The 72089-nt window shown below is 39.4% G+C and overlaps 2 protein-coding genes and 1 long non-coding RNA gene across 4 annotated transcripts; 2 read left to right on the top strand and 1 right to left on the bottom strand.

Annotated features, from left to right (window-relative positions):
• The first annotated feature begins 13613 nt into the window (after positions 1-13613).
• On the top strand, positions 13614-15376 carry LOC308646055 (alpha/beta hydrolase domain-containing protein 17C-like). The gene is given in 2 exon segments (XM_081288590.1): positions 13614-13886; positions 13889-15376. Coding segments are annotated over 2 exon segments (1029 nt in total). The 5' UTR covers positions 13614-13642; the 3' UTR covers positions 14674-15376.
• Positions 15377-16227: 851 nt separating this feature from the next.
• LOC308648431 (transport and Golgi organization protein 1 homolog) lies at positions 16228-64232 on the top strand. Its single transcript, XM_081293169.1, has 27 exons — positions 16228-16304; positions 19066-19225; positions 20534-20752; positions 30682-30800; positions 43096-43247; positions 44362-44485; positions 45589-45720; positions 47927-47948; positions 48873-48961; positions 49202-49276; positions 49365-49467; positions 50660-50733; positions 51003-51017; positions 51650-51772; positions 51871-51976; positions 53005-53060; positions 53149-53239; positions 53411-53549; positions 58271-58366; positions 59214-59274; positions 59391-59426; positions 59503-59570; positions 59688-59788; positions 60755-60831; positions 60958-61029; positions 62440-62602; positions 63618-64232. Exons 5-27 carry the CDS (start codon positions 43183-43185, stop codon positions 63719-63721), a joined length of 1992 nt encoding a protein of 663 aa, XP_081149295.1. The 5' UTR covers positions 16228-16304; positions 19066-19225; positions 20534-20752; positions 30682-30800; positions 43096-43182; the 3' UTR covers positions 63722-64232.
• Positions 64233-66614: 2382 nt separating this feature from the next.
• On the bottom strand, positions 66615-71598 carry LOC308646480. Of its 2 annotated transcripts, XR_014021395.1 has the most exons (5): positions 71455-71598; positions 69345-69467; positions 68662-68726; positions 68420-68531; positions 66615-68274 (listed from the first exon to the last, which is right to left on the bottom strand). It is a non-coding gene; the product is annotated as an uncharacterized lncRNA (long non-coding RNA). The 2 variants fall into 2 exon arrangements; XR_014021396.1 differs by having other exon boundaries at positions 66616-68274; positions 68420-68726.
• Positions 71599-72089: the final 491 nt, after the last annotated feature.

The raw sequence follows: 72089 nt of genomic DNA, 5'->3' as shown, positions 1-72089 counted from the left end.
GCTCAGCTCTGCCAGAGGGGCCTCTGGGCGTGTCCCGGTGACCGGCTTCCCCCTCCGAGTCCCTCCTGGGAGTCTGCCCAGCCATCAGAGGGTACACCCAGGGATGAGGCCGCAACGCGCAACCCTGTCACTTCCCCATAGAGCCACCTCTGAACCCGCTGCGACGAGGGCAGAGCCTTCGCCAGAGCTGCAGGCACGTGGCTCCAGCCCGTCCCAGTGCCGGCTGCTGGGAGGGGGCCGCAGCCAAGGCTCGTGGGTGCCTCTGGACGCTGGAAGTGGCCAGGACGCCACTTCTCCCCAGAGCCCCGGAGGGGCCTGCCTGCCGAGGCCTGGCTCAGGGTCAGGGGACCCCTTTCCTCCGGAGGCTTTCAACTCCCAACCCTGGTACCAGCAGGTGACCGAGCCCAGGCCTGCCCCCGGGTCTGGTGGCAGAGTGAGGGCCTGTGGGTGCTCTCTGGACTCCCTTCACCGGTGCCAGGCCCTGCCACACCTCCAGGTCTCCTCTCACTTCCCTCCCAGGGGACCAGAGTCAGCAGGTCAACCTCAGGGACGAGGCCTTTCCTGCCTCCCCAGCCTCCTCCTGGGACCGCGATGGAGGAGGAGGCGGAGGGCCCCCGCCCTCTGGTACGGCAATCCTGCCGAAATGACCTGGAACAGCAGCGCCTGTCTGCCAGCCTGGCCTGACCCAGAGGGTGGCTGTCCCCTGAGGAGTGGGCCTAGGTGCACCCCTGGCCATGGGCAGGGTGGACGCCAGGCTCAGCCCTGCTTCTCTCCCCCTTAGGAAAATCCTCAGAGACCCAGGAGCCTCTTACTAAGGCCTCAGTCTCCACACACTGGACCGTGCTGGGATCTGCTCCTTACAACCTACACTGTCCTGTCCCTGCCCCAGCCGAACACGCCCCCGGGCAGCCCTGTCCCAGCAAGCGCGTCAGCAGGGCTCAGCCGGGCTGTCCACCTACCAGGGGCCTGGAGCTCTGCACAGCTGATGTCTCCCGTGGGACTGAAACCCCGTCGGAGGCTGGCGGCCTGGCCGGGCCGACTCCTGTGTGGGCCTGCCTGCTTCTGTGGGACTCGCATCCTGCGTGGTCAGATAGGCATGCCTGAAGGCCAAGCCCAGACCAGACAGGCCTAGGATGTGGGTCGGGTGGTCACGCTGCCCTGACCTCTCCTCTGGTGTGTGAGCAGGGACACTGGTCACCACTCAGGCTCTAGGTGACATGCAGTGAGCACTGAGGGGGACAGTGCTGGAGGACTGGGCAGGAGCCAAGAAGCTGAGTGGGGTCACTCCAGCTTTTCCTACCCCTTGACTGGTGATGGAGGAACTTGTGACGCTTCAATAAAAAGCAGAGCCCCCTCCCCAGGGAGTCACACCTGGCCACAGGTTTAAAGGCAGCTGGGCAGTACCCACTTTGGTGGATATGTCTGTCGCACATGGGCACAGCCACCGCTTCGTCACCGGTGCTGCTCTGCTGTAGCAGCTGGCTTGCCCCAGCTCCGCAGCTGCCCTGTGGGACGCAGCCCCTCAGCTCGAGGCTCAGCCTCTGTAGGACACAGGGCACATCTCAGCGAAAGGTCCTCATCGCATCCTCAGGAGGCAGAGCCCAAGCAGGGTTCCTAGGTGAGAGACTCACGGAGGGAGAGCTCTTGGGGGCAGCCTGAGGATGGGGCTGGGGAACAGGCTGGGGCACCGGCAGATGGGGGCGCAGGGACGTCCAGCCTGATCCCTCTGGAGCTCCCAAGCACAAGTCCACTACAGAGTGACCCGCACAGAGACAAGGATGCAGGGTCGCCAAGATCCCTCACAGGTCCCTGGTCACTGCAGCCGGGAGGTGGAGGTAAAGTGCCCAGCACTGCCCAGGCCCCACGTGGCCGAGGTCCATCTCTGAGAAGGGGCAGGTGCATGAACAGCATGGCCATGGCCACAGGGGTGACGCCAATGGTCCTGGGGACCTCAGGCACCACCCTCAGCGCTTTCCTTCAGCTCCCACGCTCAGGAGCCAGAACCAGGATCCAGCCCGGCCGAAGGTGCTCCCCTGTGCCCCAGCCACAGCCCCCTCCCAGGGCCACGTGTCGAACCCAGAGCTTTGGCAGGTCAGAACCTCAAATGCAGGAAACGGCCCTCCTTGGAGAAGTTGGTGCTCAGACAGGGGCGAGGCTGGACAGTGTCCACTCTGGGAGGGAGCAGGAGTCTCCCAGGCCCAACCCAGGAGCGCACTCAGTGAGAAGGACTGTGTCCATGGGCAGGTGGTGTCCGAGGAGCAAGGGGCAGCAGCTCTGGAGGGTCTTCCTGAGAGAAGACCGATGGCCAGTGGCCCTGAGCAGAGCCGCTGCTGGGAAGGCAGCGCAGACCTACAGCAGCCCCCAGATTCCAGACAGGAGGTGGGAAGGGGCCTGTGGAAGCTCAGCACCCAGCAAGAAGAGGTGAGGTGAGCGCACTTGAACCTGGGGAGGGGGCTGAGGGAGGGGCCAGGAGGCAGCCTGGGGCTACCTGGGCCTCCTGGTCAGGAGTTCAGGCTACAGCAGGTAGGACAGTCAGCTCCTCCTGGGGCGGGGGCTGCAGCAGGGGCGGGGGGTGGAGGGCTTGGGCAGAGGCGCAGCAGGAGGGGGTGGGGAGGGCAAGAGGCCCAGGAAATGACAGTGGAGCCAGCAGGGTCCCCGAGAGCCAGCCGCCCCCTGCACAGCGGGGCTCTGGCTTGGTGTCCTCTCCACTCAGCAGGAGATTCCCAAGAACCCAGCTGTTGAAGTCAGAGCCCACAGTGCCCTTGTCGGAGAGCTGAGGGAGCGAGTGTCCTGCGGTCCAGCCTCGGCCAGCTCGGAGACGCCAGGAGGAAGGGCTTACTGGGCCCAGGGTTCATAGGTCCCATGGCTCTGGGCCCGGGGCCAGCAGAACCTCAGGCCAGGAGCACCCGGGGGAGCAAGGCTGCTGGCCGTGGCCACTGAGAAAGAAGGACAAGGGAGAGGCCAGGGCGCCATCCCCCGTCAGGGCAGGCCCAGTGACCTCGTTTCCTCTGGTAGGCCCCTCCTGAAGGTGGCACCCCTTTCCAACAGCACCACAGGCTGGTGACGACACCTTTTGCATGTGGCCTTTGGGGACATTTCAAATCCAAGCCATAACTGACTCCCACACTGCTCTGCATGGCCGCACACCTGCCTCCAGGAGGCCGTGGCTTCCTCTGATGGCAGAGTCCTCTGCTCAGCCCTGGCACCTCTGCTGAGCCCACCAGGCACCCACCAAGGGCACCGAGGCAAGACAGACTCACAAGCCCCGCAGCCTGGGCCAGCCAGGCCTCTCACCCGCTGTGGCCACTCCCGACTTTCCCGGGAAGGGAAGATAGGCACGTTCCTGAGCCCTTCCTTCCCAGGAGGGGTGGGGCACAGCCTGGCACAGCCAACCGCCCCCAGGGCTGCGAGAGCCACAACCACCACTGGCTCTTGCTGATTAGTAATGATGTGTTTAATTGAAATTTCAAGGTTCATTACGGAATGTGGATTGATTAAATCGAGAGGGAAGATAATGAATAATATTCCCCCTGGACACGTGGAAGCGCAGGCCTGCTGTGGAGGGGACTGGAATGTGTGGACCTGCTACGTGAGAACCAGAGGACCCTTTCTGCCTGGCCCCCAGGGCCCAGATGTGCCAGGGCCCGAGAGCGGACGGGCCTGTTCTTGGTGGTTTGACCTGGTATGAGCTGACCTGCTCCCTGCCAGGCTCCTCACCACATTCAGGGTCACTGGCCAGTGTCCCCCAGGACCTTGAGGTCGGCCAGACCCTCCTTAACTCCTTCTGGGCTTTCTTACCAAGGGTCCAGGGTGGGAGCAAAAAACCACTTGGGTCACACCAGGGTGCAGCAGTCTTCCTGGCAGCAGCAGGAGGGGGCAGTGCAGATGGCTCTGGATCCCCTGCCTGGTCTGGACACCCAGGGGATCTCCCAAGTCCTCCAGGATGCTGGAAGGGCCTGCTCCCAACCTGCTGATGCACCGTTCAGCATGAAGGGTCTGGCTGAGCTTCAAACCCCAAGTGCTGAGGTGTGAATCCCAGGCCCTTTGGGACTGGGAACGTGAGTCCCGAGCTCTCTTGCGGGTCTGTGTGTCTGCCCCCTGTTCTCACCCACCCTGGCCTGAGCCAACCCACCAGGCCCTGCAGGTGAGTGCTATTGTACCCATTCTACAGAGAAGAGCGGTGACTGCCACACACAGCCTGAGTCAAACCTCAGCAGCAAATACTGAGAAAAGACCAGGATGAGGGGCTGTGGCTGCAGGTGCCTCACACACAGAAAAAGCAGGTCTGGGAGGCAGGGGCCGCCGCTGCAGGGGGTGTGGGAGGTCTCAGGACCCCCAGTAGGGCCCTCTTCTCCATGCACGTCTGGCCATACGGAGGCTACATGCCCTGGCTCCTGGCTCTGAGCCCTTTGGCCTTAGGCTCACTTGGCAGGATCAGTTTGTATACTACCCAGTGGCCGCTTGGGCTGCCCTGCTAAGAGCTGCTCCTTCGTCCTTCTTCCCAAGTTCTCCAAAAAAGAAGGTCTGATTACCACAGAATAAATGCACCCTATCACAGATGGGTAGCCATGTTTCCAAATGTTCACTCAGACTCAGAGAAGGAGCCGCCCTGTGATTCTGGAGGTAGGGCTCCTGCGGACGTCAAATCTAGCCCTGGCGCGGCCCATGCAGGGTCCTCTTGGGCACCAGGAGAAGGCTTCCTTTCCTAAATGGGACAAAGGGCCCAGGTCGCTGTGGTTGGGCTCTCTTGACCACTGAGCTGTTGTTGAGAGCCGTACTCAGAGCAGGAATAACAGTTACTAACTGAAACCACCCGAGAGTCCCGGGGAGGCCAGACTCAGCCCTCAGTGCCTGGCTTCTGGCCACGTGCTGACCCAGGTGATTTTCAAAGCACACAATTGTCTCTAAATTTTCCCGCATCCTAAATCAGTGGGATTTGCCAGGAGGTATAAAGGAACTTAAAATTCTTTTCCTAGGCAGCAATTATTCATGCCAGTCAAAACTCATGCATCAGAGATAAACCTATTATCCATTTATATTCTAAAACCCAGCCCTCTTAAACTGAGAGGCAGCAAGGCTTCCCTCTGCAGACGGCCTCCCGAGCTGGTTCTGACAGCACCCAGCCCCGTGCTCCCCGTCTGCACCAGCAGGCACCACTACTGGCCTCCAGGTCCAGCCCCAGGACCTCAGCTTCCTCCTGCCCCAGATCACCTCCACCTGCAGCCACTGCGTCTGCACATGGGGGAGACCCACGAACCCGGAAACCAGACGTGCAGGGATGAAAGAGAGCCAGCAGCCCAGAGCCCCCGTCCCAGGCCCAGCAAGTCAGTGGGGCCCCAAGAGCAGGGCCGGACACTCTCCCCCACCCCAGGACTCTCTCATGAGGCACACTGGTGCTAGATGGCCAGAGGCTGAACTGTCCAAAGCCAAACCAGGCTGGAGACCATGGGATGTGAAGGGAACTTCAAAGGGCCTGTCCCCGGGTGCGAGGACCCCACTGGGAAGCTCCCACTATGTCCCTCCTTCATGTAACCCAGCCCTGCACAGTCCTGGAAGGTGGCAGATGTCCCCAGTGGTCTCCGTGTCATCCTGTCGGGTGTGACGCCGAAGTCAGAGAGGATCCACCCCTCCCATCAGGCTCCGCGTTAGTCTGATGGTAAGGCCACCACCCTCGGGGGCAGTCATGAGGGAGCTGGTCCCTGGCCTGTTCAGCTTGTCCCAGGCTCCAAAGTCTCAGAACAACGGCAGAGTATGACCAAGACCCCCCCAGGCAGGGACCGAGGAGGAAGTTGTCAAGGAGAAATTTGGGTAAGGATTAAGGATCTCTGCTCACAGAGGTTAGGTTCTCTTTGGACTTCTGAGATCTGATTCCAGCTCTGGCATAAATGGCATAACTATATACTTTTTGCCAATTATATCTAAGTTCTGAAGGAATAGAAAACGTTAATTCATTTCTCATAGCAGACCGTTGGGTTGAGTTTCCCAAAATTGGGCAACTTTCAGTTACAAATCCATGAAAAGGAAAAAGATGATTTTTTTTCCTGTAATACTACTTCAAAGCACTGTATTTGGAACTCAGGAGAGAAATGGACTGAAAATGGGTCCTGGAGATGGCATTGGGCATAACTGAAGTCAAACCCAGCAATGTAAACTGTCCCCAGAATCCTCAAGAGTAACTTTGGTGGAAAGTTCCTAAGGCCAATCTGCTGCCCCCTCCCCCCTTTTTTATTGGCAGTTTCTCTTGCACTTTTGAACATAATTGAACTTATGGTAACATTGGTGGTCTTCTTCCAATGAATTCACATTGGGTTCTGCAGGCTGAATTTAATATTTTCATTTGATTGACATTCTTTTTTTTAATTTTTTTTAATATTTATTTTTTAGACATAACATCTTTGTTTGTATGTGGTGCTGAGGATCGAACCCGGGCCGAACGCATGCCAGGCAAGCGCGCTACCGCTTGAGCCACATTCCCAGCCCTGATTGACATTCTTAATTTAAAACATTTCTTGTGAAAACCATTAAGATAAATCTTAAGCTGTAATTATAGTTTTTTTAAAGAGAGAGTGAGAGAGGAGAGAGAGAGAGAATTTTTAATATTTATTTATTTTTTTTAGTTCTCGGCGGACACAACATCTTTGTTGGTATGTGGTGCTGAGGATCGAACCCGGGCCGCACGCATGCCAGGCGAGCGCGCTACCGCTTGAGCCACATCCCCAGCCCAAGCTGTAATTATAGGGTTAGCATGTAATGACTTTTAAGCTCTCTAGTTTCTTTTCATCCTGCTGATTTTTTTCTTCTTATGTTAAGATAAATGTGCTATTCAAGGTTGCTTGGAGGTTTGTTATCTCCTAGCTGGAATGCCTACATCTAAGAGTTAACTCCTAATCTCTTTTGAAACTGAGAAAAGGAAAAGGGGAAGGTAAAAGAGGCTTTTTGGAAATCAAACTGCTACAAGAGATGCTTTGCCTGAAAAATTTGGTCCACAACCTTCAGAAGACTACAAATAAAAATCTTCATTTTGAACAGGTGACCTTAACTTGTTCCATTTTGCCATGAATATAATTTGGAATTAACTGACTTTTTATAAACTGGTCATTTTTTTCTTTCTCTTTCCTTTCTTTTTTTTATTTTTCTTTCTTTCTTTCTTTTCTTTTTTTTTTTCTTTTTTTTTTTTTTTTTGGTACAGGGTTTGTGGCTGTCAGGGGTGGGGTGGGCAGTGGGGGTGGGGAATTAACCACTGAGCCACATCCCCAACCCTTTTTTATGTTTTATTTTGAGACAGGTTCTTGCTAATTTTCTTGGGCCTCATTAAGTTTCTGAGACTGACTTTGAACTCGTGATTCTTGTGCCTCAGCCTCCTAAGATGCTGGGATTACGGCATGCACCACCATGCCTGGCTATAATTTTTTTATTATTATATCACTTTGTCTCATGACTAACATTATAAAATAAAAGTTATAAGATTTTTGTGTCTGTGAGTTATGTGTTTTATCTTTGTATGCATGTTACATGTTGATAAAATTCCTAATTAATTCCATTCAAATTGGCTTAAAGAAAACTCACATTCCTTAAAACTGTTAAATGAACCCAAATGCCTTTGGGTCACACTGGCCAATTGAGAAAGAGTGGGACTCTAACACATGGGATGGGGAACACTGGGTTAAAATACCTGAAAAATCTTGACTCTCCAGATTGCTCTCAGGTGTCCCAGGCAGCTGCTTGGCCTCTCTACACCAGCAAAGGCCGACAAGCCAAGGGCTAAAGGTCTGTCTTGCTTCCTGACTGGATCACCAAGGTGTTTCCAAAGCTGAACCACTTTTCCCTTTGTGCAGAAGGCCAATCACTGACATGACAATTTCAAATTTTGCAAGGGATTCTTCATATATGAGGAGGTGGGAGTCACAAATATCCACAAATATGACTCCCTAAGGAAAGGATTCGGGAATATTTATCAGAAAAAGAAGCAGGTTGAAACAAGGCATGGGGAAAGGCCATAGGAAGTGACATATTGAGTGGCCTGTGCATGTGTTATCAATCTTTGTGACCCCCTCATGGGACACATATTCAGATAATGGCAGTATTAGTCTGAGGGGAGAGTTTCTGGTCCCCTGATGTCAAAGAGATTACCCCCAGGCCCAAACGAAGAGTTAGTAGTTATAACAAAAGCAGCTTCGAATCCTGAAAAGTAACCTAGGCAGCTGGTATCCTCATAATGCATGTGTCAGATGTGTTGTCTACAGCAATAATAAGTTTTGCTCAGCTGCAGGACCTCCTAAATTAGTGATTTTTAAAGTCAACTAAAAGCAAGTGAAGCTAGAGGATTTATTCAGAGTTCCCCTCACACTAAGTGGTGATCTTAGCTTGTTTTGGAAGTTCCCACTTAATCTTCTGCTACTGTTTTTATTTATTTATTATTTATTATTTATTTATTTGTGGGGGAAGGGTACTGGGGATTTAACTCAGGGGCCCTCGACCACTGAGCCACATCACAGCCCTATTTTGTATTTAGAGACAGGGTCTCACTTAGTTGCTTAGCGCCTGGCTTTTGCTGAGGCTGGCTTTGAACTTGGAGATCCTCCTGCCTCAGCCTCCTGAGCCACTGGGCTTACAGGAGTATGCCACCATGACTGGCTGGGGATGGTGTTTTTACACAACAGCATCACTGCCAGTTTCTCCCTCTCTGATCCTGCTTTCTTCCCTACCTTTGCACTGATGTTGATCCCAACTATACTCATTAATAAACTTCTTAAACACTCACCTTTGACTCAGGGCCTACTTTTCATGGAAACAAACATGAAATATTTGATGTCAGGAAAGGTCCAAGAAAGCAGATATTGGTTGGATTTTGGAGTTGGTCACCTGTTTTGTCTAGCAATGAATCAGTGGTGTCAGGTGCAACATAGGTAACATAAGCAAGCAGGGAACCGATCCTGTGCTGGGAAAACCACAGGGTATACAGCAAAACTGGGTGCAGTGTTCTCAAGTACAGGGAAAGGAGTAACTATAAAGGGACTGGAGTTTGATGCTATTGCTAAGTAGAATTGAGAGAGACAATGAAAGGCTTAGAGTGATTACTCTGCAAATCAGAGCTAAGTATGAAAATGAGAAGCCCTTCTGAGGAGCAAGGAAGGCAGAGAAAACTGAGGCACAGTGTCAGGACTTACATGTAATAGTAGCCAAGCGTGGTGACTGGAAGATCCCAAGTTCAGAGCTAGCCTCAGCAACTTAGCTAGACCCTGTCTCAAAATAAAAATAAAAGTAAAAAGGGCTGGGGATGTGACTCAGTTGTTAAGCATGGCCCTGGGTTCAATCACTGGTACCAAAAAACAAACCCCAAAAAACAACAACCACCACCATAAAAGCAACTTAAACATGATAGTAGCAAAAGATTGCCAGGTGTGGTGGTCCATGCCTGTAATACCATGTCTCTTTTCTCAAAAAGCCTTCCCTCATTCTCAATCTGTAATCCCAGTAGCTCAGGAGGCTGAGGCAGGAGGATCGTGACTTCAAAGCCAGCCTCAGCAATGGTGAGTTCCTAAGCAATTCAGTGTGACGCTGTCTCTAAATAAAAAATACAAAACAGGGCTTGGGGTGTGGTTTAGGGGTCAAGTGCCCCTGAGTTCAATCCCTGGTGCCCTTCCCACACACAAAAAAGAAAACCAACAAAATACCATCCCCAGTACCTGGGCAGTAACTCCTAAACTTGTAGAATTTCCTGAGTGATATCTTCATTTTATGGTGGGCCCTTGGGCCCCACCTGATTGACTCTAACCAGGGATGGGGAGCTAGTCATGCCAGAAAGACCAACCACATGATTTTAAAGGGTTGAAGCTTTGAGCCACATATCAGCCCAACCTCCTGACCTTTAAGGAGGGGAAGGGGGTTAGAAATTGAGTTCAGTCTTGGGACAAGTGATTCAGACAATCACAGCCATTATAATGAAACTCCAGTTAAAATTCCAGACACTGAAACTCAGTGGAGCTTCATGGTTTGTGAGAACACAGATGTGTGGGAGGGTCACATGTCCTAATTTCAAGGGGACACAGAGGCTCTGATTTGTATCCTTTATAATAAGTACAGTGCTTTTCTCGGTTCCACAAGTCATTCTAGCAAATTATCATATATGATGGAATTGGGGGAAACCCTGATTTTGTAAACTTTATAGAAGTACTGCTGGTTTGTGGGCCCCGGAATTTGTGGATGCTCTGATGTGAGGGTATCTTCAATCTTGTTAGGGACTCTTGTCTTTTAACTTGTGGGGTCTGAGGTAGCTCTGGAAGGTTAATGGCCAAATTGCCATTGTGGGCCACAGATGCCACCATAAGAAAGGACACAGCTGATTCCCCAGGGAGCTCAGATTCTCCAACACACAACTGCCTGGAGTTTGGGAGTGGGGCCAAGTCTTCACACCTCTGTCATGTGTTCTGGCTGCCCTTGGCATAGCAGCTCTCTTTAACCAAGAGGTTTTCTGAACACAGCTGACAGCTGGGGGCTGTCTGTGGGCAGCACTGTGGGTTGCTGAGCCGAGTCTCATTCTCAAGTGGGATTTCACTGCAAGTCAGAGCGCCCACTATATTTTGTAACTATTTCTATCTCTTAAATAGTAGAGAGGATACGGTGATTAAAAATAGTACTGAAAATTATTTCAAATTTGTTAGCATTTTGTAACTAAAGATAACTCAAGAGAGGGAGATTGGTGGGTTGATCCTGGCAAGTCTTTGTGAGTGATCATATTGTCTTCCCACTTAAATCATTTTGCTGTCTTCCAATTGTTCAGGGATCGTGTCTTACATCTTCAGCAGGGCTCCCTGGGCTCTGCAGGATGTAGCTCTTCCTTGCATCTGGAGGACCACATTTTCCTCAACTCATGGCACACAGGGCATTCTCTCCATGGGTTGCACATGACTTTTTGAAATTTCAGGCCTCTGCTTGGAATGTTTGTTTCCCTCTTGGCCTAGCAATTTCTTTTCCCTCCCTCCCTCCCTCCCTCCCTTCCTTCCTTCCTCCCTCCCTCCCTCCCTCCCCACCCCCCTTCAATGTCTCTTTTCTCAAAAAGCCTTCCCTCATTCTCAGTCTAGATCAAGGCCACCTGCTACACTTGCTCATGGTGCCTGTCCTCTATAGATGGCCATAGCTCTACCAACAAAGAGACTAGCTAATTACTGTCTATGTCTCTCTCCCTCCAACAAGTTTCATGAAGGCAGGAACTGTGGCTATATTGTTCTTTTTTCTCAGCACTTAACTCAGTGTTAAGTGCCTAAACATTGGAGCTTAAAAAGTATTTGTTGCATCAACAAATAAATCAAGAAATTAAGGGACGGCAACGGCAATTCAGTGTAGTGGTTAAATGTGTGGGTTCTGAAGTCAGACTGGGTTCTAATCCCCCAAATATTGACTCATCTACTGAGAACTCTCAATATTAATTCTCCACTTGGACAATACTGTCAATTCAGATTGACGATATCAGACTGGGAGAATTCATCTTCAATAACCATACCTTAGTAGAATAATGTAGAATGAGAATATCTACTTAGCAGGCAGCAGCTCAGCACAGCAGTTAATCTCACATACTACTGGGCTGAATCCCAGAGCTGTCTGTTTGGTTGCAATACTTAGCCTCTCTGTGCATCAGTTTCCTCACTTGTAAGTGAGTAAAACTCACAGTACCTAACTATGAAAAGAGGATCAAATATGCAAGGAAGGGTGTCTGGTTCACTAATTTAGGTTAGGAAACACCTCTGGCTTGAAACCTGGAGCTCATAAGCAGCACAGAACATTTCTATCAGGTGACTAAGTTCAAATAATAGATCAGAGGGTTGTCTAGTAGATAGCAGGAGTACAGGAAATAGAATATACTCTGGAAATTTTCCAGCAAGCTGGGGCAGAGCATGGTGGGAGGCTCTTCTCTACTCTAAGGATAATTATACCTAAAAATCCAGTATGGTTTATTTAGTCCTGGGACTCCGCCCCTTCTCCCAAGGAGTGTGAATATCCTGGCAGACTCTGGACCTCTGTACCTTTTAAATTATGGATTTCAGAAAGACCACTGTCCTTTCTTCAATCATTCAGGTTACAACACAATTGGTTAGGATACTTTTCTTTAGACAAGCCCAAGGTCCAAGGGAAAAATCTCATTCTTGATTTCTGTCCCCCTTTTACCAAGTCTCCTTGTACATTATTGAGAGGCTGATTCTCTTATGTTGGGGAATATCTGCAGGTAGAATTCTTCATTATTCTCCTATTTCTCCACATTTTAGAGCACTTTATAGCAGCTCCCAAACAGAACCTGGAACCTGGGACTAGACTAGTTAGTATGAAATCTGGATATTGATTCTGTCTTAGACACTAATTGGCTATGAGAACATGGTATTACCAAGAAGATTGCAGGTTCTCTCACTGGTAAAAATAGGGCAGAAAATCAGCTGGTAACTTTTGCAGGATTACAATCCAGTGATTATTCATCATAATCTCTGACAAAAGACAATACATGTAGTCAATGTAGATGTAGGGTGGAAAGCTGTACTGAATATTTTATAAGTTAAAAAAAAAGGATATTCACTTTTCTTTGTGCCAATTTTGGTAGGTGGATTTGGTGTAAAAATAAAAGTCCTCTTATCAGTTTCAGTTGTATTTATCTTAGCTAGTTCAGTTCTGAGAATTTGCTGAGAACCAGAGTAACAGTCTTCAGGGGAGCAATCAAATAGGCTCCTGTGAAAGACAGAGACTGTGGCTGGGGATGCAGCTCAATTGATAACAGTGTTCACCTAACATGCACAAAGTCCTAGTTTTGATCCCTGGCACAGCAAAAAATTAAAAGTTTAAAAAAAATTATAAGGGTTAACCCTGCTTGGGTTAGTCCATAGACCTTTTTCTCTTCTTTGAGAATGAATGCAATGAGCAAAGCAGACAGATTCTCCCCTCAAGTCTTAAGGGTCATCCTGCCCCACCAATTTGCTCTCTTTAGGGGCAGCCATAATGGCTGTGTGATTTATTGATCTCCCTTAGCGTTAACACGTCCTTGTCTATGAAATACCTTGCAGGGTTGCTGTACAAAATGAGGACGGAGGTAGGGCTAACGCTGTGAAAGTGCATAAAAGGCACACAGGAAAAAAAAAAGTAAAATAAAGCGAATAGTGACCCTATAGATAACTTTCTAGTAAAAACATCTATCTACAGCTTGCATACATGTCTGTTATGGCAAGTCTTAACTCTCTTTTCACCTCAGTTTTCTCATTGCAATTAATGTCTGGTGCAAGCCTGCAAGTTCTAGGTCTGGAGTTATTAAATAGTTTTGTTCCAATTCTGCCTTTGCCACTTATTGGCTGTTTGGTCATCATCAGTTTCTCAGCCTCCTCGGATCTCAGATTTTCCTAAATCTAGGAGATACAGATGGGTAAGCCTTCCTAACTAGGACTGTACTTTTTCAACTTCCCAAATGAGAGGTTGAAATGGAGTGTCGGCGCGCGGGCCTCGGCCGCCCGCGCGTCGCCCTGGCCGCGGGGCAGCCGCTGACCCGCCCTCCCGCTCCTCCCTCCCGCCGCGGGCGGGCCGCAGCCGCCCTCCTTGTCGCGCCCGCGCGCTCCCTCCTCCCCGTCAGCTACCAGCCAGCCGGGTCGCCGGCGGGCGCCAGGCCGCCCGGATGCCTGAGCCAGGCCCCAGGATGAACGGCTTCTCGCTGGGAGAGCTGTGCTGGCTCTTCTGCTGCCCGCCCTGCCCGAGCCGCATCGCCGCCAAGCTGGCCTTCCTGCCGCCCGAGCCCACCTACACTGTCCTGGCGCCCGAGCAGCGCGGCCCCGGCGCGTCCTCCACGGCCCCCGCTCCGGCTCCGGCAGCTGCGGCCCCGGCGCGTCCTCCACGGCCCCCGCTCCGGCTCCGGCAGCTGCGGCCCAGCCGGCGCCGCAGCAGCCTGAGGAGGGCGCGGGCGCGGGGCCCGGCGCGTGCAGCCTGCACCTGAGCGAGCGCGCCGACTGGCAGTACTCGCAGCGCGAGCTGGACGCCGTCGAGGTCTTCTTCTCGCGCACCGCCCGGGACAACCGGCTTGGCTGCATGTTCGTACGCTGCGCGCCCTCCAGCCGCTACACGCTGCTTTTCTCTCACGGCAACGCCGTGGACCTGGGCCAGATGTGCAGCTTCTACATCGGCCTCGGCTCGCGCATCAACTGCAACATTTTCTCCTACGACTACTCGGGCTACGGCGTCAGCTCAGGCAAACCCTCCGAGAAGAACCTCTACGCCGACATCGATGCCGCGTGGCAGGCGCTGCGCACCCGGTATGGCGTAAGTCCAGAGAACATTATCCTCTACGGTCAGAGCATTGGGACTGTCCCCACTGTAGACTTGGCCTCACGGTATGAGTGTGCTGCTGTCATTCTCCACTCCCCTCTGATGTCTGGTCTGCGTGTGGCTTTTCCGGATACCAGAAAAACCTACTGCTTTGATGCGTTCCCCAGCATTGACAAGATATCTAAAGTCACATCTCCTGTGTTGGTCATTCATGGTACAGAAGATGAGGTCATCGACTTCTCCCACGGCCTGGCGATGTATGAGCGCTGCCCCCGAGCTGTGGAGCCTCTCTGGGTAGAGGGAGCTGGGCATAATGACATAGAGCTTTATGCACAATACCTGGAAAGACTAAAACAGTTTATATCTCACGAACTTCCTAATTCCTGAAGAAAACAACGCGATCTTACCTCATTTACTGTGAACAGAAGAGTCCTCTGTTTTGCACATGCTTTAACTGGATAGCTAACTGGCCCATAACCACAAAGAAGTGCCCACCTTTAGGGTGCTCTGATCAAAGAGGTGAACAGACCTCAGTCTTTTGTATTAAGAGGTTGTTCTACTCAATTCCCACAATACATTAAACTGAGCAGCCGTGATTCCCAGCTTCGTTACCTACAGGAATGGGAATGAGAGCTGAGTGTGGGGAACATTTTCTAGTGCTGTATAAAGTGTGCTCTCATCTGTTTCATGCCCTTGCCCATCATTTCTCATTCATTGATGCAGGACTTGTCCCTCTCTTCCCCAATGTGCTCAACATTTGATATGTGGATCTTTCTCAGCCACTGGATTTACCCATTTGTGAAGCTGTGATGGTGTAACTGGAAAACCACTGTGGTGGCAATCCTTTTATTAATTTTTGTTAATGTGCTGATCTTTCCCCAAACACATAAGTTGAAGGGTGATTTACTGGAACTATCACGAGCAGCTTCATCAACTGTAACAATATAAATATAACTGGAAAATTCTTAAGCAAAAGGAAACTGGGGGTTTTTTTAAGTGTAAATTTATTACTAGCCAACAGAGTTTTAATATTTTGATTGTCTGGTTGGTCTATCAAAGAGCCTAGCTGACTTTCCTTCTGTGAAGTCCTCCTAATAGGCTTTTTTAAAGTACTGTACATATTTGCAATTACATTGTGCATAGATTCTTAATGGGTAGTTTTCTTTTGTCAGGCTACAACAAAAAACTGCAAATTCCTTGTTTGTAATGTAAATGATTGAATACATTTTGTTAGTATGTTTTTATTCCTATGTTTTGCTATTAAAAATTTTTATAACATTTCCAAGACAAAAATTCCAAGTTTATGCTTTGAAGAATTTATGTAATTAAAATTTCACTAAACTAATAATCTTTTTAGTTTAGGAGTTATTTGGGTTTTGACACTGGATTTGCGCCAAATGAGCATCAGAAATAGAAGATGCTTAAAATTGCTACACTACTTGTATTGGTTGGGGGTTTGGGTTTGGGGGTCCTTTGTTTTACTTATTTTCTTTTCAAATTTAAAAGCCTTAAATGTACTGTAAGCCTCAGATTGTTGTACAACTGGATTGCGGTTGATTGCCAGTTTGTGTACTGTTGCTTGGATGCAGCACAGTGGTTGGTAATGGAATAAAGGATGCATGGATCAGAAAAAAAAAAAAAAAAAAAAAAAAAAAAAAGAAATGGAGTGTCAAGGCCACCAGGCGCATCCCCGCCCTAGCAGCGGCTCCGACTGGCTCAAAGCTCGGGGAGGAGGGACAGGGCGGGAGGAGAGGAGCGTATTCTGACCAATCCTGTGGCTGGCGGGACCGCAGTTCCCGCCTCTGGGTGGCGTGCGCGTGCACCACGCACGCCGCTCAGCACGCACGCTGCGGAAGCGCGCGCGCAGGCCCAGCCCTCGTGGCCGCCGGCATTTTAGCTCCTGGTTCCGGCCGCACGGTGTGGACCGCTCGCTCGAAGAGTGCGAAGATGTCCAAGCGGCACCGGTTGGACCTGGGGGAGGATTACCCCTCCGGCAAGAAGCGTGAGGGGACCGATGGGTAAGCCAGGCCTGGGGCGCGAGGCAGCGGCTCGGGCTTTGTTGGGGTCCGGGCGGGGAGCGGGCCACGACCGGCGTGGCCGAGCAGGTCGCGGAGCCCCAGCCTTTGTTTTCTTTGGGGCTCCGTTCAGCGGCGGTCGGGGGGAGCGGCGCCGGTTCGGCCCGGCAAGGGCGCCGCGGATGTTGGCGGGGCCGGGTCGGGAGGTGGAGAGGCCTGTGGCGGCCACCAGGGCGCCGCCTCCGCCAGGCCCAGCCTGCCAGAGCCACTTTGGACGGAGCGGGAGCGGAGCGCGGACCTCATGGCTTCGGTTCCCGACTGAGGCCTGGCGAGGGTGGGGGAGGGCGCGGCGAGCGTTCGCGCCCAAGGGCACCGGGTTCCGGGCCGAGGGCCGGGAGAGGGCCTGGTAAGGGGACGGCGCCGGGCCGCGAGGGCGGGGAGCGCGTGGGTTCTCGTGTGGGCTGCGGCGGGGGTGGCGGGATTTGAGCGCGGAGTCCGGGGGCAGGGGGAGCGGAGGCCTGCGGGAGGAAGGCACCGGAAGGCTGCCTGGTGGGCCGGGGGCCGCGTCCCGGAGCCTAGGGGCGCATCGTGGCGGGAGAGCGCGTTCCTCCGTCCATTCAAACACTTCGGAGTAGACGGCAGGCAAACTTCCGTCTGCCGCCCACTCTCCCGCCATCTCCTTTATTTCCTGCTTTGGTGAAGACGGTGCTAGGGCTAGGAGTTGGCAGGCATACTTTTCCCCCCTAAGTTTTTATTTGAAGGAGCTTTTGAAATACGGAGACTTATTCAAGAAGTGGTTTTCATGCTCATGGCAAAATATCGCCATGTGGAGGTTGAGAAATACAAGATTCATAGGGTTCCGGATTCCTTTTCCTTAGCCATTCTCTAAAGGTACCGAGGAATTTAGCAATTAACTTGAGGAATTGTATCACAGTCATTTTCTGGTCCAGTCAGTGTGTGTTTTCACTCTTGAAGAGCAGAATTCTCAGGGTAATAGGCAAAAAGAAAAACCTCAAACAAAAGTTCGAATGTCCAAATACCTTGCATAATTTCATCAGTTTTCCACGTAATCTTTACTGTCAAGGTGGAGTATAAATCAGAATGGGATGTACTTTTTGATACCTAACGTATATTTAATTGTAAATACAGAAATATTTATGCTGTTTTATTTTTGTAGGTTTTTTAGAAATTATGATATTAGGTATAGTAATCATACAATAACATAATAACATAGCATCTTAGACTGCTCCCTCAAAAAACATGAGCACGTTTAAGCTCTGTCACAGACCCTTAGAGTTGGAAACAACTTTCAAAAGAGTATAATCAACTCCATTCAAGAAATGAGAAATGGAGACTCAAGAAATGAGAAATGCAGACGGGGTGGAGTTAAGTGGATTGTGCAAGTTAACAGTTTTATAGTGGAATCTGGAATGCTGCTTTTTGAATTTCCACTCTCTGACACACAGTCTGATACTGTACTTAGAATCATTACAGCTTGTTTTAGTGACATTTATAATAGGTTGGTAAAGCAGGGAACACTTGGTTCTTGATTTCCTTTCAAGTAAAAATAAAATTGCTTGTCGTTGGCTAAGATGCAGCTAATATCTCCAGTAAGAGGTCAGGTTGGATCAAAGTATACTGGAGAATTTCTACTGCTTTTAAATCTGTAAATAAAATCATGGGCTTTTATTTACTGAATGAACAGTGAATTCAGCATTTAAAGGCGTATTGTGTTTTGTCCATGGGCCAAACCAAGGATATAATTGTTTTGTATGAGTGTTAGCAGAGTGGAATGGACTGGGAATGAATGGCTGATACTTAATCTACATGGTGCTTTTCCTATGATGCTTAGATTCCATATTAACTGCCTTCTTTTGAGCCATTCCTAATCCTGGTTTCCCTCTCTTTGGTTCATTAATCATTCTTATGTTGTTTGCCTTTTATATTCCACTTACGTACCAGCATTTCCACAGTGCTGTTGCTGCCCCTCAGTCCTAAAACCTTTATGAATGATTTCTTTTTATGCTTCATTAAGGTGTTTTTTCAGGTGGGAAAATGTTAGACGTATTCTCTGTGAGCCCCTTTCAACCAAGAACCTGAGCCTGTGAGCTTTGTTAAGAATTGTTAGGGCTTTACTTTTTTGAAATGTGCATTTGCATGTGGTAACATTTTAGTGGTGTGATGTCTTAAAGCAGCTGAAAATGGTTTATTGGTTTTATTTTGCAGGATGAATATTTACGTCTAAGATTATTTTTAAGAAATTCATTTATATCTAAGTGTCCAATTTGGCATTTGTGTGAAGCGTGTGTGGTCATTGCCTTCCATAATCAGCAATATTTTTTTTTTCCAGTACATTGCAGTATTTGAGAAGATTTTATGATGTATAGCTTGTTTGGTGTGTGCTCTTAAGACATTCTCTTGAAGCTTAATTTTGTAATTAATCTTGAAAAAATAACATTTTTTTGGGGAAAGTCCTGTCTTCCCTTGTCCCTACCCATGCTGGGGGTTGAATCTAGGGATGCTTTATCACCAAGCTACACCTTTTTCGTTTTTTTGAGACAGGTTCTTGCTAAGTTGCTGAGACTGGTTTTGAACTTGAGATCTTCCTGCCTCAGACTCCCAAGTCACTGGGATTATAGGTGTGCATCAGTGTACCTGGTTGAAGAAGTTTAGTTTTCATTTACCAAATGTCTTTGTTTCATCTCTCTGTTTTCAAGTTTTCTTTTAAAATGAACCTTGACCAACATGTTCTTTGTGAATATAGGTATATGACTGATGGGATGTTACTTCGTGAAGCCATGAACGATCCCCTCCTGGAACATTACAGTGTGATAATTCTTGATGAGGCTCATGAAAGAACACTGACTACAGATATTCTCATGGGTGTTTTAAAAGAAGTTGTAAGACAGAGATCAGACTTAAAGGTGAAGTAGTTTTCTTTACCCATTTAGTTCATTTTGTGTGTATGCATGTATTAAAGTGGGAAATATCCTGATCATTAATCAGCTTTTTTAAAAAACAACTTCTAAAAGTAGTGTCCAAGTACTGCCTACGTTTTTACTTTGATGTGGCTTCATTTTAAACTTCACTTATATTTCTCCTACTTTTTAGTAATGTATTTTTAAACCAAATCTCTCTTTTCTAACCCATCTGATTCTTCATATTCTAACATTTTGTTTTGTTTTTTTTGATCATACTAGTCACTCTATTCATCATTAAGTGCAGACATCTCCTTAAAGGATCAGTTTTTATCCCTCAGATTTATGTCTGTCTTCCAACATAAACATCCAGGACGATCAACTCCTCAGAATTCTTGGGGTTTTTTGTTTTTTTTAACCCCTTCTTTACCACTTGTACCTTGGCCAGTGTTATTATGTTGATTAAGGTCTTAAAACCGTCTGAATAGTTTATATATATATTTTTTTTACATTTTTGACCCATAGTTTAGGAAGTTCCCCCTTTTGCTTTCTTGTGTGCGTGTACCATACTTTGAAACTTAAAACTCATCATCTCATCATTCCTTGTTAGTATGTGTGCTGTACAAGCACCATATAAGTACTATCACTGTTAAAAATTATGGATGAGCTGTCAGGGTTTCAGTGGAGAAATCTCATTTAAAATAAGAATTAAGAATTCTAGTGGAATGATGTATGAGGGAGACTTACAGTAAAATTTTATTAGTTTATATGATATATGATTTGTATGGGGCTGTGACCGCATAATCATGAAGTTCTGTACCTGAAAAGACTTTTTTTTTTTTGCTCTGCATTTGTACAAGTATAGAAGATCCTTGCTTATTTTAGGATTTTTTTTAAAGATGTGTGTATTAAAGATTATTTGGAAGAAGTGAGAAAATTTACACCTGGTCCACTAGTTAATATTGCATTTTTTCTTTTTCTTTCATGTGGAAACATGTTTTGTTTGAATAAATGTAGCAATAATCATGACATTAACGTGGTTCTCCATTAGTTCTTTCACAAACTTTCATTTGGTATGTTTCAAGGTAATTGTAATTTACTTACTTAAATAGATATTTCTAAATATCTTTGAATAAGAAGCTTTTACTGTACCTCAGTCTTTCTGTATTTCATTTTTAAAGTGGTTTATTTAAAGATCTTTATAGTTTTCTTTATAACTGTATATAGAACAGTAAATCAGTACTTTTCTGTTTTTTTCTTTGAGGCCATGAAAGAACTTAAAGGTGACTCAAGTAATTTACTGTTTTCTTTCAGGTTATAGTTATGAGTGCTACTCTAGATGTGGGAAAATTCCAGATTTACTTTGATAACTGTCCTCTCTTAACTATTCCTGGCCGCACGCATCCTGTTGAGATCTTTTATACTCCAGAACCAGAGAGAGATTATCTTGAAGCAGCAATTCGAACAGTGATCCAGATACATATGTGTGAAGAGGAGGAGGGAGATCTTCTACTTTTTTTAACTGGTCAAGAGGTACCGTTATTATTAGCCTTTGGCCTATCATTTCTGTTAAATGGCAACTTTAAACAATTTGGCATATATTAGCCATAGTTTCCTTATTGTGACATTTTTTTCCTTCATATTGATATATAAAATTTGTAACCATTTTTCTTTCTACTCTTAGGAATACTTTTTAAACCACTAATACTTTTGTGTTAGGGTTAATTATCCTGAGTGTTAAATGATTTTAGAATTCCAAGATTTAGCAAATTTTATCTTCACTTTGGAAAGGCCAGCAAACTGGGACATGAATTTGCATCACTGCTGCTATGATTTCAGGCAGTCTTCATCAGTTATTTAGCTTGTGTGTAGACTTAAGTGCCAATCAATCATCAAAAAACCTTATTTTGTGTTTCATCTTCCATGTACTCTTTGAGAATTGGGAGGATAGCATGTCTTCTTTAGAATTTACCGCATTTTGATATACAAATCTCAGTTGTCTTGTGTTCTAAATTCTTCCAATAGGGTGTTTTTAGACATGTGTTCTGACGTTCTCAAGTGGCTAAAGAAGTTCAGGAAAAACTATTTGGATAAAGCAATTTTAAAAAATGTTTTTGTAAATGGGTCTTAAAGTTTTTTGTTGAGTTTTGTTTATTTTCTAGAATGCACTAGAATTTTCTAGTATGTGCTCTTTAATATACATGCAAATCACTTAGACAACTTGGAGATTCTGATTCAGTGGGTCTTAGTGGATCCTGAGAGCCTGCCTCTAAGAAGCATGCTGGTGGTGCTGACTTTCCTTCAGGTCTTAGTGTCAGGGTCTAGAGCAGGTCCAACAGAACTTTTTGCACTGCTGGAAACATTCTATATTTGCACTTTTCACTGTGATCGCCACCAAGAAACAGGGCTTTTGAGCATTGCAAGGTGGCTAGTATGAGGAGAGACTAAATTTTAATTGTGTCTAAGTTTAAATAGTTAACACTTACTGACCCACATCCTGTTTTTGTATTTGCATGCCCACTGGTTAAGAATTTCTTTTACATTTTTAAAAGGTTATCTCTGATGAAAGAACCTGACAACTGAGATCTTAGATGAATGAAAAACTTAATGTGTTTTGGCATCCCAAAAGATCTGACTTCTCTTCTGGAACTTTTTTTTTCCTCAGGTGTGGTAGATTGCCCGCTTCTGGAAAACAATTCTTTTAAAACAAAGCAAATTCTTGTCTCTTTTCCAAACTTGCTCTAACAGATGAAGTTTGGGGATGAAATGTAGGAATCTGCATCTTCTGTAAACTCCTGGGGCCAATTTTATGTCCTTTTGGTTTAAGGGTCACTTTTCCACAGGAATAGTTTATAGTATGATGCCTCTGATATGATAATGACAGCCTAAACATTGTTAAGAAAAATTGCTGCCATTTGTCTCGATACCAAAGGTCTGCTAAGCAACAACATCTCTGCAGTAAATGTGAATTCTCATTTATGTTCACATTCTACAGGGATATTTGGTTGATAATCTTTGAGCAGATGTCATTGTTAAGAGCTATGAATGTTGAGTAATTTTTTTAATCTTTGGATTTCTTCTGGTTTGTCTTGATCATTTGTAATTTATAATTTGTTGGCCTTAATTTCCTTTCTTTAGAGCACGGTCTCTTGATGTGGATGCTATATGTATTATAGAACATCAATATCAATGCTTTACGCATCAGATGCATTGTTAATAGTAGAGATCTATTGGTATTGAATTTTCTTACTTTTTATTTATTTGAAAATGTCTATTCTGCTTTCAGTTTTGAAGAGTATTTATCCTGGATTAGCAGTTTTTGTCTTCTAGCACCTTAAACCTTTCCATTAACTTTAACCTCTCATTTCTGATAAGAAGTCAGCTATCATTTTAGTCATTTTTATCAATGCATAACACACCACATTTTTCTAATTGCCTTCACGACCTTTTTCCTCCTAATTGATTATTTACAGTTGACTCTGATGCATATAGATGTGATTTGCTTTGTAACTAACCTTAGTATTCACTGAGTTTCCTAAATCTGTTAACATCTTTTTTTGTTAATTTGGGATAATTTTAGCCATCATTGTCTTAAATATTTTTTTATGTACAATTTATGCCTCTATTCTTCTAGAAATCTAATTATATGTATGTTAGGTCACTTTGTACTGATAGTAACCAAGTCTCTATTTTTTTCTTTCTGATTTTTAGACCAGATAATTTTTATTAGTCTATCTCCAAGTTAACTTTTTGCTGTTTTTGCACTATACAATCTGATGATAGATTTGTTTCATGAATTTTTCATTTCAAATACTATACTTTTTATTTCTTTTAAAAGAAATTTTTCATTTATATGTTGACACCCATATCTACTTCTTCATTATGATTAAGCTTTTCTTTAACTCCTTGAAATTAGTTATAAAAACTATTTAAATTTTTTTCTGCTAATCCTAACATCTGGGTCAGCTCATGGAACTTTTTTTATATGTGATATTTTCTCTTGTGGTTCTCATTTTTCTATCTTCTTTGCATTCTGGCAAAATTTAATGATATTCTACATGCCTATAATCCCAGCGACTCAGGAGGCTAAGGCAGGAGTTCCAAGCTAATAAATTATGCATGGCACACATTGTTTAATTTTGCATGTAACTTCTTTTTAGTGCATTAATGAGGTTTTAGTGACATTGTCATCCAACACTTGGCCTTTGTTGTTCAGGGAATGCCTTCATGATTTTAATACTGGTTTTCCTATTCAGACTGTGGATTGGGTTTGAATATACTGTTATCAACCACCTGGTCATCCCAGTAAACTTATAGTTTGTGAAGCATTTGTTTCTCAGATTCATGACACTGTTAGAACCTGAAGTAGTAGCTGATGGGTATCTGTGAATTCTTTTTTTTTACTTGAAGTAGATTGTCTGAAATAGGCATATTCTCCTCTGTGTTTATTCTCCTCTGTGTTTATCCAAACCTCCCTGTCATGTGCACTACAAGTTACAATTTGGAAGTTACTGTATTAAAATTCTGTCTGTTCATGGTTCTAGAAGAGTGATGTTCTCTCCCAAACACTGGTTACTGCAGCAGCATTTTTAATGTTGTAAAATAAGAATAAAGGCTCTGAAGGCCAAAGATGTTAATTTCTCTTCAAAATGTGATGGTACAGGAAAGGTGTTATATGAAGGGGTGGTATTGCAGGGGAGCATTTTAAATTGCAGAAGTAAAAAAGTTATAATATAATTTTGATGAGTTTATTTTTATAGGGAAGATTTTTCTCCCCTGAAATTTTTTCTGGAATAGCAAAATGTTTCCATTATTAAAAATTGAAATTGTTAAAAAAAAAAAAGAGTTCAAAGCTAGCCTCCACATCTAAGGGATGCACTTAGCAACTCAATGAGACCCTGTATCTAAATAAAATGCCAAAAAAGGGCTGAGGTTGTGGCTCAATGGTTAAGCACCCCTGGGTTCAATCCCTGGTACCAAAAATTTTTTTTTAATTATATTCTGGTCATTTATAGATGATACATCATAGGAAGTCTGGATTATGTTGTCTTCCTATAAAGGATATTCTGTTTTATGTGTCATGCAGGCTAATTACTGGTGAATTGTTTTGATCATATTAGATTTGGTGGTATTATTATTATTATTATTATTATTATTATTTGGTTCCAGAGATTGAACTCAGGGTACTCAATTACTGAGCCACATCCCCAGACCTGTTTTGTATTTTATTGAGAGACAGGGTCTTGCTGAGCTGCTTTAGCACCTCGATTTACTAAGGCTGGCTTTGAGCTCGTGATCCTCTTGCTTCATCCACCTGAGTCACTGGGATTATAGGCATATTCCACCGCGCCTCACTAGGTTTGGTATATTTCTTTATTTCCATATTTCATGGTGCATTATACTTGTACATAATGGTGGGATTTGTTGTTATGTTTTCATACATATGTACAATATAGTGGTAAAACTTAGCCAATATCATTCTCGAGTATTTCTCTTTTACCTGCTTTCCTCTCTCCCCTGATGCCTTTCCTCTATTCTACTGATCTCCCTTTGATTGTCGTCAGATTCCTTTCACACACCCACACCTTTCTTTTCCTTTTTCCTTTCTGGCTGCCACATACATTTTCAGCATGAATCAATTTTGATTTCAAATTTAGGTCTACCATTTTTCCCTTTACTCTTTTGTGTGTGGTTCTTTTTGCTAAGGCTTATTTCTGAACTCTTAATTAAGTACCTGATATATTAGTGAAGCTGCTGAAATCTGACTCTGCTGGAAACCGAATTTCTTCCAACATTGCCATTTAGCATCATCTTCAGTCTCCTTTATAGCAGTCAAACTCTGCTAAGCCTTAAAGAGTCTCATCTGGTACATTCATATCAAAAATGAATTTCCTCCAGGCTTTTAGTATTCTCTCTCTAACATTACACACACATAATCACATTGCACCCACCATAAATAGCTCAGACATTCTTGTCCACAAAATTCCAACCACTATGGTAATCTTGCACTTTGATAATTTTCTCCTTAACTCAGTATGACCACCATCTTACTTGAGCTTCATCTCCCTAATTGTGTTTTGTGCACCAGGCCTACAGTCATGTCTGAAATTAATACCTGAAAATGTTTAGTTTTTCTAGTTTTATACTCTTTTGTGTCAGGAAAACAAATCTAGTACAGTAGATCTATAACAGTTTCAAGTAAAAATACTAACTTACTTATATCCTTGCCCATCAATAGTGGTAGAGGCACTTAGGTGAACTTACATAGAAACTGCAACATCTTATATACTAAACAACAATTTCATTGCCCATGGAACGCAAAATTAATTGAAAGAGTAAACCCCAAAATGGATATCTGAAAAATAAACTGGTCAAAATTAGTAAGGCAATCAGACTTACATAATTACCAATAGCACTAGCTTAAAAGTATGGGTCTACAATAACTAGAAAAATACATGTTAATGGCTAGAGTCATAAAAGTTTCTATTGTGATAGGCAGTCTCTAATGATGCTTTAATATTATATGATAGTTGTGAAATGATTACAAACTAATAATGAACATAATCTATTTGCAGATTAAAATGTTCTTCCCTGTATTATCTACAAAGTTTAGATGCACCTCAAAATGCCCTGGAAAAGAAATTTCTTAAGTCTCATCAAAATGAACTGCCAGGTTTTTTCCTCCATTTGACATGACACAGTGCCAAGATTTCTAGTCCTGAATACACACTTTCTATAGGGAAGAGACATTTATCTTGGCAATTAATAGATCATTTATCTCATTTCATACAGCCAATTTTAGTTGTAAGAAAATAAATGTTTATGTATTTATTCTGCTGACTTTAATCTATAATCTAATCAGGGATCAACAAACTTTTCCTGAAAAGAGACTGATAATAAATATATTAGACTTTGTAGGCAAGTCTTCATTGCCACTCAAGTGCCAGTGTAGCACAAAAACAGCCTAGACTGTGGGTAAATATAAGTTTCTGTGTTCTAATAAAAGTTTGTTTACAAAAGCAAGTGTTATTGTTGGACACCGTGGTGTGCCCCAACAGTCACAACTACTCAGAAAGCTGAGGCAGGAAGATTACTTGAGCCTAGGAGTTTAGGCCAGCCTGGGAAATAAGGAAGGAAGGAAGGGAGGGAGGGAGGGAAGAAGGAAGGAAGGAAGGAAGGAGAGGGAGAGAGAGAGGGGTAAGAATGAAAGGAAGGAAGGAAGGAAGGAACAATTTTAAAAAAACAGTGTCAGGCTCATCACTGTTCCAGAGTATTAATGTTTATGCTCACAATAGATGTTTGGCTAGGCTGTATACATATATACATACATACATACATACATACATGAAAGCAATTTTGTTCTTTTGTTTGCTTTCTTTTATTTTTTCCATTTTTTTTGTTGATACATTATAGTCATAAATCATGGCAGTATTTGTCGTTACATATTTCCACATGCACAATATAACACTACAGTTTGGCCAATATCATTCCCCAGTATTTTCCCTTCACTCTTCCCTCTCCTGGTCCCTTTCCTACACTCTACTGATCTCCTCTTTATTTTCACTTTCTTTTCCTTTTTCCTCTCTTGCTTCCACATCCGAGAGAAAACATATGCTCCCTTGATCTTATGAGTTTAGCTTATTTTGTGTAACAGAATGTTCTCAAGTTTCATCCGTTTTCCAGCAAATGACATAGTTCACCTTTATGGCTGAATAAAGCTCCATTGTGTGTATATGCCACATTTTATTTATTTATTCATCCTTGATAAGCACCTAGTTTGGCTCCATAGTTTGGCAACTGTGAATTGTGCTGCTATAAACATGGGTATGCATGTACTACTCTAGTATTATGACTTTAATTCTTTAGGATAAACATTGAGTAGTTGTATAGCTGGGTTATATGGTGGTTTCCTGCCTAGTCTTTTGAGGAACCTCCATACTGATTTCAATAGTTGTTATATTCATTTACAATCCTATAAACAGAGAAAAAAGTGTCCCTTCTTCTCCACATTCTCTCTAGCATTTATTATTGTTCATATTCTTTTTTTTAAGTAGTTGGACACAATACCATTATTTATTTATTTTTAATGTTGTGCTGAGGATTGAACCCAGGGCCTCGCATGTGCTAGACAAACAATCTGCTGTTTTTTTTTTTTTTTTTTTTTTTTTTTTTTTTTAGGAGAGAGAGGGAGGGAGGGAGGGAGGGAGGGAGGAGAGACAGAAAGAGAGAATTTTAACATTTTTTTTTATTTCTTAGTTTTCGGCAGACACAACATCTTTGTTTGTATGTGGTGCTCTGGATCGAACCTGGGCCACGCTCATGCCAGACAGGCGTGCTACCGCCTGAGCCACATCCCCAGCCCCAGCAATCTGCTGTTGAGCCACAACCCCAGCCCCGTATCGTTCATATTCTTGATGGCTGCTATTCTGACTAGAGAGAGATGAAAGCTCACTGTAGTTTTGATTTGCATTTCCCTAATTGCTCATGATGTTGAACATTTTCATAGATTTGTTGTCCATTTTTATTTCTTCTTTTGAGAAGAATCTGTTTAATTCATTTGCCCAATTAAGCTAGGTTATTTGAGGTTTTGGTATTAAGTTTTTTAAAGTTTCTTATATAGTCTGGGTATTAATCCTGTGTCAAAGAGTAGTTAGCAGGGCTGGGGATGTGGCTCAAGCGGTAGCACGCTCGCCTGGCATGCATGCAGTCCAGGTTCGATCCTCAGCACCACATACAAACAAAGATGTTGTGTCCGCCGAAAACTAAAAAATAAATATTAAAAAATTCTCTCTCGCTCTCTTTAAAAAAAAAAAGAGTAGTTAGCAAATATATTTTCTCCCATTCCGTAGGTTCTTTCTTCATGTTACTAATTGTTTCCTTTGCTGTGCAGAAGCTTTTTAATTTGATGCCATTCTGTTTATTAACTTTTGTCATTATTTTCTGAGCTTTAGGAGTTCTAATAAGAAAGTCATTGCCTGTACCTATATGCTGGAGTCTCAAACCTATATTTTCTTCCAAGGATTTGCATAGTTTCTGGTCTAATTCCTGGGCTTTTGATCTCTTTCAAGTTTGTACAGGGTCTAGTCTTATTTGTCTACATATGGATAACCAATTTTCCTGGCACCATTTGTTTAAAGACTGTCTTTTCTCCCAATATGTTTTTGGCATCTTTGTCAAGAATCAGATGACTGTTAATTGTGTTGGATCTTTTTCTGTGTCTTCTCTTCTTTCCCATTGGTCTATGTATCTGGTTTTATGACAGAGCCATGCAGTGGTTATTTCAATAGCTTTGTAGTATAATTTGAAGTCAGGTATTGTGATGATGCCTCCAGCTTGCTTATTGACTTAGAATTGTTTTGGCTATTCTGAATATTTTATTCTTCCAAATGGATTTCAGGACTGTTTTCTCTAGGTCTGGAAAAATGACATTTATTATTATTATTATTATTATTATTATTATTATTATTTTAAGTTTATATATGACAACAGAATGTATTACAATTCATATTACATATATAGAGCACAATTTTTCATATCTCTCGTTGTATACAAAGTATATTCACACCAATTCGTGGGTATTTTGATGGGAATTGCATCAAATCTGTATGTTGCTCATAAAACCAATTTCAAACATATACAATCATATTAGTAGTGATTTTAGTGTCCAAAAAGAGATCTACTAAACAATAATTACTGGGCTGGTTTGGTGACTTGTAGTCCTAACTACTCAGAAGGCCAAGCCAGGAGGATTGCTTGAGTCCAGGAGTTGGAGATCAGGTTAGGCAACATAGCAAGACCCCCATCTTAAAAATAATAATAATTACTGATGTCAAAACACATCTCAATCATTATGATAGTCACTAACTCTTCATTGTTTTCCTTGAAACTCTAATATACAATTAGTGAATGTCAATTTAGGACTAATTGTGCTGTTTTATAGTGGAGAAAGCTGATTATAATAGTAAATGAAATCAGCTATCATGAACTGATTTGTGTTTATTTAATTACAGTTATCATGCTGATGACTCTACATATTAAGTCTCCACCTATAGTCCCCTAGGTGCTAATTTTCAAAACACGAGTTTTCATTAAAAATAAGAAAAAAAAAACCCTCCATATGCATTTCAATAATTCAAATTGTATCATAATTTGACTATTAACACAAGGGAAAATCAATGCAACTAATTCTGATTTAAATTCAAGATTACACAGTGCAAAAGAGGAAATAGTCTTGGAAAGGGAAGTAGAAAAATGTAAGATACCTCTTAGAGGTCAGAAAAAAGAAATTCAAAAATGTGATTTTTTTTAAAGGTAGTGTTAACTTGAAGTGGAAAACAAAAAGCAAAAAACCTTTGAAGCAAAGTCAGTTGTGTTTACAAGGGCCTTTGAGTTTCTTTGATGTTTTAGTGATTCTGGTTTTTAAAATGTTGATCTGTGGAGGATGGGCACAGGGGATTGAATCTAGGTGCTTAACCACTGATCCACATCACCAGCCCTTTTTTAACATTTTTTTTTTATTTTGAGATAGGAAATCCATAAATTACTTAAGGCCTTGCTAAATTGCTGAGGGTGACTTTGAACTCAAGATCCTCCTGCCTCAGCCTCCAGAGCCACTGGGATTACAGTGTGCATCATGAAGCCCGGCCTTAAATGTTGATTTTATAATCCTTTGTTTTTAGCTGATAAGAGAAATTACAAAATACAGAATACTTGCAAACTACAAAATATAGGATACTTACAACTAAAGTTGCTTTGTTAAATTATCAGAGTTTAACTAACGTTTCAAGCAGTGACTCTCAAACTGGGAGAGTGATACTAGTCTTATCAAGAGAAGTTTAGAAATGCCTGGGGGCATTTTGTTGTTGTTTCACCATGACTGAGGAAACTACTAACTTTTTTTGGCCAGGCCCATAGATAGTATATAACCTTCAGCTAGTAGGAATAGTCCAAACCGAAGTACCAATAGAGTTCTATCAAGAAACCTTGGTGCAAAGAAGTAATCTACCAAGGAAAACACAGTTGCAGTTAAGTAAGAGAACAGAGCAGGTGCTGGGTGCAGTGCTGCATGCCTGTAATCCCAGTGGCTCTGGAGGCTGAGGCAGGAGGATCGTGAGTTCAAAGCCAGCCTCAGCAAAAGTAAGGCCCTAAACAATTCAGTGAGACCTTATCTCTAAATAAAATACAAAATAGGGCTGGAGATGTGACTCAGTGGTCTAGAGCCCTTGAGTTCAATCCCTGTTACCAAAGAAAAATAGACCACCCAGGTGACTTGTTTGTACCAGTAGGTCTACCTAAAATGAAAAGGGATTTTATGCAGTCAAATTGTTTTATTATCCATTTAAATATAATTCTTTATTTCTTTATGTTTGTCAAGAAGTAAATATATTTAAGATAACAATAAAAAATAATAAAAGAATGACAAGTGTAGGAACCTAATGATGACTTACACTTTTTGATTACAGACTTGAGATTCATCTGAAATGACAATGCAATCCCTAGCTATTGCAACAGAAATCTTAACCTCTGAGTGAAAAAAAAGAGGGATGTTGAGATACCTTCAATCATCTTTTCTCACTTCTGCGTAAGTACCAAGAGAGGTTGGCTAAAAATATTTTAAAACCTAAAACATACTATTAAACTTGGCTTTTCTTTAAAATAAGTGCAAGTATATGATATGGCCTAGTATTAATTTACAATCCCTACTTTCTTATGCTGCGACTGTCTTTAAATGTGCCCAGTTTGAACTGAGATGTGCCATAAGTCAGATATCAAAGACGTATTATGAAGAATGTAAAATAACAGTTATATTTTTATTTTGATTACAAGTTAAAAGGATGACATTTTGAATATATTGAATTATGTAAAATGTATTATTAAATGAAGCTCATCTGTCTTATTTTTTAAAATATGACTTCTAGAAAATTTAATTTACATGTAGAGTTAATATTATATTTCTATTGGTGGTTCTAAGGGATCAGTGAGAAATAAGAGAAAGATCATGTTCAGATTCTCTATTTCATCATTTGGGTTTGATGTCATTCACTGATCCTCTTATATATTCCAAACCATTTCAAATTTCATGTGGATTTGGGTAAGACTGAGCTTTCATACTAATTGCAGAGAACTTACTTTCCCATATATGTTTGTTCAGTGTCCCCCACTGAGTATAGTCTTCATAATAGTGTTTATGGTCCTGTTTCTAATTTTATACTGCATGCATCAGTTAAAATGCTGAAGATTCAGGAGGGTTTGCTTTGCTTCAGTGTATGCTCTGGTAGACTATATGTTATCCCGAAGAACATATTTTCTCCTCCACTCTCCGTGTCTCCTCCAAGAGGTGCTTGTGATCTTCCAAGCACACTTTGGGAGGATGTTATCAGCCTTACTTTGTTTCAGTGAGAAGAGAACAGTTTCCAGAGTCGGAACTATCTAAAAATGTCTCCTTAGTGATGAAAGCATTTATTGCCAAGACTTTTGTTGCTTTGTCAATTGTCTATATTGGCTGTAACCGCCAGGATTTTGCTGTTTAATTATTTAAACCACATAAATGGGCAATCTTTCATATATTATCTCTATTTCTTCTTTAAAAATGAATTATAAAATTTTAACTTTGACCCATATTTGTATAGATGAAATATCTGAGACTCAGAAAAGTTAATGATTTGCCTATAGTCACACAATTAGACTTCTGACTCTTACTACAATCCTTTTGGCTATATTCCTTACTTCTGCTGTTGTTCTGGTAAGGAAGTAATTTATATTTCTGAAAACTAAATGGATAAAGCCCAACAGTGCACTGTGGAAATTGAGATGTGCAGGCCACAAGTCCCCAATATCTGTTCTGCGTTTATTTCAACACACCAAATGTTTGACCTCCGTGAAAAGAATGCCAAGGTAAATTAGGCAGAACCAGAAACAGGAACTCATATACATGCCATATATTAGTGGCAATTTCAGATGTTTGAGTTTCTTTCTTTGTACAGTTGAAAGTGGAATAATATTTGTCAGGGCTAGACAAACAGTAGATGCTGGCAGAAGACCTTGCCTTGTATATGACTCACTTCCATTAGTATAGTACACTTCGACATGACTTTTTAATTGTGGGGAGTGCCTCAGCCCTACTGGTCATGCCCAGCCTAAACCTCCATCTTCCCTGGATTTAAGGACAAGATACTTGTTTAAATTCCACTTAAGTTATATGATCCCTTTACTTAAAGTCTAATATTTTATGCATTTTTATTCTATTAAGTCTAAATCCTTATGCTTGATTTTCAAGGAAATTCATAATCTGACCTAAGCACACAAATATGTCATCCTTTATAGAATCCTTTCCTCTTAGCAAAATGAGATGTCTTTACTGTCCTTTAAACATACTTCTTTCTGCTGAGTCTTTCTTATGCTGTTTAATTCACTTGCCTTTTATTCTCTTTTTAGAATCTGAATCCTATGTACTTATCCAGGTCTAGCTCAAATCCCAAGACTCATCTCTTACGTTTAACTCTTTAGTGCTTACAATTTGTACCAAAATAACGTTTTAGCATTTATTTTGTGGCAGGGTAGGGCCCTTGCCACCCTCCCACTACACTAACTTTTACAAAGGAGGAAACTGGTGTTACCAAGAAAGACCTGTTATTTTTTAGGAGTTCCCACTCTCGGGATTATAATGAGGATCTAGAGTCACCTCCACCCTTGGAGATAGATCCAAGCTTGGGGTCCTTCGGCACAGGTGTAAAGGTTGATCCATTGCCTAAACCTCTTACACTGGCACAGAAGATGATGTACACACACACACACACACACACACACACACACGCCAAAACTCAGGAAGGGAGGGAGGGAGGGAGGGAGGAAGGAAGGGAAAGAAGGGAGGAGACCCTTTGAATCCATTGAGAAATGATACTGTTCTGATCGATTTGTTGTCATTTTCTGACTTACCATATTGTGATCAAGCATAGTGCTTTTATTTTTATTATTTTTTTACTAAGACCTTTACTAGGATTCACCTGGTTTATAACTTTCTACCTTTAAATATAACTGAATCTGCTGGAAGGTGGTGGCAGAATCTGTAATCCCAGATATTCAGGAGGCTGAGGCTGGAGGATCGCAAGTTTGAGGTAAACTTGGGGAACTAAGCCAGACTCTGTTTCAAAATAAAAACTAAACTGGGCATGTTGGCACACACCTGTAATCCCAGCGGCTCAGAATGGTGAAACAGGAGAATTGGGATTTCAAAGCCAACCTTAGCAACTTAACGAGGCCCTGAGTAACTCAGTGGGACCTATCTCTAAATAAAATACAAAAGAGGCCTGGGGATGTGGCTCAGTGGTTGAGTTCCCAAGAGTTCCATCTCTGATAGCAAAAAAAAAAAAATTAATAATAAATGAATAAATAAAATAAAAAAGGGCTGGGGATGTATGTAGCTCAGCAGTAGAGCACCCCTGGATATTTGTACTAGGGAGTACAAAAAAAAAAGAATTTTCAATGCATATTACTTTTTGTCTAGTTTATTTCATTCAGAATCTCCCTGTTTTTGCTATTATCAATAGTTCTTTATTCTTGCTAAGTATGTTTCCAAAATTTATTATCTATTTTCCTATTGATATACATTGGGGATTTTTTTAAGTAAACCAGGTTATATTTATACAGTGGAAAATTATTAAGCAATGAAAATAAGAAGTACATTCACATTCAACAACTTGGATAAATCTTATAAAAATACATATGGAGGTAAAAAAGCCACATACCAAAGAACACATGTGTATGATTACACTGTATAAAGTAACAAAAGAGGCAAAACTAATCCTTGTTATTAGAAGTTAAAATAGTGCCTAACTCTGGGGGAGCGGAGGGAATAATTAGGGGAGCAATGAGAAAGGGCTCATGAAGGTGCATTTGATGTCCAATTTCTTGACCTGGGTTAGTGTTCAGTGGATATGTTTACTTTGTGATAATTCATTGTGCTATACGTGATTTTCTTTTGTCTGTTATATTTAATAAAAGAGAAGCTCTATTAACAGTGAAAAAATCAATCTCTACATTCATGTAATAGTAATCAAATGCCTACTATATGGTTAATATGAGTATAAGGGTTCTGAGGCATGTAAGACAGACATCTTCCCACAGTCCAACATTGGGGATTTTTTGATCATTACAAATAAAACCACCATGAATAGTTGTGCACAAGTCTCAGTGTGGATGTATGCTTTTATTTCTCTGGAGTAAATATCTCGACAGATGTGATTTAATTTTTAAAGCAACTGCCAAACAGTTTTCTAACAGTTTGTGCCATTGTTTATACTACATGTTATAGTCTGCAGTTCTAAGAGAGATACCATAGTCTTCATCTTTGTCAACATTTGTTATGATGAGTCTTAAATTTTTTTCCATCCTACTGTATGTGTAATAACATTGCAATTTTGATTTACATTTCAACTTATGTTGGATATCCTTTCATGTGCACATTCACCATATTTGTATCTACTTTGGTGAAGAAAAAAAATCTTCTGCCCATCTTTTCAAATTGGGTGATTTTTCTTATTAATAAGTTGTAAGAATCATTTGTATATCCTAGATATCATTCTCTTGAGAGATATATGTTTTGCCAATACTTTGTCCTAGTCTGTCAGCTTACCTTTCCACTTCCGTAACAATAAATATAGAATAGACAAAGTTTGTTGTTGTTGTTTTTGGTACTGGGGATTGAACTCAGGGTCATACCACCACTGAGCCACATCCCCAGACCTATTTAGTATTTTATTTAGAGACAGGGTCTCACTGAGTTGCTTAGTGCCTCACTTTTGCTGAGGCTGGCTTTGAACTTGCCATCCCCCTGCCTCAGCCTCTTGAGCCACTGGTATTACAGGTATGCACCACCACGCCCAGCATGAGACAAAGTTTTTAAGTCTGATTTATTTCTGAGATGAGAGAGAGAAAAAAGAGAGCATGAGGCAGAGAGAGCTAGTTAGTTTTAAAAGTCTCTGCCAAGCAGCTTTTTATATTTTCTTCCAGAAGTTGTATAGGTTTAGCTGCTACATTTAGGTCTGTAGTCTATTCCTACCAGTAGTGTGTGAGGGCTCCCATTGATCTTTTTGATTATAACCATCTTAATAGATGTGAAGTAGTATCTCACTGAGGTTGTACATTTCCCTAATGGTGCTGGGTATCCTTTCATTTGCTTATTTGCTTTTGCATATTTTCTTTGGAGAAATGTCTATTCTAATTTCTTGCCATTTGTCTTTTCATATTGAACAATAAGAATTGCTTGTATATTCTAGGTAGTTATATTCTAACTACATGAATTGTAAATATTTTCTTCTATGATTGTGTTTTCACTTTCTTCGATGGTAGCCTTTAAAAGTTTTAAATTTTATGAAGTTCATTACTTTATTATTTTTTTCTTTTGGTGCTTGGGCCTTTGGTGTCTTAACTACAAAGTCATTGTCTACTCCAAGATTTACCTTAATTCTTTTGCATTAAAGACTACATCATTTTGAAATATATTTTCATTTGGAATGCAATTCTAGGATGTCAGTGTTTTTTTCTTTCAGAACTTGAAAATGTTGATGTACTGTTTTCTGGTTTGCATGGTTCTTGAATGAATTTTGACATTTTACTTTCACTCCTTTGTACATAATGGTATCTCTTTTCTGTAGATGCTTTTCAATTTTTTTCTTAGCACTGGTTTTAAGCATTCGGTGTATATTTGTGTCATCTTTGTCATTTTTCTTATTCATTGAGCTTTTTGAATCTGAGTGTTCATCAGATATAGAACATTTTTATTTATTATTTCTTCAAATGTGTTTTTCCCACCTCTTTTAGGAACTACCATAACATATATATTGGACTGGTTGAAGCTGTGCATACTGATGCTTTGTTCAGTTAAGTCTCTTTCTCCGTGTTTGATTTTGGAGTCTTTATCACTGCATATTCAGTTTGTTGATATTGACTTCTTCAATGTCGAATCTGCTGTTAATCTCATTCAGTGTAATTTTCACCTTAGCCATTGTTTTTTCTGATTTTATCTAATTTTATCTGTTTTATCTAATTCAGACATTTTTATGTCTTCTTTTTTCTCCTTTACATGCTTATGCTTTTCCATAGCATCTTGAACATATGGTATACAACTGTATTAATGTCCTTGTATAATAACTCTATCACAGTGCAATTAATGATCATTTCTATTAATTTTCTTTTCAACATGGGTTATATTTTCCTACCTCTTTGCATGCCTCATACATTTTTATTGGATTCCAAACATTGTGAATTTACCTTGTTGAATACTGTATATTTTGTATTCTTTTAAATATTCTTGAGCTGTGTACAGCTTTTTTGCTGAACTATCTTGGAAACATATTTTGTATTCTTTTAAATATTCTTGAGCTGTGTACAGCTTTTTCTCTGAACTATCTTGGAAACATTTTTATCTTTTTAAGATTCTGCTAGACAGGGGTTACCTTCAATCTTGGGCTAATTTTTCCCTTTTACTGACTATGTTTCTTGATGCCCTTTTATTATAGATTTTCCATTCTAACTGGTGATTACAAAAATTGATCTCCATGCCAACAATCACCACCACCTTCCATTCTGTTCCTTTCTGAAAGTTCTTTCTCTGGCCTTACATGTGTGCCCATTGTTACATAGCCACAGACTTCAGGGGAACCCTCCATAGATGTCTAGAGAGCTAGTGCATGTACACACTCTCCCTCCCTCTGCAGTTCTCTACTCTCTCCTTTATTCTGCTCTGGGACTTCTAGCTGTGTCGGTCTCTTCAACTCAGGAGATTTTCTATTTGAGTTTCCCTTCTCTGGATGTGGCCTGAAAAATTCTTTCCAGGGAGTAAATTGGGATAATCCTAGCACTCATCTCTCATGCTTAACTTTATCTTAGAGGTCACTCTTATGCTGCTTATTATCTAATATCTGAGAACTGTTGTTTGTATTTTGTCCACTTTTTTTTTCCAATGTTTCATATGCGAGGGTAAATCTGTTGCCCCTCTTGGAGAGATTTAGTCTTCCATAAATGTTTAACACTATTCTCTGGCACATCATTTACAATAGATGAGGTTCTTCCTGGTAACAGCAGCATTAGGCCTACTGAATGCTCCTAGGCAAGTGCCTTCACAAATTTCCAATGGTATATGTTGTTATGCTGCCAATTATTTGTTTCAGATACGTTTTTCTTGTCTCATTTAGATTGTACTCTGACATTAGGAACACTTCATATCTTAGAATTTTATGTCCCTGCCACCCAAACTGGTCACATTTACCTTTAACAATTACTCAACCCTTACCCCGTAAGAATTCCCTTTGAGGTATTAAAGAATAATGCACTTGAGATTATTTATCTCCAGGCCAACAATCACCACCACATTCTATCCTGTTCCTTTTCTGAAGGTTTTTAATATAACCTTATATTAAACATCATGTTAAACATGAATGCCACATATTTAAATGCTATGAGTAAAAGTGAATGCCGATTCATCCACTAATTGTATGTATCCTGGTAGAAAGAACTACCACTACCTTATTGTGGCCAGTTGAGAAATTTTCTTCTCATTATCCACCAGACTAGTTAATATGTCTTTAAGGCAATAAGTTTAAAAACTAATACTGATGAATCAAAATATTGAAAACTCTACAAACTAAGCAGCTAGTTCTTCAGTAACTGGAAGCACTGACTATGCATATAGAAGTATATCTGATTATGAGTCAAAGTAAATATCAAGAAGGTAATATGCAATTAGATCATTTTGCTATTCTGATTTTTCCACCAATGAATTATCATTAATTTATTCTACAATAAGAAAAATTCTACAACATACCATATTCTATAATAAGAAAAATAAGAAAAAATTAAAACTAGTTTTAAAAGATCTACTTAAATATTCCAGTATCATGTAACCAAACAACTACTCTCCACACAAGTATGTTTTTATTCAACAACAAACACATTCAGGGGTACATTCCTGGAGTTGAGGATGCATGCTGCTGAGAGGTGGACCTTAAATGCCTTGTTCTCATAGCTTATTTCCTCTCAGTACTATTTATATATGGGGGCTTAATAGTTAATATATGTGTTTAGGTTAATAGTGTAGTATATTTATAATATTATTGGAACCATGAGTTTATCCAACAAATCATTTGTTAACTCTCTCATACATTCTAGGCATTTCCCTAGTCACTGATGTAACAGTAGTGAACAAAACAACTAATTTCCTGCTCGTGTTGGAAATTGTGTTTGAGGTTGGGTCAGAGCAGTCAAGTAGATAAACAAATGTAAGGCAAGTGGTAAGAGAAGTCTGAAGTGGTAAGGCAAGTCTGAAGAGAAAGAAAGGCAGGGTAATGGGCTTGATAGTCATGGCAAGAGGCTCTATTTTATGTAGGATGGCCAGGGAAGGCCTTTATCACATGAAATGCCACTCTTACAGAGACATGATAAAGTGAGGGGGCAGTTAGCGAGTCAGATGATTTGGGGAGTTAAGGTTGAGGCAAAGTTGCAAGTGTAAATGCTCTGAAGCAGGGGTGGGCTTGGTGTATTTAAATGGAACTAACAGACAAGAGAAGAATGTTAGGAAATGGGGAGAAAAGGATGAGGGGAGTCACATTGAATAAGAACAGTCCATAATAAGGCAGGGCAGTCCATAATAAAGTCATGGCTTTTTTTCCTGATACCAGAGATTGAACCCCCAGGGGCACTTAAACACTGAGCAACACCCACAGTCCTTTTTAAAATATTTTATTTAGAGACAGGGTCTTACTGAGTTGCTTAGGGACTCACTACATTTCTGAGGCTGGCTTTGAACTCAGGATCCTCCTGACAGCCTCCTGAGCTGCTGGGATTACAGATGAGTACCACCAGGCCTGGCTAAAGTCATTGCCTTTTATTTGGAAATGGGAAGTTATAGGAAGATTTTGAGCAGAGAGACACAATCAAATTTATATTTAAGAATATCACTCTAGTTGCCATCAGGACAATAGATATTGGGGAAAATGAGGGCAGAAGCAAGGACAGAAGAAGGCTATGGGAATCATTCAGGTGACTTATGATGTGGGTTTGGCCTGTATATTGGCTTAGCAGATGCAGAGGAGTGGTCAGATTCTGGGCATGTTTCAAATGCTTATTTGGAAAGAAGGAAGTCAGAAAAATAAATAAATAAAATGCTGTATAATTTATATCAAAATTCTAGAAAATGCAAAACAATCTATAATGACAGGAGATGTTTGGAGACAGCCCAGAAAAGGAGAGGGGAGGGATTACAAAGAAGGATGAAATACTCTTTTGATTTTGGTGATAGTCTCATGGGTATATTCATGTCAAAACTTATCAAATCGTACACCTTAAACGTGCAATTTATTGTAGGTTAACTATATCTCAATAAAATTATAAAAATAAAGACATAATATTGTCTAATGGACTGGAGTTGGAATGTGAGAGAAAAGAGATCAAAGATGGTCTGTAAGTTTTGGGCTTTGAGCACCTGGATAATGGGAATTAAATTGTCATTCTTATTTCTGAGATATAGGGAAGACTGAAAGGAGCAGATTTTGAGAGAAAAATGAGTTCAGTTTTCAACATGTTGTTAGAGATGCCTACTAGATACATTTTATAACATAATAAATACATGGTAGAAAAGAAATGAAGAATGACTCAGATAGACAGTTTCTCTGTATGATCCACTGGTTCTCCAGAAAGCGCAGAAGTACACTGGACCAACGGGGACCTCTCATGGCCCCTGTAGACAAATGTTTGTGCACACCTTTTTTCCATCGTTTTCTTTATTTAACATTATGAACATGGTGGATTACATTCTTTTCTCTAAGTTTTAAAGATTCAGTTAATTTGGGGAAACAACTGATGGGTTCATTGTTGGAGGTTGATGAATAACCTTAGCAGAGACTATAGTAACAAGCCCTTGGTCACAGACAAATGAGAATGGCTCCACCCAGGATGGGAGCATTGCAGACACTCTTCCTTGGGTTGGCTAGCTTGTGCCTTCCCCCCCCCCCACCCTTAACTGTACATATCAGTAATTCAGCTATATTATGATTTAAATCATATTTTGTTCCTCTTGTCAGAAAGTACAATTGCTTGTTAGTTGATAGGTTGTGATAAAAAGGCGTCTACTCCTTGGGCTTGAAACTTAGCTCCATTACTCACTGGACGTGTGACTGCCTCAATTTACTCTAAAATAAGGATTGGAATAGGACCTACTACTACTGTAAGGTACTATTGTTCTGAAGATTAAATGAATTGATATGTATAAAACCTTCAGAATAACAACTGGACATAAAGAAAGCGTTCAAGAAATGTTAGCTACTAGCTTTCTTCTCTGACAATAGGTTTTGTCAGTTGGTTCCCACTAAGTTGTGGACTTTTTCGGACCAGGACCAGATATCTTGTCTTTTGATTTTCATCCACTCCCACACCATGCTAGGGCTTTGTCCAGCGTCTGGCATGAATGGTAGCACAAAATGAAAGTTAAAAATATGCTGTTGAATTAAATGATTTCTTCCCTTATGGATAAAGATAAGAATCTCAAGATCTTAGCCCAAAGACTAATGTCCATCTCTCTGCCCCCACCTGTCCCCGCCTTAAAAAACAAAGCAGGCCACTGTCTCCAGTTTACACCCTCACTCACAGTTCCATTCACCTTCCCCTTTCCTAATCAGAGGGATCTTGGTGTGGGGCTTCAAGGAACCTTTAGGAATTTGAAGGGGAGGGAGCCCAGAACCATAGACTAGCTATGACAAGTCAGGGGTGGGATTTGGTAGTTCAGAAAAGGAGGTACCAGACCAGGAATGGGGGATGGGAGTGATGGTGGAGTGGGCTAGTTCAGGATGGACCAGAAATGAGATGTTGAGGAAAGCCAGAAAGGATCGGTTGGCGGAGTGGGGGGGGGGATGGGTGGGTGACCAATAGAATCCCACGGAGGGTCGCTTGTGAGGGCACCGAAGCAAAGGCAGGTGATTGGACGAGAAGGAGAGTCCTAGTTGCCAAGGCAGCGACTAGAGGAGAAGGTCTTCAGTCGAGGAGAAGTCTCCACTAGAGAAGGATGGAGCTCTGGCTCCTTGCAGTTCTCCAGTAGAGTCTGTGGATCGACCCCCAGATATCCCCCAGATATCCCTGCTGACGGGTCACCCGGGAAAGGCTTAAGCCTTCCTGGGCGCCACCCCTCCGCGCTTCGCTACCCACCCACCCCCTGAGCCCCGCCTCCGGCGCCGCCTGCCGACGCCTGCCACAGCCTACTCCACCACGTCACCGGCTCCCGAGGTGACCACAACATGGCTGCGGCGCGGGGGCTGCTCTTCTGGCTGTTCGTGCTCTGTTCTACCTGGCGAGTGCTGGACCAACCGGACCCGAAGCACAAACTCTGTGCAGACGACGAATGCAGCAGTGAGTGCGCGGGCGGGCGGGCGGGCGGCCCCGGGTCTCCCCGGTGGCTCTTTGGTCCCCAGCCCTGCGGGCTGGGCTAGGGGGTCGCAGGATGACGGGTGGGGCGCAGGAGTGACAGAGCCTTGGGACCCTGCGTGTGTCCCCTCCGGCTCTGCTGGAGCCCCGGCCAGCCCGCTCGGGTTGCGGGGGGCTTCGACTCCCACTTGTTGCCAGCATTTTATGTTTCTCTACTGTCTGAGGCGGGGTTGGGAAACACGATTCCCCAGGGACAGCTCTCAGTTTCTTCCCTTCCAGGATTCGCCTAGGATCTCAGTGGGTGATGGGGTTGTGCGCCGCGCGCGCCCGGAGCTCCCCACGCTGTAGCAGAGCGCTTTTCTGTCCCCTCCACAGGGACCTGGGCTGGTGTGGTATCAGGGCAGATGCTCTCCAGGGCTCGGTTGCCTTAATCCCAGCGGCAGGTTGATGGTGGGGCTCCTTGGGAAAGGCTCATTGGCCCCTTCGTCCTTTTGCTGCACAGGGGATTGGGCTGGTTTTGCCTTTTAACAGGGACTAGAGTTTAGGTTTGGGAAGAGCACCGAGTCCAGGCACGCAATGTGTTCCGAGGTCTCGGCCGACTCTGCTTCAATCCTGTCATTTCTGTGCATAGAAGCCTCCCTTCATATTTGAGGTAGGGTAGCAGGTGGGCCAATAATCTTTTGCTTTTGAAAGAGGCCAAGGATCTGCACCGGCCACCTGGGAACTGCAGCCTCTTCTGTGCGCAGGAAGCGGACAGAATTGCTTCCCAGTCCTGGATTGGAGGTGGGCGGTGGGGAGGATGTAGCCATTCAGATTCAGATGAAGAGGTTTGTTGCAATAACAATAATAAATACTCCAAGATTTTTATAAGCCAATTCAGTTTTAGACTCAGTCGCTAGTGTTGTTGGAACCTCTTTCCTCTATATACTTACTGGCCCAGAATACTTCTTATGGCCTCCCGCTTGGTTTCTAGAAGAATTTCTAGCATTTTTGGAATTGTATGATTCTGCAAATGAAGAATCTGAGAAAGCTATAGAAAAAGTGGAACAGTTTCTTGAAGTCTCCCAGGATGTTGAACCTGAACCTAAACCAATGGTAGCAAACTCAGAGCACATTGAAAGTGCATTCTCAGAAAACACTATGGATCTTGAGGAACAATTTTTGGCTCAGAAGAACCATCCTCATGCAGATAGTCAAACAGATAATGCTCAGGGTGAACAAACTTCATTTGAACTTTTTGAAGAAATACTACCAGATAAATTGAAAGTGTTCATTTTATAATTGAAGGGTCTGACAGCTCTAATTAGGATTTTGAAGTTTTCTTCTCTTGTGTTAATTGTCTTTAGGAGAGGGACATATTCCAGGCACTGTGACTCATATATTTAGTGAAACACTCGATGAATATTGAAACTGAAGAGAGACAATTCTTATTCTATAGCATAAAATAAAATAGCCATTTCCCCTTTCAGTTTTAGAGCTACTTATACCAGAAGGTACTCCTGTTGATGCTGCTGATACAGAAAACCAACCAGAGATAAAGGTGGAAGAGCCAGCAGATGCCACCCTTTTGGACAGCATACTTTTCTTGTTACATTCATTCTTGCTTTATTTGTCTAAGATGGTAAGTTTGACATAGTTTCTTCAATTAGAATGTTGATTATTTATTAGTTTTTAAGTGGCTTCTGGTCATGAAGTGAAGAACTTAAAATGTCTTTATGAAAATGACTCCTGACCCTTTGAGTAGACAGCTCCTGAAACAAAAGCCATAGGGGTGTGGCTTTAATGGCTACTTGGTTTAGCACATGAGGAAGATTTGCTGTCTACCAAGGCTGGACATTTGCACACCTGTAAAAACTTGGTTCTTCCCCTCAGAACCTTTCTTTCTGGCAGGGAGATAATGGCATTCACTTGAAACACAGTAAGATAATGGTAGAAAGAGAGGTATTTATTTGATGGTAGAACATTATTGTCCATAAATGCATTTATTATGGTTGGAAGGGTGATCAATAAGGTCATAAAGTAGTTGAGATGTGTTTGAAGCACTGGCAAAGGGCAAACAGGGAGTCTGACATGTGGTTTGTTGTTGATTAGACAGGCTGGGGTGGAAGACGGAGGGGGAAGGTGGTAGTCAGAAGAAATGTGTTGAGAGAAATGGAAACATGAAGAAAAGGATATTTGGGGAGGGCAGGAGAATGTGAATAGTTGGTGTTGTAAAGTGTGAAGTTGGAAGGGGATGGTCTGTTGGAGAGGCCAGCAAATCTTAAAGGAAGTCATGAGCCAAAGTAGCATTAGACCATTAATAGTGGGGATCCTTAGAAAGTTTTAAGAATGAAAGGAATTAGATTAGATCTGTTTCTTAGAGTCACTTAAGGCTGATCTTTCTAAAGAAAATCATGATCCAAACAAGACATTTAATCTGTCTAGAAGCTTATCTAAGCATTTTAGGGCTTACCTCCCCCCCATTGGTATTTGTTGATATTGGACTTTTAGAGTTTAATTATAGGAATGAGAAAGCTTTTAGAGGTTGGAGGATAAGATGGTCCTAGGGCCATTGTGACAGTAATCCTCCTCAACTGAACTTGTTTCCTGTAGATTGTATTATTTCAAGGCTTGTGTAAGAAAGATGATGTTGTTTACTCCCAGTACCCGCCCCTTGCGCTGGGTCCTACGGAAGTAGGAAACGGCGAAAGAGAGGGTCCTGTGCTGTTCTGCAGGGAAGCATCGTTTCCGCTCAGCTGTCCCTACACCATGGACTCAGTACCTGCCACTGTGCCTTCTGTCACTGCTTCCCCGGGGGACCCGGAGCTCCTGGGACCCCTGTCGGTGCTCTACGCAGCCCTCATAGCCAAGCTACTGGAGGTGACGGTCCTATTTCCAGGGAGGGACCCCAGCTCTGGCAGTCGGGTGGCTGAGTTCTGGCAGAGTGGGTGCACTGACTGTCGCGGCGACGGAGAAATGGAGTGTGTCAGGCCCAAGGCAGGCAGGACGTGACTGTATTGTTAAGTGAGGCCGGTGAGAGTGTACTTGAGCTTTCCCCACTTGCACTTTTTTTTTTTTTTTTGACGGAATAGAGGTGACAACCTCATGGTATGTTCCGAAATGCAGCCAACAATCCAAACAGCTAACGTTACTACAGGTCTTTTCCCTACGGAGACTGCTGGGGAATTGGGCCCAAATGACAGTTATCTCCTATTACGTGTAGAGGACGGTGAAAACAGGGAAGAGTAGGCAGGTGTTTACTGCACTGCCTTTGAGCAACCATTTAAAATTAGGCTTTGAATTTTATAGAAGGATGTTAAATTCAGAGAAGTTTATCTAAGCCAGTTTTCAAGAGTTGTCTGAAATTACATGTCACTTATCTGTTTATATAAGAGTGGAATGGAAGTAAGATTTAAAATCTTATACATATATCATCATTGTTTTTATTTGTTGCCATAAAATTAATTAGTTCTTTCATATATTTAAGTATTTGTCTTAAATGAATTTTTTAAATTATAAAAACCAGGTTATCTAAGAGAAAAGAATGATCCAGAGGGATTCTAGCCAGGTGTTAGACAATGTGATGATATAGGGCCTGTTACAAACTGGAAATGTATGCTCAATTTAAAGTATTTAGATTTGGGCTGGGGTTGTGGTTCAGTGGTAGAGCGCTTGCCTAGCATGCATGAGGCACTGGGTTCGATCCTCAGCACCATATAAAAAACAAAATAATGTGTCCACCTAAAACTAAAGATACATAAATAAATATTTTTTAAAAAGTATTTAGATTCATTATACTTGAAAACACTGCAAGCAAACAAAAAATATGAGACTGCCAGTATCCTCTCTCTTGAAGAAGCTATTGGAAAATATTGAGGAGGTGGATTTCTGATGAGGAGGTTGGTTTAGAATTGCCATGATTCTTTGTGACTGTTTTGTTATAAATTTAAGGTTTCCCATTTCTTCTAATTTGTCTGTTTCAGCTGTTTACTACATTGCCTGATGATACTCAACCTGGAACTGATTTTTATGGACTACCATGGAAGCCTGTAGTTTTCACTGTTTACTTTGGGATTGTATCCTTTGTCATTTTCTTTTGGAGAACTGTTCTTGTTGTGAGTAAATTAACTTACTTATACCTTAGCACATAAGCACAAGGATTATTTTATATAGTCACTGCCCCCCCCCTTTTTCTTTTTCAGTTGCTAAAACACAAATTAGTGGTTTAAGTCAAACTAACCTTATAAAATAATTTAGTTGGGTGCATTTGGTAGAACTGGTAATTCTTACAGCCATCCTGACCAGTAGTTTCATATGTATCAGAAGTCTTAAAAGTGGGATAAAAGGTGGGATAGGTTAGATAAATATCCTTTTATGTAGCATATATGTCTAGTAATCTATCTTAAATAACTATGCTTTGAAGATTTTGGTAATGTTTTTCAATGGAACAGTGTATTAGATTGAAGACTTAGCACAACATAATTCATTTAGGGGTTATTGTATGTTCGATTAATGGAATAGTAGGCAGATTTATTTATTTCAAAGCTTTGAGGAACAGAAAATGCTCACAATTAAATGTGAAGTGGGAAAAAAAGCAGAAACTAAGATTTAAATGTTGATGAACTGTATGTTAATATAAGCACATATAAACGGGGAAATGCTGCAAAGAAATACAGTAAAATGAGAAAAAGGAGATGAGATAATTTTTTCCAGTCTTTTATATAAATTTTTCCCAGATTTTATGATTTGATCATATGTTCAGAAAATGCCTTTTTATTTGGAAGTATAGATTATGTGTTGTCCAAAAATCCATTAAATGTTTTGTTCATTAAGTTTTTTTTCCTGAGCAGAATTAGTCTATCTCTGTGTATGTGTGTACATATATGTATAAGTGTGTGTGTGTGTGTGTGTGTATGCGCTTATACATACTTATGTTTGTACTGTAGGTCATTCTGTTTCATAGTTATTTAACATAATTGGAAGAAAATTATTTTAGGTAAATGGACTTTGCATATGAAAAGCCTAACAGTTAAAGAGGCCAAAAGCATTGGATACAAATCTTTTCAAATATGAGTGTTCTTTTTCTGGTTTCTTAATTATTTCAGACATATCATTGTTAAGATAAGTTTCCTCTCCTTGTACAATTGAGTGTAAAATCTCTTAAAAAGTATTCCCTTCTTAAATAGAAGAATCGTTTGCCTGGATTCCTGTGAGGAATTTTCTAATCTCATTGAACTTTTTCTCAGCTAAAAGGAAAAAGGAAATAGAAGGATAAAGAGAAGGGAAAAACAGGAAAACGTTTTATATTTCTCTTTCTTGTTTCTTTCATTTCAAGAACCCCGGTACCTGTTTCTCTTTTCACTAGGTTATGTGGGATCTGGTTCCTAGCTTGTTGCTCCTCAGTTTCAGCATTTACTTTGGAACTTTAGTTCCTACCTTAGATGACTGCTTTTATGCTACTTCCCATTTTCCTCTGTTGTCATTTTGAGTAAAAGGTTAGCAAGGCTATGACATTAAAGAAATGTTCATTTCTTTCTGTGTTGGAGTTTTCTGAATGCAATTTCCTATTACGAAGATCCCATGGATGATCCATGGACACATCTGAGTATCCATCCCATCACCATTTATAACATTTGAAAGTAATATGCTAAGTTACAAAGAAATTTAGTGATGTTTTAAAAAAATTTCTGCTTAGGTTTTATTATCAGGCAGTTTATTGCTGTCTTTTGGAAATGATTGTTTTTGTCCTTTCCAGAATATGTTAATTGTCATTTCTCTTGTTGCTTGTACATTTTCTTCTAGCAGTCTTCCCTTTCAGATTTCTTGCTATATATTTAGTGGTTTGCAGAAATAAGATGATGTAGCCTCTTAGTTTCTAAATTCAGCCAATAGCCAAATTTAAATTGGAGTTCTAAGATGTTTTCTGGTGAGTGAAAGTGGCATATCTTAGTACAAAGATTATGCCTTTAATATTGTTTCCTCAGATTCCTTTTGAATAGTCATTGTTTCTAGACTTTATCCTGGTTATTTAGCATTGTCAAGTAAATGATTTTGAGTACACACACACACACACACATCTTTACTGTGAAATAAGGTACATATCTTAGTGTTTTTATGTCAGAGGCTATTTATGAAATATCACTACCAATTAAATTTAAAAGGCTTGTTAACCTTTACTTATTTTTAATCCTATAAATTATTATCCTGAACCAGAATGTTATTAAATTCTCACTTGGTTATGATTCTGACTGTTGTTTTAGGAATGCTGTTTCTATTGAGCAGATGTTTGACATCAAATTTAATCTTTTTTCTCTCTTCTAGGTAAAAGATAGAGTATATCAAGGTAAATTTTTAGGTTTCTTAAACTTGTAATAACCCTTTGTATTGGTGTTTGATGTGTGTTTTATGTATGTTAGAAGTAGATACAGTGACTTTTAATGTCTATTATCTTTTTTACCTCCTGAAAATTTTACTATTCCTAGGTTGCTAGCATGGATAATAGAGTGGATGATGATGGTTCCAGCTCTGAGATAGGAGATAAAGAGGAGGAACAAATTGTGGATAGGGAGATGATGATAAGTTTTAATTTGGGGCAGATTAACTTTTGAATATTGATGTAATGCAGATGTATTACATTTGAAGAGTATTTCTATGCTAATGATTTAATCATGCATTAAGTAATTGAGTAGATAATTTAAAGAACGGTAATGTGAATCAGTATGTTTTCATTTCTGTTTTTCTTTGCAAAGAATTAAATGATTCCATTTTCTGAAAAGAAAGTATTTTGAGAAGGGAGGAATATCAAGCTACAACACTTGACTGTATTTCCCATCTGTGAAATAAGCTTAAATTGAAATATCATTTTGGATGGGAGGGGTACCTGGGATTGAACTCTGGGGCACTCTACTGAGCCACATCCCCAACCCCCTATATTTAGAGACCAAGTCTCACTTAGTTGCTTAGTGTCTCGCTCTTGCTGAGGCTGGCTTTGAACTTGGGATCCTTCTAGCTCAGCCTCCTGAGCCACTGGGATTACAGGTGTGCACCACTGCGCCCAGCAAAATATCATTGTTCTTATATTTTTCTTAAATTTTAATAATTTTTATACTCTTATTGCTAATAAGCATAGATTGCTTTTTAAAAGCATAATAGTTATGCTAAGAAGTATTTCCTCATAGTACCATATAACATGTCTTTGCTTTTAGTAGATTGAGTAATTGAATTTCATTTAGTGATTGTAATAATCTTGTGTATTTCCCCCTTTTAGTCAATGAACAGCAAATTTCCAAAAAGGTGAACAATTTCATGAAAGAAAATGAAGAACTAAGGCAGAAATTGTCAAATTATGAACAGAAGGTATAATTATTTTTTTGTTTCTTTCTCCCTTGGTTCTAGCTTGAATCATTTCTACCTGTTTTAATTTAAAAATCGTATTTTAAAATTTTTGTTTCATTATTTCCTACAAATCATCCAAATTCTAAGCAGTCATATGTATTAAGTACTGCTTTCTTCTAGAAAGGGTCACTTGTCTGGAAGTAACTTGTATAGTAGCACTATAATTTGTGTATCTTAATTCTGAATGCTTTATTTACATAGATAAAGGAGTCAAAGAAACAGGTCCAAGAGATCATGATACAAAATATTCTTTCTGATGAAGCAAATAAATATAAGGTAAAAATCTCTTCTTTGGGGGGAATTACATTCTAAACTCAAAAGTAAATGTAATGAGTGAGTAATCTTGACACCTTTTTTTTTCCAGGATAAAATGAAGCTTCTTGAAAAAGTTAAAGAACTTCTGGATGAGAGAGCTAAATATCTTCATGTTATGTTAGAATCTGAGAGAGAACAGAAAGCTAAGAATCGGGACTTGGTAAGAGTTTTGCTGCTAAGTGTTACTGCAATTTGGCTTTTGAAATATTTTGTAAAATTGGTTAAGTTGAACTTAGTCCAGCTGTTAACTAAAGTAAGATTAGGAGTCAAGGAAGTTGAACCCACTTCTGCCCATTTTGTGGAACTTTTAAGTATTGATACAACAAATTATTTTTATGGGCCTAGGAAATATTTTTATTCTCAACCTTGGATAATTTTCATATTGCTTTGCTCTGCCCTTGGAAACATGCAGAACAACTAAAAAACTATTGTCCAGTTGAACAGTATTTGTTTACTTTTTACTTGAAAGAGTAGTGAATTAATCAATTTTCTGTACTTAAAAAAATTTTACTTACATATTTAATTTTCAATTTCTATAAGTTTCTGTAATTACATAAAAGTTGCAAAAGATAGTAGAGAGTGTGTTCTGAAATATCCTACCCCCAAGTAAGCTTGATCACCTAGCTGAGGTAGTATTTATAAGATTTCTCCACTGTAAAAATTCTTTCCAATCCTTTTCATATTGTATTCTTTGGAAGTTACCATGCACAGCCCACAGTTAAAGTATGAAGAGTTACAAGCTCAGGATGCAGCTCATGGTAGAGCACTTGCCTAGCATGCATGAGGCCCAGGATTCAATCCCAGGCATTGCAAACAAAGATTGCAGAGTTATGTCCACTTCCTTAAGGAGCGAGTATCTTTATAAATTTTTTGGAATTCTTCTGTATGTGAGATTAGTCTATTCTTCCTTAAATTTTATCATTTTTTACTTCAGATAAGAAAATTTTAAAAATGATCTCGGGAAATTTTTTTCTCTATCACTAGAAAAAAAATTACTAATTTGAACTGGTTTACTTGAAACAGTAATTAATTAGTTAATTTTCTATGCTTTAAAACATTTTATTTACTTATTGCATTATGATTTTCTATACTTTGACCTTTTTTTCTGGTTATCTCATAAACAGTAAGGTTGTGGATGCCATGAAATATTTATGACTTCATTTCCCTCATCTCTTTCAGTTCTTGATTTTTTGCTTAGTCCAAAGCTGGATCCCCTGCATTTACCTGAAATGTAATGGGATGGCTTGACAAAAATTTTGTTGTGTTTATCTTTTTTAGTATATATATATATCAGTATTTCTACTGAAATCATAATGCATATTTTGTGTTCTGTTTTCACCTGGCAGATAATGGAAAATAAGAAATCTATAGAGAAGCTTAAAGATGTCATTTCAGTGAATACTTCTGAACTTAAAGAGGTAAAGCTGCCAACTCTTGCTAACGGATATTAACACTACATCTTATTTTTGTTGCAGACCAAAAATTTGAGGTGTGCTAAAATGTGCGAAAAATGAGAACTATATGATGTCTGGTTTGGGAAAGGATAACTTTGTTTTTTCTTTGGAATTAATTCACTAACTGTAGTGTTTTGCATTAGCTTCAGATTCTCCTTAATGAAGCTAAGCTTCGTGAAGAGAAGGTGAAGTTGGAATGCTTTCAGCTTCAGAAAGAAAACACCATGCTTAAGAAGAAGAATGAACAGGTAAAGAAAATTTGATGTCATACATAATGTAAACTAGAGAAGTGAATATCATTATCTTGTATCTTTCTTGGATCTGTTTCTGAGGTAAGGAATATTCATGTAGGACCTTTTCTAGATATGCAATGCTCCCCAAATTGAGTGCATATATATGGTCTCCATCTGTTTTGGATTTTTGGATTATTGCTTTTCTTATCAAATGTCAATCAGTTATTAACTTGCATAGCCTCAAAGAAACTTTTTAAACCAGAAAATTAAGTATTTTATGATCCTCTTTTGAGTAGTTACTGATTCACCGGCCAAGGGAAGATTACATGATAAGGAATCTAAATTTAGGAGACAGTCATATGTGCCCAGCCATTCCTGCTGGAGGTAAATTATTTGAATTGGCAGCAATTTTCTGGGGAATGCAATAAACAGGGTCAACTTCCTGATAGCTCTGATGTTCTTACTGCAGCTGTGAGAGTTGGGGCCACTCTGCCCTCTTCCTTAACCAAGGTCTCAACCCCCTCGATTGAGGCAGGCCACTGAGGAGTATGGCTCTCTATTTCTTTGTCTAAGTCTTGTAGTCCCGATATATCCAGTGCAGAAACCCCTCCCTAACCCATAGGAATTCATGTGTTTTGACTTTTCAGTTGCAGCAGGAAGTCAAAGACTGGAGTACATCACACGCTGAGCTCAGTGAACAAATGAAATCATTTGAGAAGTCCCAGAAAGATTTACAAGTAGCTCTTAGTCACAAAGATGATACTACTAATGTAAGTTTATACTCCAAATACATGTTTCATCTCATGAATTCTCCTGAAATCTTCTGAATTAAAATCGAGAGTCTTCCAACCTTTTGCTTCTTTTCTAGGCTTTGACTAATTGCATCACACAGTTGAATCGGTTACAATGTGAATCTGAATCTGAGGATCAAAGTAGAGATGAGTCAGATGAATTAACCAATGGAGAGGTAGCAGGTAAGATCAGTCTCAGGGAGGTTGAATCCTTTTTTGCTTTCCTGTCTTTAATTAAGTATACAGATGCTACTTTTCAGCTGGCTGAATTTCTTCTTAAGCTTCAGGGTTGTAGACATATATCACTGGATCTATAGATATGTCTGTTGCATTGGCAGAGGTGGGTTGCTGGGGTATAATGTAGCAATAGGCATGTGAAGAACACTGACTTTTTCTATCCCATTGAAAACTCGTAAGTACACTGCAGCTACAATAGTCACATCCTATACCTCTAAGTATTGAACATTGTACAGTAAGAGAAATTTATTTCTTAACTTATGCAGATGATACTTGATTTTGATACTCATCATCTCTATGGCTCTGTGGTTTTAAGGTCCACAGTCAGTCTTAAGAGTCCGGAGGTGGTTGGAACCATAAACTAAGGCTGTGAGAACAGAGGCTAGAGACTATCAGAAAGCTAGAGAGGGAGTGTAACAGTGTTTACTGATGAGGAAAATATTTCCAGATGTTTTCTCCCAAGTTGGATATTGCTTACATAGCAAGTATTTCAAACCACACCTGGTAGTAGATTCAGGGAGAAAATAGAGGATTGAATCTTTCTAAACAAGACACTTACTTGCCCAGGTGAAGATAGATCTGAGAGAGAAGAAAAGCTTTTATCTTACAAGAATAGCATAGATAACATTTTAGTTGTGCATACTAGAAATTCACCTTTTTTTTTTTTTTTTAAGACAGACACAGTACTTTTATTTATTTTTATGCTGAGGATCAAACTCAGTGCCTCACACATGCTAGGTGAGCACTCTACCACTGAGCCACAACCCCAGTCTGAAATTCACCTCTCTCTTTTTTTCTTTTTTAAATCTAAGCTTGCAATTCTCTTAAAAGTCATTAGTCTAATCAGTTTAATTATTTAATTGATTTTTTTTTTCTTTTGGTGTTTGAACACAATCATTCTTTAGTTTGGGGAAGTTAGGAGAATATAGAGTTAAAAGTAAGGAAAGAAAAAGCTAAAGTCTTTTGTTTTTTAGGTGATCGGAACGAGAAGATCAAAGATCAAATTAAGCAGATGATGGATGTCTCTCGGGTATAGTTCTTTGTAAGAGTCCCATAGTGCCTGTGAATTCTTCCTGTGCCTCACTTTTAAGAATACCTCTCTTTTCTGCAATTTTTAGACACAAACTACAATATCAGTAGTTGAAGAGGATCTAAAACTTGTACAACTTAAGCTAACAGCCTCGATGTCCACAAAATATAATCTAGAAGGTGGGTTCTTCTTGAGAAGAAATTGCCATGTTGGAAAGACTTAAAATTTTATTGGAAAGATAAAGAATGGCTTCTTGCTTTCATGCTTCTTACTTTTCTTGGCACTACTCCCTCAAACAAGTTCTTAAGTCCTTGTACACATATAGAGATAAGCTGTTTTATCCTTTACAGACCAAAAAAAGAAATTAGAAAGTGACTGCAATTCACTACGGTCTTCTGAAGTTGGACTGGAAGATGAATGGAAAACTCTTAGGCAGAAAGTGGAGATTTTAAATGAACTCTACCAGCAAAATGAGATGGCATTACAAAAGTAAGATTTTCATTGTTTGTTATTGTTATCACTGTGTGAACTAACAGATAATTTTATCTTTTCTTAAGATTATTTACAGTTTCTTCTAGTTGTAATAAGTAGAGATTTGTCTTTTTTCCTTTGTGTTTTGTTTCCTATAAGTTGCATTTTTCTTTCCATCGTCAGTCTTAAGAGTCCTGAGGTAGTTGGAACCATAAACTAAGGCTGTGAGGACATCGTAATCAATTGTCAAATTCATATGAAGGCAGGAAGTGGTAAACTGGTATTAACAGTCACTGATGTGGAGATACCTCTCAAAGATCTAGACCCTTTCTATGATCCCACTATTTATTTTAATTACCTTTCATTGTGATCAGTTATGTAATTCTAATGTTTTGAACTTGTATCTCTAACTCTGGACCTTTAAAAATACTGAGTGATTTGGAATGACATGTTTTAGTAGAATAAAAACTTCAAAAAGGAATAATATTTACTTATTGATGGTACAAGTTTTGGACTTGAATATCTCAGATGTTCACACTAAAAATTGAACTGTGGCAAGGACCTTAGGAGTTATGATTACAGAAGTCCTTGTTTGTAGTATATATTTATATATTAATCTTCTCAGAGTGGAGCTAGTTATTTTTTGAAAGTTCATTTGAAGTTTTTAATCCAAAAAATACTTGAATTCTCTAAAAATAGGTTTTTTGTGTCATATTTTATTTGTTTGCACCTGATTTTACTCTTCGGCATATATATATATAATCTTGTTAAAGCAAAGACAGACCTTCTTACAGACCTAACTATTTTTAGGTATTTTGACTTCTGTTGCCTAATTAATGCATTAAATATTGAAACCTTTCCATTAACTTTTCTAAAATTCTTTGATCTCCAAGCGACCTTTTTAGAATCTCGAATTTTTGTTCAGGCCAGTTGTAAATGCCTGGCCTGTTTCAAAGAAACATTTCTCATTTTATCACTTTTTTTTAAAAAGAACACTTGTTTTCTCTGTCCCTACTAGTAATATGAATGACCTAAATGGCAATTTTCTTTGTAATGCAGTTAAATTGTAGCACTATTTTCCTCAACTCCTCCAAAATTCATTCAGTCATCATCTGTGGTTTGTACTCTTTTTACTCATCCCCAGGTACTATGTTAGTTCATGCCTGTGTCATCTTTTCTGTTTCTAACCTAGGTGATCTGTCTTCATTCTCCGTTATTTATATTTTTATATAATTTATTTCAAATTCTTAGTAATTTTCTCTATAGCCGCTTGAGTGGACTTTCTAAAATATAAGTCTGTCCATGTCAATATGTGCCTGTGGTTTATGAAGAATTTGCTTTCTATTTGATGACCTGTTCTTTTTTTCTTCCTTGTATCTTTTTAATAGTTTAAATATTTTTAATCATTTTCCTCATCCCCTGTATAAGCTTGATGTAATCATAAATTATAATGGAATTATAATTATATAATTATAATTTTATTCATCTTCTCATAATTTAAAGGCCATGGTATATATTCTGGATTTAATAAAAACCTGACATAGATTAATAGGTTTATTATTTTTTTTTTATGGGCTTTAAGTAGCTCCTGAATCAGATAACTGTTGTGGCATTGTATGTTAGTACTTCATATACTGTGAACTCCACAAGACATTCATTCAATTTATACACATATTTAAAGTTTTTGTAGTTCTGCATTCTACACTGTTGGTTTCTTATTTGAAATTATTTTCATTCTATTTGAACATTGTCCTTTAATGATAGATTTGATTAGTGTATCAAAGGTAGTACAAGGATAAACAGAGAATAGTATTTTATCCACTAAATATTGCTACCTTTATAATCTGTATTAGGTTGACATGAACTTCATGATTAGAGTTAAAACCAGTTTCCATTTTTGAAGGATCTTTCTTTTGGCTACTGAATTTTGACTGTTACTTAGTTTTAGCAATTTAAAAATATCCAATTAATTACCATCTGTTTTAAATTTTTTCTTTAAGGAGTCCATTATCATTGTTGTTTGGTCTTATCCCTCCCCTAGTTCCTGTAGTCATTTCTCTGTTTTTTTAACAGTTGTATTGGGAAGTGCCTAGGTGTAGTTTTCCCCACCCCACCCACATTTTCCTCTTGCAGTTATGTTGCTTGGGACCATTAAACATTTCTTGAATTTTCGAGTCTTTTTCTAAATGTTGATTTTACCTCATTCTCTCTTCTGATTATAATAATGCATATTAGAATTTGATTTCCCCTGCCTCCTACATTCTGGATTTATTTCTTCTGGATATTTTCTTCTGACCTGTCTTAAAAGTGCTAGGATTTATTTTACTTCCCAAATCTGCTGCTAAAATCATTCATTGAGTTTAGGATTTTAAAAAGTTCAGGGTTTAAAATATTATTTTAGTTGTAGATGGACATAATATTTCATTTTAATTTTTATAGGATTTTTTTAAGAGAGAGAGAAAGAGAGAATCTTAATATTTATTTTTTAGTTTTTGGCGGACACAACATCTTTGTTTGTATGTGGTGCTGAGGATTGAACCCGGGCTGCACGCATGCCAGGCGAGCGCGCTACCGCTTGAGCCACATCCCCAGCCCGACACAATATTTTATTTATTTTATGTGGTGTTGAGGACTGATCCCAGTGCCCCGCACGTGCTTCACCACTGAGCCACAACCCCAGTCCTATTTCAGTACTACAGCTCAAACCCAGGACCTTGAGCCATGTACTCTACTATTGAGCCACCTCCCCAGACTCCTTGCTCTTTCTCATAAGGGACTAGTGTCTTACTGCTTTCCAAGCCATCTTTAATCTCATCATTCTGCCTCTGCCTCCTGAGTATCTTCGACTGTAGGTAGGTCACCACACCCAACTATTTCTTGGTTTTATCGTTTCTAATCCTTTGACAAAATTCATAATCTTTTTTTTTTCCTCTTTTGTGGTGCTGGGGTTTGAACTCAGAGCCTTGTGCATGCAAGGCAGCACTCTACCAACTAAACTATATTCCCAGCCCTGAAATTCATAATCTTGACTTTACCTTTTTGACTATATAAAGCACAGTGATTTTAAAACATGTGCGGATAACCCCATTAGGTGGTTTCCTTTTCTGTGGGATTTTTTCTCACAGAATTTTGTCTTATGGAGTGCCTGGTCAGTTTTGATTGGCTAACATTGTTGTGATAATTATAGATGAAATTTGAGGACTAAGATGAAGTTATCTTCTTATAGAAAAGTGTTGAGGTTACTTGAGTAAGATTGTCACTTTAAACTTAGCAATTAAGATAATTAAAAAATGACTTGTCTTTTCAATGTTTCAGTATTGGTCCTTTTGGATTTTTTGCCTGTTCATCACTTAAGTGTGCAGTACTTTCTAATCTAAACTCAAAGGCTAGGGCTTTTATTAAGGGTCCCTTTATTTGTAGCCCCCAACACTTCTTTTTTCCTCTAAGCCCAGGAATTTGATGAAGGCTTAGTTCAGACTCATTATATCTTTGTGTTATCTTCAATATGTGGGTAAACCTAGGAGAAAAGTACCTCAAAGTGCCAGCCTTACTTGTAATTCTGAGATTCCTTTTTCTAATGGATCTTGGCCACATACATATGTCTTCACTGCCTTTTTAGCTTGGATCCTTTCAAACACAATTTTATATTCTTATAAAGATGTTTTAATTGTTCTTAGTGCTCTCAGACTAACTCTTTGATAATTGGAAACAAAATTCTCTCTGTCCTTCAAGATTCAGTTTTCTCCATATTCCTTCTTAAGCCAGTGGGGAAAATTATTATATTCCTTTAGGCGTCATTTATACCTGAAACAGTGAGCTCTTTTATTCTTTAGCATCTTACAAGGTAACTAGTATATTATAGCCACTCATAAAATACTTGCTGAAGAATTAAATGAGAAGCTATATAAGAATATATAATCCCCCTTTTCTATTTGGTATCAATAATCCTTTTTTACTATAATTCTTCTGATTTATGGAAAATTAAGTTTCAAGTTAATTATCTTTTGAATTGGAACTATGGCTAAAGTAGTACAAGGATAGCAGAAAATAGTATTTTTTAAATCATTAAATGTGGCTACCTTTGTATCAGTAGATGAACATCTTGAGTTTCATGATCAGAGTTAAAACTTGTCAGTAGATAATACTCTGATCGTGGGTCAGTTTGGCTTCTTTTTCTGGTTGACAGACATTATCAAAACTCAGATTTGTCTTTTTGCTTAATTGCAATTCTTTTGAAATAGATACCTAAAGTGTGAAAAATGTTCTGTGGTTAATTGCATAGCTAAAAGACATATTCTAGAAGATTTTTTCTTTGACTGACTATATCTTTATTATGGTACCAGTCTTGGATTGAGAAAAGAGTTCCTCCATGACAAAGATATACTTAGTGTCCTACCCATGGCAGAAGCGAGAAAAGAATTATCCCCTGCTTTATCCTAATATGTTTAATGATGTTAGGTTGATCAGTCCTGATCTTCCACATTGAAGTAAAGTGAGTTTTTATTATCTTACACACAGGATACTTGCCCTTGGGGCACATGTTGTTTTCACATTTATTTTATTTACTGGTAAGTAGAGAATTAAGAGGAGAAGTTAGAAAATGTAAGTGATTTGCCAGAGTTTGATTTACAAAATTGCAGGTTTGAATTCCTATTTTATGTGCTTAAGCATTTTATAGAATTGTGGGAAGTGATATTCACAGAGAGAAACTTTTGATTTGATAACTGGCTTTATTTTAGGAAACGGAGCCAGGAAGAATATGAGAGACAAGAGCCGTGGCTGTCAGCTGCAGATGAAAAGGTGTTTTCCACTGTACAGGAAGTTAAAAATTACAAGTGAGTTCAGTTTCTGAAGGAGGGTGTCAATGTCTAATGAACTAGTGTTAGCTTTCTTTTTTAATCTTTTTTTACATTATGTAGATAGAAGAAAATAGCATGGAAGTATAAATAACGAGAGGATATGAATACATTCAATTCACACAGGAGAAAAAATAAATTTCAACTTTACAAATGAAAAATGTTAACAAAAATTTACTTATACCCAATGGGCAAGACCATAGGGAACTTGGTCAATGCAAACAGTTCTGAGGGTTTTGTATGTTGTAGTAATTCTTTAAGAAATCAGTTTGCTGTGTGATGTATCAAGACCCACAAAAGTGTGGCATTTGATAGACCTTGGAAATCTTCTATGGATATAATTTGAAAAAAAGAAAAAAAGTTTTAAGGAGGAAGATATTTCTAGCAGAATTACTTGAGAACACACTGATAAACAGTTAAGGAAATTATAATTTATCATTCAGAATCTCTAGCAATTAAATGATAAAGAAGTTATTAGTATTAGGTTTTTATTTTATTTATTTATTTATTTTTGGTGCTTTACTACTAAGCTACATCCTTAGACCTTTTTTTTATTTTGAGACAGGGTCTCAGTTGCATAGGTTCCCACTTAATTGCTGAGACTGACCTCGAACTTGTGATCCTCCTGCCTCAGCTTCCCAATCATTGGGATTACTGGCATGTGGCATTGCACCTGGCCTGTAGTATTAGTTTTGATCACACTGGATTCATATAACTATAGAAATGTTTTTCTTATGTATGATAAAGTCTTTAAAAGTATAGCTGATGGAATAAAGGGAAAATGGTCAGAATGTTTCAAATGTTATTCAATTGTTGTAATTCTTAGGCGGAAAATTGAAGAGATGGAAGAAGAATTACAGAAAACCGAGCGCTCATTTAAAAACCAGGTAGTAATTAATACTGTCCTGTAGTTGCAGAATTCTTTGATATCTAATACAGACAATTATAGGCTATTATAATGAGTCCCTAAAAACATATTTTTTTAATGTGTTGTCCTTTTCAGATTGCTATGAGTGAGAAGAAAGTTCATGATAACTGGGTAAGATTTTTTCCCCCTTTTCTTTATTTTGTGCATAGCCTACCGCAACTGAATTTGAATATTTTCTCTTTAATAGCTCAAAGCTCGGTCTGCAGAAAGAGCTGTAGCTGCAGAGAAAATGGAAACTGCTAATTTGAGACAGAAGTATGTGATTTTGGTATCTTACTATATGTTTTATAGTGTTTTAAGGTTATGCTAGATATTATCTATGAAGATAGATTGCTGTTTCATAATTCAGCCCATTCTTTCTCAATATTCAAGACTATTGGAAATGGCCCAAAAGATGGCACTGACAACAGAGCCAGCTGGGAGACCTCCTTCTGCTACTCTTAATCGAAAGGATACGCCTAGAAACGGATTTGGTGAGCATTCACATGTTGCTTTATAGTAAACTGCTTCAAGGTTTTTTTTTTTTCCCCTTTTGAATATTCTAATGAAAACATAGAATTTGGGCCTGAACAATATATAGAAGATAATTTCGTACTTTATCTTAGTGAATGTTTTCTGTAAAATCTGTTCTAGAATAGAAAACATTTTTTTTTTCCTGGAGGTCCCTGTATTGTTTTTTTTCTTTTAAATTTTACACTGTGAAGTGTAAGCCTTTATCTTTAAATTAAATCTCTATGGTGTTCCTTTCCCAAATATTATAAAAGTAGTCTTAAACTTTATGTAGCATACATATTTCCAACATGAAATACTGAGTCTTATTTCCAATTCTAAACAGGACTGTAGTCTTGGTAAGATTGGAAGTCAGGTTATACAGACTAAAGAAAAGCCAGCCTATACATACTTCAAGTCTATAGCTTAAAGTTTAGGACCAGTACTTATTAATCTGCTGTTCTATCAACCCAAGGCAGTTCTTTATTTTACTTAAGTCTCTTCATAAATTGTGATTTACGTATTGGGCAACCCATTTTTTTTAAAAAATATTTTTAATTGTAGATGGACATGATATCTTTATTTTTTAAATGTGGTGCTGAGAATCAAACCCAGTGCCTCACACATGCTAGGCAAACACTCTACAACTGAGCTACAACCCCAACCCCTGGGCAACCCATTTTTAATGTTGCTTTCTAGTTATTGTTGAACCCTGACCTGTCCACCAGTGGTTTATTTCTTCTGAAAAATACATACAAGGGCTCTGATCTTTCTTTCCCAAGGATCAATGGATGGACCTTTACCTCGTACTGGTCTTCTGAGGCATCTGGGAAACCCGTTGCCTCTGGTAAAGGGACCAAGTAATTTCAAAGAATCTGTAATTGTGGATGGAGGATTTTTATTCTTTTCATGTTAGAATAAGTCTGAATCCATTCTTTGATCTCTAACAGACCCAGGATGTGGTCCAGCTGATATGAACAGCAGTTCCAGAAGTTCTTCTCCAGCTAAGGTGACGAATGAGGGCAAGGTAAGTTCTGTAGTTACTGTGAATCATGTGGTCATGCAGGAACATGTAGCTTTCCTACAGTACTTGCTCTTTGCTTTATCCTTCTTTGTGTTCTATTTGTACTATCCCATTTGTTTTTTTAAAAAGCAAACTGTTCCCCAAGAACCTGAGACCCCCTCAGTTTCCACCATTACTTCTTTGACTGAGCATCCAGTTGGAGTAAGTACTTAGAGGTTGAGAACTGAATTGGGTTTTATTCTGTGCATTTCTGGGAAGGATGTTCAGAGCATGACACTGATCTTGTTTGCTTTAAACTGCATGCAATATTGAGCTTACTTTTCTCCTTAACTTGGGAATGTTGCTTAAGTGTGTACAACTATAATGAACTACAGAATGTGAAAAGTTATCACTCTAACTTTATATGGTGTTTCGTGTTGAATGCTCTAAGGCAAAGTAAATTCATTATAAGTTATATAATTCATCATTTTTATTTTTGTTTGGAAGAATGCTATTTAAGAATTCCTCCATTTGTGCAAACCCTATTTTGAGTGATTAGAATTAGATTGGTATCAGATTTTCTGAAAGTGAAATACTGTTTCAGTGAAACAATGATCATCTGAAATGACCTCTTGAGCCAGTCCCAAGCAATGGTCTCATTTGTTCATATAAGTGTATTTTCTTGTAACTGTGTTGCTATTATATCTGGTAGGTCTTCTGCAGCTCTATAATAAAATAAATTTTTAATTGTTTAGTTTGAAACCCATTACTCATAGGAAATGATAAATCAATATCTCAAATGGTGTACAGTAAATGAAAGTAAATATTAAAGCCTTGTCTTCCTAATTTGTGTGTATAGCACTGTGTTGGAAAATACTTATCAAGTTCCAGTGTATATATATTCCAGGAATATACATCTCTGGAGAAATCTAAGGGCAGCTTAGATAAGACCCCAAACCCCTTTGTAGTAGAAGATTTAAAAGAGAGCAAAGACCCGTTGTTAGAGAGGAGTAGAGGTGGGAAAAGCATGGCTTGGAGGCAAACCTGGGATTGAGTTCCTTTAATATGCAGTGTGGCCTTCAACAAATTATGACATTCCATTTGCTTTTGTTCCCTCTTATTTAAAACAAGACAGTCTACTTAAAGATCTCAGAGGTTGAATAATATATGAAAGACTTATGGAAGATACGCTGAATAGTAGCTATTATTACATGGGTAGAGAATGGATTTTTCATTTTATTCTGTTCATTCTTAATATGGAAGGCAATGAGCTATTGTGATGAAAGGGAAGTGATGGGGGGGGGGACTCCCTTTGAAATAGATTGTAGTGAATAATACAGCATGACATACTGGTCAGAAATCACCTCTGTTAATAACCTCTGCCAGTCCTCTTGCCTTTCCCTTTCCTGTGCAGATTAAATCAGTAACAAACTGCTCCCTCTTGTGGCATCCTTCTAACTTCTGTAAGCTGTCAGTGGGAATACACAGGAGGGGTGGGTAGAGTTTTGTTGCACTGATGGTGTTCTCTAGACAGGTGCCTGTTTTGGGTTTTAGCTTTTATCGGTGTTGGTACTTTGTCTTCATACGTAGGAATTTTAAAACTTTCAACTGCTTTCAAATCTTAAATCGCAGGCTAATATGGCTATGAAAGGGCCCCCTCCTTTCTCAGGGGTACCCTTCATGGGACCCCCGATGGGACCCCCGATGGGACGACCTCCACCACCTCCCTTTCGGTATGGACCGCCACTTCAGCTCGGTGGGCCTTTTGGGCCTCGGCCAATTCCTCCACCATTTGGTATGATGATCTGAACAGTAGTGATTGACTTATAAATCACATTCATCTTTCATTTCTATTGCTTGCTAAAACAGTTGGTTGCTATCTCAGGTCTTAACAATGAAAGGATAAAGCTGAGTACATTTTAACTTTTCCTCCAGTTTTCTGGGATATATGGGACACTACATAATCTTATACTGAGATAGGCAATAGCTATCTCTCATAGACAAGGATAAGGGGCTATATACAGAAAATCCAGAAATATTACTTCTGCAGATGTTTGTTGAAAATCTGTTGATGTGCACTGCAATAGATGGAAAGGTGGATGAGACACATGCCATAACTTAAAATTTTGTCACAAATATGAAAATCCAATAACATAAAGTTTGTAATCACCCATAATGGAAGCATAAGCAGTAGGTTATAGAATATAGAAAAGGAAAAGTCAAACCCTCCTTACCTTGAGAAACGTCAGAGGGAAGTGTTAAAGAGGAGGACTTAACAGTGACCTAGTAAATGTTGCTGATTTAATTAGGTGGCTGTGGAAGGCCTTTTCCATCCAGGAGGGCATGCACCTTGATTCTGATGGCATGTGTAAAGTCCATGCTGAAATACTTCATGAATTTTTAATGGATACAGTAATAAATAGTGGGATTTCCTTTTATCAAAATTTCTTTGTAGTAAAGTTCTTATTTCATAATCTATCATCTTGTCATGGTAATATAGTACTTCCAAATATAAATGGAGCTCTTGTGAGATAGAAATAATTCTGCAGTTACATAGTAGGGAAAGAAAAAAGACAAGCCTGGAGCTAGGTAGAGCCATGTTTAAATCCTTAATATGTTGCTTCATGGCTGGTTGGCCAAAGGCTATAACCTAAACTTGTTCCATCTCAGTTTGCCTCATCTGGCAAGTCAGGATGTTCACCAGTTGATGTTCTAGGCTTGGGAGAAATTAAAGACTATATTAACATACTTGAAATCACCCTAGTTCAGAAATTTCTGGGTGTTTACATAACTTCCTTTTTATTTTCCAGGTCCTGGTATGCGTCCAATAGGCTTCAGAGAATATGCACCAGGTGTTCCACGGGATTTGCCTTTTGACCCACGTGATTTTTTTTCCAGGACCCGCACCATTTAGACCTTTAGGCTCATTTGGCCCAAGAGAGTACTTCATTCCTGGTGCCACATTACCACCTCCAACTCATGGTCCCCAAGACTATGGGCCACCACCTGCTGCAAAAGACTTAATGCCTTCAGGCTTTAAAGATGAACCTCCACCTACACCTGACTCTCAGAGTAATGAGGGCTGTTCACAGGCCTTAAAATAGGGCCCAACCTATTCATTGTGGTAAAAGATTATTGGCTTCAAAATAAAAAAGTTTATTTTAAATGGTTTATGTTTCTAGAATGAAGCTGCCTTGGCGCAGTATACATTTTGAGCCAAAAATATTTTTCCCCTAAATATCCCCCACTTAAGCTAGAAGAATCCTTCCAACTTTAAAATGTGCAATAAGGAATACCTTTGTTTTAGTTAATGTAGCACATACAATTGCTAAATGATTTAGAATGTCATAATTATGGACATTTCTTGTGGAAATGCTTTAAGAACATGTATTTCCATTATCCTATTTTTAGTGTATTCCAGTTGATACAGAGAAAAAGCTTGATTTTTCTCTTCCAATATCTCGTCACAGAGACTGTTAAAGCTAAAAATGTTTACTCAAAGATCATAAACTTCATTTTCCTTCTTGCTGAAGTTCTTTGTTGTAATAGTTCATAAAAAATTGTTTATTAATATTTCCCAAGTGTCTGTTGATTCATTGGATCGTCATGAGACTTTGTGCCATTGGGGAAGCATGTCAGCTCACTCTCAGAACTGAAGATGGTGACTTGACAGCATATTCCCTGTTGCTCACTGTTAAGGAGGCTGGACCTTGGTCAACTGTGGACTTCTACAGAGGATTTCTTTTACTTGTGAGAAGTCTTGTGGCTCTATTTTTGTAGCACATTCATGTACTTTTTTCTAACCACTGTCCATGTGAGAATGGTTTTCTGAGAATGAGTTTACATTAGTAGCAAGAGTTGTTTGACCTGAAGTTCTACTGCTTTTGCCATTATTGCATTATAACAGTAAAATATAAGGTGGTATGTTGTGTCTATAAAAAATAAGGAAATTTCTTTTTTAAAATGTACACACACACTCTTCTCTTTCCCATACCTTGCCACTGATTTTCAAGGAATATGATAAAAAAATTAGAAAAGTATAATCCTCTGAGAAAGAATGAATGAAACTCTAAGGCTTATAATGTCTTTAATCAGCAACTATGGGCTGAATTAAATTCTTTTTTTGATAGATACCCAAATATATTTTATTTAAAAATCAATTAAAGCAAGTCCTGAATCTGTAAGTACTGTCTTTCAAACAATGTTTCTAAGAACTAGCTCTCCAGAGCTGTAATTTTAATTACCGCAATTTTAACAGTACATTTTAAGAGGTTTAAGACTTAAATAAAAATATAAAAGCCTGGTACTTTTGTTTACTGCCAGACCATATTCTTCCATTCTTTTAAGTTCTAGAAAGTAATAGGATTGTTGAAACCTAGAACATAACATATCATTGTTCTTTTTATGTCCCCTAAGTATTCTGAAAATAGGGGCAAAGTGTGAAACAAAATCTCTGTGAAACAAAATCTCTAAACTACTGAAGATAACTCGGAATCAAAAAGAATTTGAGTCCTTTAGGAAGAATTCAATCTACATAACATTTAATATCAGAAGCAGCAGCTGTGTGTAAGAGGAAAACCATATAATAGCTTATGCCATTTTTAACCATGTAAAATAAAATTTAAGTCACAAACACCAATTTTGAATGTATCTTTCAACCTCTACAGGACATAAGGCAATGCTGAAGTTACTATAACCTCTAATTTTAAGATAGCATTTAAATAAAGGTGATGTTAGCTAGGAAGATAGATTTTCAAGGAAAGGAAGATTTATTTTTTTATTCAAAGCAACGGTAGTTTTCCCTCTAAAGCCTTTTTTGTATCTATTCTATTAGTAAGCTATAATGCGTTCTATGTAGTTTATCTGAGCAGTTCTGAACCCACCCATAGTTGCCTCTCCTTACATCCATCTGATTGTACCACTTCTGTAGCAAAGCCCAAGGTAGCTGCCCATATATAGGTTGTGTAGAGAATACTGTCCCTTGATTCAATTATACTTTTGTATCTCAAAAGTTTTAGAAGTCCTCTCCAGCAAATTGTGTTTGAGTTTAGTTACTAAAATAATTTCATTTGTGAAGCAGTAGTGTTTCAACCTGAAAGTATTACTGCTATAGTTGTAATTATTGTCCAGTGACTCATCCCCTCCCACACTAGAAAGTAAATTTAAACAACTAATTTGTGAGATACAGATTGTTTTGTGTTAATTGCTTCAAGATAAAATCACCTTTTTTGGGGGGGGGGGTTGGTCATTCAGGTCTGAATTAAAGCTAAGCTGATGACAATGTTCAATTTAAGTTTGTTTAATGCTGATGAAAGACATTCATACAAAGCATCCTCTTTTTTTTCATATAACCCCATTATTTGGTGGCAGCTGGGGTTGTGGCTCAGTGGTAGAGTACTTGCCTAGCACAGGCAAGGCCCTGGGTTTAATCCTCAGCACTACATAAATAAGTAGAGGTTAAAAAAAGCATTCTTATGTGAACGATGCTAAATGTTTCTTCATATAAATTATCACTTTGAGGGGCTGGGGTTGCCTGTGAGGCACTGGGTTTGATCCTCAGCACCACATATAAATATAAAGGTACTGTGTCCATCTACAACCAAAAAAAAAAGGTTTTTTTTTTTTAATTATCACTTTGATATACATGTTTTATAGTCTATGAGAAAACAGAAAGAACAATGTATCAGTTTTCTACATTTTAATATTAGATTTTAAGGGAGCAACATCAAACATCAGTAACATCAAACAAAAAGGTACCGAGTACTCCACAGGGTACAGAGTGCTGCCAAGCACCTTGGAAAGTTTACATGACATGGAGAAGATGAGGCCCTTCTCTTGAGAAGTTTACAGTCTGGAAGTTTTGACTACTCAGAGTTTCAGTTGAGTGAACATTTTATTAAGGCAAATTCTTCATTTCCTAGAACTACTGTAGACTGAACTATTTTTGCACTTGTGAAATTAACCCAATCCAGATGAAAGAAAAGACTAAATTTGGTTGAGAATTCTTTCAGGCTCATATAGTTTTATTAACATTCATCTAGTAAACAAAATTGACCTAACAGACAACTGAAAAATTAAAGACTAGATCTCTTGAAGTGCAAGGGCTAAAACAACTGTTATTTGTTTTAAAAAGCAAACGGATGGTATGATTAGGGTTTACACTAGTTTAAAAATAGGCCAAGTATTGCATTCCCTTCATGCATTGTTCATTTAAAGTAGTGAACATTAAAATACGTGGGTTCTACATGTAACCCACAAAAAAGCTCACAAATCTTTATGTTCTGTGTATCAAATATCCACCTATGAAAGTTTTATTTATGTCTCATCATTAAATTAAAAGTAATGTAAATAGTGAAATTATAATAGGCTAATGACCTGCATATTTTCATATGAATGTCAATATATCTAAATAGGAAATAAATGGCAGTTGTATCTACCTATATTAAAAAAATAGAATATCTTTCCAGATTTTGCATACTCATCACTTTATAAAGACAAGGTATGCAGGTTTTAAGGTTTCACAATCAGTTGTCAGAAAAACATCAGTTGTTCCTGCAGTATCTCATTAGCATCTGACTCAATTATTTTTAGATGACATGATTTAGAAGACGTAAATCCACCCAAAAATTTGTAATTATTCTGAGATGGTTTTAATATTAACCCTAGAATCATTAATGTTAACCCTAGAAACAATAGCAATGTGATGTAGAACAACTAATCAACATGACTAAAAATATGCTCACTTTCAGAAAAACAATCTGGTCATCTGGAAAAAAATCACAGCTACAACCTGGGGAACACTCCCGTATAAGATATTGATCTGGTCAAGGCACACTATTTCTAAGTAGAACTATCAGATGAGGGTGAATTTAGGCCAGCTCTAAGGAACAGCCTATAAGACAGACCATAACTGATCCAATTTCCTTTCAAAGCAATCTGGTACTATCCTACCCACTTCAATTCAAAAGTTTAAAGTTAATTCAAATCAAAAGACCATATTGGAGCAAATGTGTAAACTCTAGCACATTCTTATTGCTGTATTAAGTTTGAAGATGAGCATACCTACCACAGCAGTATTGTTCCAGGAAGCAGGGTAGAAACAGTGGTAAATTAGGAAACACACTATTAATTGCACAATTAATAGAAAAGTAAAAAAAAATGTTTCAAAATCTACAATAAACCTGTATCCAAAGGAGTCATAACAATGAGGTGCTGGACTTTAGTTCTGTGCTACAGCTTTGCAATGGACTCACTGGCCTATAGGTACGGCTCACTTCCTGCCTCCTGAAGGATGAATATGCTACACAGAGCTATGATGGTTTCTACTGAGTGGTAAAATTCACAGAAATTCCATATTACTCATGTCAGAATCATTCCTTGTGCAAAGTTTTATGTAGATGAAGATAAAGTGGTTTCTTGGTCAATAACTGCAATTTCTTTCTTTTAAAGTCAGTGGGTTTCTTGTACCTGTAACCACAATAGAAAGATCATTGTTTAAAATACTTTGATGATTGATCTACTCCAATGTTATATTCTAGATGAGAGGGACTAAGAAGAAACATGAACTAGTAACCATTAGACCAGTATGAATCCTATTATGTATATCACTTACAGTTCTATTACAATTGGCCCAGGTTTAATCTCATCCATCTCCATGAAAGCAAAACACTTGGTGCTGGTAAACCTTTTTTTAGGCTTGCAGTGTTTGAATTCAAAGAAGATAGCTGCACCTAAGGAATTAAAACAAACCACATAAGCCAGAGACCACACATTTCTTATGTGTCACCAGAAGCCTGTGATTTTACAAAGTAACATGTGTCAAACAGTCTGATGAGACAACTGTTGATAACTCACTGTGGCTGTCGTCACTCCAAGCTCTTCTACCATGCCTGAGTGACATTTCTCCATATCATTTAATTCTACAAAGTACAACAAAAGTGTATAGCAAGAATGTAAGTTATGTACACAGGTAGAATCATAAACTACCAAAGAATATAAAATATTAAATACCACAAGAAAAACAGAAGTTACTTAAGTATCAGCAGTACCTATAGAAATGGTTTCAATAAGCACCTATATTAGATAGAATAGAAATTTAAAAGAGTTCCTTTTAAAAAAAATTCTAGCTTTCTCTCCCTCCTGAAACCACCATGCCCAGATTGTCCTTTCCATATTCTTACAAACTAACTGCCAGTTATAGTATCTTTTTACCCAATGCATCTTATTGAAAGAAAAAATAATAATTCTTTAACTGTTAGTAATCATTAGGTTCCTAAAAAGACTTAAGGTAATTATTAGGGAACCTGCTTCCTTAAGTCTGTATTATGAGAAAAACTTCCCTATCAGATAATATTTAACCACATTATTACACAACTAGATAATGCAACTGCTAATTCTCATATTTAAAAAAAATGATTTGACTTTCTTAAGTCAATATTCATAACTATGTGACGTAAGATCTTGTGTTAAGTACACTATGAACACAAACCCAGGTAAGTACTGTGTCCTTAAGAAGTCAGTAACTGATAATTACAAACCTTTGGTTAATTTTTCAATATGCTTCTGGAGCTCAATGTCCACATTAAAATTAACATATGTATCTTCTTTTCTTGAAGCCACAGGAGTATCTTGCACAGGAGTTAAATCTATGCCATTCAGATCTGGAGAAACAAATAAGTTTCTGCTTATGAGCATTCACATATACAGATGGAAAATCTAGAAACTGCAAAGGTTACACTTCCTAAAGAGGCATAGAAAGAGCTGAGAGGAGATTCTCAGGCTAAGAGATTCCTATTTGGTGTGAGCAAGTATGTGAGAGTTATTGAAGTTCATGGGGTATGTGGAGAGAAATGAATATAGACTGAATAGGAGACCTCATGAAGGGGACAAGGAAGCCTTTACATGGCCAAGTGGACAAAACTTGATCTTCATAGTGAAGTGGTAAAAAGAACAAACATGTTTTCCTTAGGGAATAGCCCACTATATTTTTCTATGCAAAAAAAATATATATATGGAGTATATAATTTGCCACAATGGAGCTCTGCCACCAATTTCTAACTTTGATCAAGTATATGACTTATTTAGAAAAGCCTTTAAACCTAACCTTATCATAATTTCCCTGTTAAGAACCAAAAATGGATGAGAACAGCCAACAAAAACCCTTTTGTTAATGAATAATTTTTCATATATATTATCTAAATTCTGGTTATACTGTTTACAACATACCCTGAATTTACAACAACCAGATGGTACGTTATATATAGTTTTAATTTTCCGGGTTTTAAAATCTCAGTTTAATCAAATTCAACAAGGACTTTTTTTAATAACTCCTCAGTGTTTATGTGTTATTCATTTATGTGTCTCAAAAAGCTCAAAAACAATTTAGTACATTTAATAATTAAAAAACATTTACATAAAAATATTTCAGTTTAACATGCAAAGGTAATTTAACATTTACAACATCATTGAATATTTTTGTGTTTTAAGTATACTTTCTGAATGAGTATGCAGTTTTACAAATGGCCTATCAAACAATGTAAATATTTTCCAGTACACTATATATTTGATAACTGGTAACATCGGAATTTAAAAGTGTACCAGTATTAGTGCTGTGGATTATGTTCTTTAAATAAATGTTTTTCTTTGTGGTCATATTTTTCTTTTAATTAGCACTAATGAACCCATGGATCTGACTTTATTTCTGCAATTGATAAAAGTTCCTCCATTTAACTTCAGCACCGATCTGTTCCTTTGGTGCAAAACTACAGGTTAAAATAAGCCCTTTGTACTAACTATAGTTATTTCTGTAAAATGGTATAATTTATTCCTTAATCACATCATCATCCCACGGGATTGCATTCAGGGCATGGATGTTATGGACGCACCCTACTTCCCTGTCCCCTGATTTTCATCTGCCTCTGTAGGACTCACCTATGTAGATACCTCAGTAGCACAGGAAGAAGAGGGGCTGAAGCAGGAGAGATGGGAAAACAGGACATGGGGCTTTGTGTAGAAAACTACACACCCATGGAAGGTGAGGGGTGCTATTGTTAATCTACATCCTGAAGGCTGTAGCTGCTGTTAAGGACAATGTGTATGTTTAGTCTGCACGTTAGATGGAATCTGAAGAGCAAAAATCTCAAAAGCAAAAGTGAGTATAAAGTAGGAAATATTTTTTTGTAAGTCTTTCAGAACTAGGGGCTGGGGATGTGGATCAAGCAGTAGCACACTCGCCTGGCATGCGTGTGGCCCGGGTTTGATCCTCAGCACCACATACAAACAAAGATGTTGTGTCCACCGAAAACTAAAAAATATTAAAAAAATAATAAAAAAATTTCAGTCTCTGGTATTTGGAATTTAGGCTGCAGTCCTTATTTAAAAAAAATCTGCAATCTGTATTTGGGGTAAAAATGGGAGTTCATAACCCACTTGAATCTAATGTATTAAATATATGTCAAGAGCTTTGTAATGTTTTGAACAACCAATAAAAAAAGTCTTTCAGAACTATGGTCTGTTATGATCTCTTCTAGGATTCTGCCTCATTATAGAATGCATTAAAGTAAGTTGTCACATATACAAGACCATCCCCTGTCAAAAAACTTTGTCCCATTTGAGAAAAAAACATAATGCAATTTGCCAGTTATTTACCCTTTACACTAACTGTAATATAGGGATCGATGCACTGTCCAGCGTCTTTCAGACCAATTTTCTCAATCCTGATAATGAGTAATGTCATTCTCGGTTCTGATGGCAACCTTGGTAATAAAGTACCTGGCAACAGAGAAACCTCAATAAAAGTTAGCTCCACCAATAATTCAGAGTAAATACTTTGACAAACAGAAGATATAGCCTACCTCTTAGGAACTAGCTAGGCATTATGTATTTTTATTTCCAAAATTCATGAACATCTGATGTTATACATTTTTAGAAAAATATTTAATTTTACACATAATATATCTGCATTTCCCAACCATACAATCACCTTTAAGCAGAAATAATAATTTCTATAATAATAGTGTATAGTATGTATAATAAAAGTTTGTTAAAAACATCACTTGAGGAAGCCCAATTATACATAATAGTATAATATGCTCATATATTTATATTCCATATGTACTTCTATATTATACTCAGCATCTTAATATGAAGTGGTAGAACAAAGACAAGAAAAGCTTTTAAAATACTTGTTATACTGTTCTAAATTCTGAGACACTTAATATCAGAGTTGATCAATACATTCTTTCCTTTAGTTATTCCTAATAAAGAAAATAATTTACAATTGG

This window comes from Spermophilus citellus, assembly GCF_964194105.1.
Source record: "Spermophilus citellus genome assembly, chromosome: 4".
In the NCBI taxonomy this organism is placed as follows: Eukaryota; Metazoa; Chordata; class Mammalia; order Rodentia; family Sciuridae; genus Spermophilus; species Spermophilus citellus.
The sequence above is the reverse complement of the archived record's forward strand: the minus strand, read 5'-3'. Positions and strand labels throughout refer to the sequence as shown.

Bases quoted from the DNA above. Each gene is read 5' to 3' on its own strand.
- LOC308648431 (XM_081293169.1), top strand. From the start codon at position 43,183: ATGCCACCCTTTTGGACAGCATACTTTTCTTGTTACATTCATTCTTGC. The intron at 48,962-49,201 runs GTATAATTATTT...TTATTTACATAG, and splicing joins TGTCAAATTATGAACAGAAG to ATAAAGGAGTCAAAGAAACA. The intron at 51,773-51,870 runs GTAAGTTTATAC...CTTCTTTTCTAG, and splicing joins ACAAAGATGATACTACTAAT to GCTTTGACTAATTGCATCAC.